The sequence below is a fragment of the Girardinichthys multiradiatus genome, chromosome 23, assembly GCF_021462225.1.
Source record: "Girardinichthys multiradiatus isolate DD_20200921_A chromosome 23, DD_fGirMul_XY1, whole genome shotgun sequence".
NCBI classification, from domain to species: Eukaryota; Metazoa; Chordata; class Actinopteri; order Cyprinodontiformes; family Goodeidae; genus Girardinichthys; species Girardinichthys multiradiatus.
Genome location: NC_061815.1, coordinates 37,793,890 through 37,865,978, shown reverse-complemented (window position 1 = coordinate 37,865,978; position 72,089 = coordinate 37,793,890). Strand labels below are relative to the sequence as shown.

Genomic DNA, 72,089 nt, shown 5'->3' with positions numbered 1-72,089 from the left:
ACGCTAATGTCTCTTTGCTGGCAAAAAGACATAAACTCTTCAAACTGGATCCAAGGGTGTCATACGATCATCAATCATATGCACAAGTTAAGTACTGATGAGTTACTGTTGAAAGAATCTGGTATTCATTCATAAAAAGCGGTAATTAAGGTATAAGCCTGGCTTGACTTTCTCTCTGAGGCCTGCAGAAGCAAACTGTGTTCCAGAGAGTTCCCTGCAGAGTGGAAGTAGAGTGGAGCAGTTTCCCAGTCTGAAAGGAGGACAACAGAGGCCGCATCCCATGTTAACGTGCAGTGTGGTCAGCAGACAGAACGAGCTGCCCAGCCACTGCTCCGGAGGTTAGCTGGAAGCTAACCCTTTGTTCACAGAGCTTTCTTCAAACTTCGTCGTCACCTGGACAGCTTTTCCTCAGCATGGTTCAGAGGTTAGGTTTGGGCATTGTAATAGAGAGATTTGTAGATTGAAATGATCTAAACGTTTTTCATTTTATGAAGTTTGGTTTTGTTTGTGTTGAACTCCGCTATCTGGTTGCTGGCAGAATATCTGGAGCACACGTGTTCAGTTTGTGTTCTTTGTTTGTGTGTTTTTAAAGTTAAGACAAACTTTATTTAAAGGGTGATTTTAACACAGAAGATTGATCATAACGTGCCGTCCGCGCTTATGCATTTTAACCCTTTTATTGACGGTATTTTTTAAGGTGTGTGTTTGATTCTGGTGGTAAGCTATCAGCTTCTTTGTTAGCTTTAACTGCTAACGGCTTAGGACACGTGCTTGCCTGATAAAGAATATTGACCCAGAAAGGTTGTTAGTTTTCAAGCTAATAAATAATAGTCCCTAAACATTATTTTACTAAATCTGATAACTAAGTAAACACCATTAAGCCCCATTTCTCCAGAAAGATTTGGCTCTTTTCCAAAATACGTCCTTAAATATTTTACCATCCCCTTAATAATATTTCTTTAAATATTATTTTAATAAATAAAGGCAGCTAATTAGACACCGTTGAGAAATGGTCATCCAGAAGGTTGGTTTTATTCAGCAGATCATTATTTAAAACATTATTTTATTAAAATAATATTTTATCTGATCTTGCATTGTGAAGGGTTGTCTAAGTTAGTTCCAAGACTAACTTAACTTCATTTCCAGATTATTCAAGATAATCCTTGGTTCTCAAACATAAACATTGCATGGTAATGTTGCATCACTCTTTCGGTCATGATTTCCAACTTGTTTATATTGTACATAGCCCATTAGTCTTCGTTATTCTTTAATTCTGCTTGGTAGTTTAGTTGGATTGTTTTAGCATAGTAAAGAGTTTGTTAATTGAAATATGTTTGAAATATGTTTGACTTTGAGTCGATGTTTGTTAATAAATTCTTGTATTTTAAGAAATTGTGTGAATTCATTCCATATATGTGCAGAGTTTATGCTGTTCAATAATGTCAGAGCTCGTCTCACACCTTTCTATTTTGTCCTAATACCACCGCCTTACTGGGCTGGTATTCACAGGACAACCTTTAACAGACCGAAATATTATTTGATAAAATATAAAACTATTAATATTAAATAATATTTTCAGATTCATAATCACAACAGCACAAATCCGGACAATTGGCTGCACATATCACACAATGAAGGAACGGTACGTTTTAAAACACTTTAAAATATGTGACAGTCCATAAGGGGTCATTATATGTTTCTTTCTTTATGATTATTATTGAGTAAATATTGCTTAAAATAATGCTTGCATTTCAGATATAAATTGTTCAATTAATCATGTAAAGCACATTTCAAATATTACTGGTCTGTTTGAACTACGGTGAAGAAAAGTCTCTACTGTCCGATTACAGTCCCCCGTTTTAGACCTGCTGTCCTTAAGTTAAGCAGTCTCCGGAAATGTCCCGGATTTTTTCATTTTATGCATGAAAAAAAAGGTTACATGTGTGGACTGGTATTACTGTAGCTGGGGGTTGAGTATAGATCGAGCTCATTAAACCCAGCCAGACCAGAACGGGGCCACCGCCCATAAAAGCCCGACCCAATCCCGACCAACACACCCAAATATAATCTGATGTAAAGAAATATTTTATTTATTTTATTTGAGCTTTCACTGCAAAGATCTAAACATTCATGATTTTATATATGTATTGTTTTAAAACCCCTTGTTTTAAAAATCAAGGCATGAGAGCGCAGCTTACTGAAGTAGGTCACAGCGCTGAGTGCTGCCACCCAGTTCAGAATCAACTGATCAGCTCATGGTCTTGGCAGACTACTTTATTATTACAATACATGTGGACGAACATTATTTACCTGTCACAAAATGTGCACTGCACATTCAGGCGTGAGTGAGGTTCAAGCGGTCCAAACCCGCCCTGGATATCCGATTCAGCCATAGTAGTCGATGTTGTGTACTCAGTGTTTTTCTTTTCCCACACTGATTTTCTATCACAGCTGGCATACGGTGGAATGAACGTTGGTCTTGACCACCACGTGCAGCACAACCCACAATTGAGCAAGTTTTCACCATAGTTATGGTAGAATGGTCTGGAGTTTTGTTTCATTAATCACCTTAAAACAAAGAAAACAGAATGCAGCTGCGACTCGATGGCGATCCTGAGGTGTGGTCACGTGACCGCAACGTCATGTGAAAACCCCTCATTAGTTCACAATTTTCTGAAAATGTAGATTAAAAAATAAAGACACACAGACTGAAGGAGACAGCCTAAGAAAACCTAAAAGATTATACTTTCTCAAGTATTTAGATTTTTTATTTGTCCAGTTTAAAAATTGAGCAATTTCATTTTCAGGCTTAGTTGGACATCATTGACCATAAGTGATAAAAAAGGACAGATGGATCAATGTGGCATGGAACATATATATTTAAATGATGCATGAGGATGCACCAGTGTCAATGACAATCTGTGTTGCACTTACATAAAAATCAAACTTCTTTGCTTCTGTCAGCAACTAATGGGGAAGGACAAAGAAGTCTGAAATGTTTGACAGGGGGTTTAAATGCAAAGAACGAAGAATAAAGAAAGAAACACCCTGAACAAATGCAAATCTCTCTCTTGGTTAGCCCGAGTAGACAAACTCAAGCCGTTTCAAATCTCAGACCAATCTACCGTTGCAAACAAGTGGTAATCCTTTATATATTTATTAAGAAAATCAAATTGAGCAAACGAGACTTTTCGTTGCAGTCTTTTCTATTATAGTTGAATTTAAAACCAGGGAATTTCTTTTAAACAAATTGAAGCTACGTCTCCATGCACCCAGACATTTTATGGTAGGTTTAGTAAGGAAATCTCAAAGGCTCATTAGATGTCCTCTGGCTATTCTTGGTAGCAAGAGGGTATCTGCAATTCTTATCTGAACTGGCAGGCTCCACTCAAAAAAAACAGGAGCTATTATGAAACTTGCTCTTGCCAAACTTTAAAATACTTTCTACCCAATGAAGAAAAAATATATAATGTCCTTGCCAAACTGTAGGTCAGAGTTACCCATGATGATAGAGCCAGCCCTGAAGGGTTGTAGCCGTCTCCATTTTAAGTGATAGGTCACATCATTACCAGGCTTCCACACTGTTGAGGGAGAAAGAAGAAGGCAGGTGTGTACTGGGTGAGAAGTAAAAAGCTGCACCTCGAAGCTGCTTGGCGAAGCTGCCGGGTTCAGCTGCCCACATATGAGATTCAAATGCAGGGGCAGGTGTGCTGCGACAGGGCTGTGTCGGACCAGGTACATTTGTATCTCTTCCGGCGCAATGTGGAGGAGGCGGTGAGTGACAGCAGGTGGGGATGCGGCCCAATTAGAGCAGGGCTGTTGGAGGATGATGAATGGGGCTGGCTCCAAGAGCCTCGGAGAAATACATGCATAGGCAGGCTGGAGATACCCATAGCTGTCTCACTGAATGAGTATAAACATGCTGAGGGGCTCCTCCATACTGAATAATGTGAGCAGCATCTGCAGGGTGTGTGCTCCTCTCTCCCTTTCCACTTCTTTTTCACAGCCTCTGTCAGGTATGATCTTACCCCCTTGACAGCTGTTGCCTAGAACCAAATTTAGAGAATCATGTAGCGTGCCGCTCACTCTCCATGTAGATTCACTTATAGGTTTAAATATATGTTGCTTACAAAAGGCAGCTTTGCAGATGTCATAGTTATCTCGGTGTGGAGAAAAGCCTTTAGAGTGCACAGTCACATCACCTGTTGTTAGGCAAAATAATCAGGCTCCTCATGTCGAAATTCCCAGAAAATGTAGGTTTTTGGTTCAGAAATGGTGTTACTCCTAACTGGCATATTTCAGTAAAAGTATAAGTGTTAAAATGGACACGCATTGTCCATTTTACACTCAAGGATCATGATATTAAATGCTTAATATTCTACGTATGGTCTGGTCAAAAATAAAGTATACAAAGACAAACAACACTGACTAACCTACAAACTACTACTGAAGGAGAAATGAGGACATTTCTTTATGACTAGGAATTAAAAGTCCTAAATATCTAATTCTATTTTTCAGGATTTTGTCAATATTTCAGGATCTTAAAGAAATTGATTTTAAGACCTTATTGACTCTTCTAAAACCTACTTTAATGTAAGACTCAAACATAAAAAGGGGGATGAAACAAAGCTTTGGAATAAGCCTGCTTTTGGTACCAGAATTACCACAACAGAACAGAAAAAAGTGACGTAAGCTGTTTAACTTTTATGAAACCAGCATGTGTTTCTGGTTAGGAGGTTATCCCCTCCGTCTCTGTCAGCCTCAACTAACATCAAGTTTTGCTCTAACAGCAGCTGGTCTGAAGTGTCGGTCTCTTCAGGAAGTAGGCTTTTGGATGTTTGGTTCCCATCTTTGGATTATTTAGGGCAGAGTTTTCCAACCCTGGTCCTCAAGGCACACTGACTTGCATGTTTTTGACAGTTCCCTGGTTCAGCACACCCAATTTTATTTGATGGCTGATTAACAGGCTTCTGCTGAAGTGGAATCAACTGAATCAAGTGTGTTAAAGCAGAGAGACCTCTAAAACATGCCGGGCAGTGTACCTTGAGGACCAGGGTTGAAAAACGCTCATTTAAAGAATCAAAACACCTAAACAAACAGCGTGTTAGCCACTGCTTTATTCCTAGAACTGCACCTCAAATACTGCAGAAATGATTTAGTGTTAACATTGATCTCAAGCATCTGCCTGCGCGGATGTCGAAAATCAGATTCCTGAAAACTTTCATTAAGATTTTAGATTAATTGTGCTAAACAAAATTAAAACTTGGCTTCCAAATAATGTGTTGATCCCTTAAAAAAGGGAGTGCCAGTCATAGTTGAACACACCCTAATTCCTAACTACATAATACTCATTTTTCAAACTTTGAGCACATCAAAAGCAACAAATACTTCATAGTCATGACAGGACTGGATGCTTTACAAAATCTAGTTCATTTCCTTACATTTAGGCCTGTGTGACAGAGGTTTTTCAATGCATCAACGTACATACCAAAATACGGAGTAGTGTGACAGCAGCGTATAAGGCTCAGTCTGAGGCTTCAGCTGGAAAAGAGTACTTTTGGGAAGCAGTTGTCACAAAGGACTAATCAGCCACACAGAAGCAGACTTGGGATACTATGAAAGCTATGTAATGCTGTTGTCACAATTAAAGAAAAGGAAGGTTCACGTTCAAGGTTTGACACACTGGAGATCAAAATTAACATTACAACTAATCAAAGCTTTCTGAATGTCTAAATTAGCAAAATAAGATCATAAGCTGAATGAAAGTATTTTTCAGTTTAAATTATAAGGAATCTTAACAGGTGCAGTCTGGCATTCAGATAAACAACTTGAGCATAATAACCTAGGTAGGTCATATGCTACTCATAGTTCCCGAGATCCTCCTTTGCTCCCAGCGAAAACAAGAAGTTGTTTTAACTATAGACTTACGGTTTTACAAGGACAGTTTGAAGTAAACTGGAGAAAAGCTGTTAAAATATGTGAAGGTTCACATCTGAGGGAGGTTTCTCTACATGCTTTACCATTTCTATGGCTGCCAAACATCAGTCTTGCTGATGGAGGCCTGTATTTGCTGCAAAACGTCCTTTTTTTGTGCAAGTCTATGATCTGAAAAATAAATCACACTGTCAAACTTTCAAGCTGATTGGATGACACAGACACACCTGTAGCTGCAGCTTCCGGTCCTTTGTGAAAGAGATTAGCAGAGCTTTATAATTCAGTTTCATTACTGTTTGAAGGAGGAGACTTCTGCAGGGCCACCTCTGTGCTCCAGTATTTTTGTGTCATTACATTAATTTCCTGTAGTTATAGGCAGTGATGCTTAGCTTCCCTTTTCCTCTATAATGGATAGTTCACTCAAACAAGTCTTTGAAAGTTAATTATATAAACCTCTCACTTGCGTAGTGTGAGAAATATGGCATCCACGTTTGGGCAGACAATGCAGTATTTATGATAAAGAGCATACGTTACACATGGTGATTCTCTTATGAGTTACCTTAGCTTGCATCAGTTTGTGGGTAAAGGTGAGTAATGAAGATGGTCAAAGAACAGATACAGTAGATTTAGAGAGATGAACAGGCTTAGATGACTCTAGTAGAGGAAGGAAAAAGGAGAAAGGTTAAGCTAGGATGGGAAAAGAAGGAACATGAATGTCATCATAGTTTCTTCTAACTCTTTTGATTAATATTAGCTGAATAAAACAAAAAAAATCATTATTCTAAAGTATGCGAGTAACCTCCACTGTATATTTCTCAGGAAAAAGAGCACAAAATGAGGGAGGGCGTGAAATTTACACTACCCACATTCACCAAATGGCAAGAATTACACCATGAGGAGGGTGTGCAAACCAGCAGCCCTGTTTTGTAAGACCCATGAAAACCTGCCATGCTTACCAGTTTAAAAGCATAAAATTCAACATTGACAGTACAGGCCCTGTTTCAGCCTTCTGTTGGGGTCTGTACAACTGTACTCAGATACATTAGTTTGGGACTCTATTTTGTTCAGTAATTCAACAAGAAAATTTAAACCCATATATAGAGCCAACATAAGAGCCAACAGTGCAGAAAGGTTGCAAACCAAAGTCATTAACAGGCTGCGTACCTCCATGCCACCCTGCATTGATGCAGTATTCCAATGCAAAAATGAACCTCGACCGATATACATATACTGTATAATACATGGACGTACTTTTCAGGAGGCCAACATTTCTGTACTAAAAAAAATTGTTAGTGTTTAAGAATAATCTAATTATCAAACACTAACATGCCGATGTCCCCTTGGGCAAGGGACTTAAGCACAGGTTGCCTACCAATCTGTATATCAGTGTATGAATGTGTGAATCTTGACAATGTGCCTGGGTGAATGTGGCTCTAATAATAATAATAGAAAATCTAATAAAAAAGTGCTATGAGTGGTCAGTTTGACTGGAAAAGTGCTACATACCTTATCTCACAAAAGTGAGTACACCTATCATTTTTTTTGTAAATATTTTATGTTTTTTAATGAGATAACACTGTATATATGATACTTTAATACGTCATTGATGAGACCATATGCCACACCCTCATTCAAAATGGTCTGCAGGGCTGTCACCCCAGAAGGAAAACTTATTCTAAAAATGATCAACAAGAGAGCATGCTTTGCTAAAGACAAGCAGACTATGGACATGGTTTACTGGAACCATGTCCTGTGGTCAGATGAGACCAAGATAAACTTATTTGGTCCAGATGATCTTTACCGTCTTTGGCAGCAACCAGGCGAGGGGTACAAAGATAAGTGTGTCTTGCCTACAGTCAAGCATGGTGGGGCGAGTGGCATGGTTTAAAGCTGCATGAGTACTGCCAGCTATGGGAAGCAACAGTTATTGAGGGAACCATGAATGTCAACATGTACTGTGGCATACTGAAGCAGAGCATGATCCCTTCCCTTTGGAAACTGGGCCGCAGGGAGTATTTCAAAATATTAACAACCCCAAACATACCTCCAAGACGACCACTAACTTGCTCAAGAAACAGAGGGCGAAGGAGCTGGACTGGCCAAGCATGTCTCCAGGCCTAAACCCTATTGAGCATCTGTGGGGCTTCATCAGACAAAGGGGGGATGAGCACAAGGTCCTTAACATCCACCAGCACCATAATGTGCACAATTCAATCTTATCTAAAATTCTTAAGAAAATAGTTGCTAATCAAATGTGTGAGCATTTACACAGCAATGACCTGTTTGAAGAGTTTCAGTCAGGTTTCAAAGCTCATCATAGCACTGAAACAGCTCTGCTGAAAGTCACTAATGATATTCTTATGGCCTCAGATAATGGACTTGTGTCTGTACTGGTTCTGTTAGATCTCAGTGCTGCATTTGATACAGTCGACCATAATATTCTCTTAGAAAGCCTGGAATATGCTATAGGGATCAGGGGAACAGCGCTGGCTGGTTTAAATCTTATCTGTCTAACTGATTCCAGTGTGTTCATGTAAATGATAAATCATCTTTAAACTCCAGGGTTAATTGTGGAGTACCACAGGGTTCAGTACTTGGGCCAGTTCTCTTTACTATATATATGCTTCCAATAGGTCAAATTATCAGGCAGCATAGGATACATTTTCACTGTTACGCTGATAATACTCAGCTTTACTTATCCATAAATCCTGATGAGCCCAACCAGTTAGATAGACTACAAGCATGTCTTGAAGATATAAAAACTTGGATGACTTAAAATTTTTTGCTTCTAAATTCAGACAAGACAGAAGTTGTCATCTTTGGACCGGAGTCTTTAAAAAAGAAACTGCTTATTCAATCACTTAACCTGGATGGCATTAAATTGACCTCCGGTAATAAAGTAAAAAACCTTGGTGTTACTTTTGACCAGGACATGTCATTTAAATCCCATATTAAACAGGTTTCTAGGATTTCCTTCTTTCACCTCTGGAACATTGCCAAAATTAGAAATATCCTATCCAGGAGTGACGCTGAAAAACTAGTCCATGCATTTGTTACTTCAAGGCTGGACTATTGTAATTCGTTACTATCAGGATATCCACAAAATGCAGTTAAAAGCCTTCAGCTGATTCAAAATGCTGCAGCAAGAATTCTGATGAAAATTAAAAAGAGAGATCATATTTCTCCTATTTTAGCTTCCCTTCATTGGCTCCCTGTTAAATCCAGAATAGCATTTAAAATTCTCCTCCTCACGTATAAAGCCCTAAATGATCTAGCTCCATCATGCATCAGAGATCTGATTGTTCCATATGTTCCTAACAGAGCACTTCGTTCTCAGACTGCAGGTTTAATGGTGGTTCCTAGAGTCTCTAGAAGTAGAATGGGAGGCAGAACCTTTAGTTATCAGGCTCCTCTCCTGTGGAACCAGCTCCCGGTTTTGGTCTGTGAGGCAGACACCCTGTCTACTTTTAAGGCTAGGCTTAAAACTTTCCTTTTTGAGAAAGCTTATAGTTAGAGTGGCTTAGTTTATCAGGGAGGGAGCCTTCCTCCCTCCCTGTTGGATGGAGAAAGGGGGAGTCAGGTTTAGCCCAAACTGGCTCAGTTATGGCTGAGGTGCAAACACACCCTCCATTTCTGCTACCTGTAAGACCCCCTCTCTTTTCCAATGGTTATAATCAGTCTGACAGAGAGAGGTATCCCAATCCTTGAGGTTTTTAGTATAACAATGACCATCAGTGGAACCCTTTGTGGGGTTCCTTGAGACGACATTGTTGTAAATAAGCGCCGTTTAACTAAATAATCTGAACTGAAATGATCTGTGTAGTTATGCTGCTATAGGCTTAGGCTGCTGGAGAACATAATGACCACTTTCACCCTCTTCGCTACATTCTCACACTACTCTCCAATTTTGCATTATTTGCTGTTATTTCAACTTTTAACCCTGTTCTCTCTTTTCTCTTCCTAGAAGCTACACCTGGCCTGACTCTGTGACTACCTGTGACACCTTTCTGGAGAGGGGAATTGTCCGAGCTTCTTCGGGCAACAACTTAATGCTCACCCTCTACCGATGATCCACATGCCCCTGTCTTTTAGTTGTTAACCTTTTCTCTCTCCTAGACATGGCGATTGACTGAGCTTTTACTGTGACTAATTATATGTGCTTTCTTTCAGACTCTGACCTTGAAAACTTGGTCAGAGTTGATCTGTTCTTTCTTTCTAGGTGACACGACTAAAGGAGCTACCTCCATTAACATTTACTTTTCCTTCCCATAGAAAGTACTCCTGGATCAGTGCTTCTTTGTTCTCTTTGTGTCTCTGCTCTGTTCTCTCAAACCCCCAGTCGATCGTGGCAGATGGCCGCTCACACTGAGCCTGGTTCTGCTGGAGGTTTCTTCCTGTAAAAAGGGAGTTTTTCCTCTCCACTGTCGCTACATGCATGCTCAGTATGAGGGATTGCTGCAAAGTCAACGCCAATGACTGTCCACTGTCTCTACATGCTCATCCAGGAGGAGTGAATGCTACAAGTCACTGACTGGATGCAATCTGCTGGGTTTCCTTAGACAGAAAAACATTTTATCCAATTTGAATATATAACTAACTCTGACTGCACTGTTCAATGGTTAGGATTAATTGGAATGTATGAACCTGACTGTTGTGAAGTGCCTTGAGACAACATGTGTTGTGAATTGGCGCTATATAAATAAAACTGAATTGAATTGAAGTCATCATGGAGGAGGATTCCGGTGGCAATCAGTAAAGCTCTAGTGAACTCCATGTCCAAAAGATTTAAGGCAGCGCTGGAAAATAACAGTGGTCACACAAAAATAATGACACTTTTGACACATAATTTGAACATTTTCACTCAGGGGTGCACTCACTTTTGATGCCAGCAGTATAGACATTAATGGCTGTGTGTTGAGTTATTTTGAGGGGACAGCAAATTTACAATGTTATACAAGCTGTACACTAACTACCTTACATTGTATTAAAGTGTCATGGCTTCAGTGTTTTCCCATTAAAAGATCTAATAAAATATTTACAAAAATGTAAAGGGGTGTACAAGAGTGTGAAGGGTGTACTCACTTTGTGAGATAATGGAAGTTCAGGCCCTACATTTAAATTTCACGTTTTGAATTGAATTATTGAACCAAATTAAACTTTTTTATGTTATTCTCATTTATTGAGGGGTACCTATAAATGTAAATGTAGTAACGGGAAAAAATGGCTTTTAAAAGTTGGACAATTTTTATTCAAACTAGTAAAATATTCGAATTCTCTGAAAGCTGTTTTAATTCCTCGCCTTAAGGGATGATCAGGGTTTCCTTCCCACATTGTACTAAAGTGAAGATTTTCACCTTGTAAAGGTGAAGGTTGGGGTCCTCTTACAGCTGACAGGTATAATCCCACTCCTACAAACTGGTTGTGTCCACACACTAATCACCGGAGCAAGCATAATTGACTGATCCGGGTTTGCCTCAGGCTAATTTATGTGTGCAACCCCAAGAAAGCTTAGAGACAATCCTGGGGCGTCATCTATGTGATGGATATTTTCCCTAATGCCCTTGTTACCCTGTCTCTGTGTGAAGCCCCGTATGTCTACATATCAAAATTTGACAGGCGTTTTCGTTTAAATTCAGAACCCTGGATTTTTTTCATAAAGCTTCTTTATCTGCACCTCAGATCACAGAGCAAACAAATGGTATGTTTTATGGGTGAAATTCTTCTTTGGGTGACTGGCACAGGTGTATTTAGTATGTATTTTGAGACATGCAGGGTTCGGTACAGATAAATAATTTTGATTAAAAGACATATTCCTCATTGATTCGTGATGAGGTTTATATGTCACTGTCAAATGTTTTAAGCAGCTAAATAAATTAAGATACATCTATACATTTGATCTATTTAGGCAACTTCCTCCTGGCCAAGTAATTAATAGTTACTGAATCTGTAAACAAAACACATCTTGAATAATATTTTAACAGATTAGCAATATTGAGAGCTAGTGTATGTGTTTGGTTCTATTTTTGTTTGTTAGTGAGCCCTTTAAAAGTTTTCAATATAAGGAGGCAAGAAGCCACGAAGGTGAACAAGTAGAGAGAGCTGTTCCTTTTTTTCTGCTGCATTTAGCTTTAGCACATTTTCCTTTTGTAAAGCTCTGTGATTTAATCCATTATGTTATTTCCATTAATTCCTACCATGTTTTCTTTAGACATGCAATTCATACAGTGCCTTGCAAAATTATTCACCCGCTTGGCTTTTTACCTATTTTGTTACATCCCAACATGTAATATTTTTTAGAATCTTATTTTAATGTGGGCAACTCCCCAAATGTATGGAGGTGGGTGCTCTGGTCAAATGGCAAATGGCCTGAACTTGTATGGCGCTTTATGAAGTCCCCAGAGACCACAAAGCGCTTTACACCACAATCAGTCATTCACCCATTCACAGTCTGACAGCGGTAAGCTACAATGTAGCCACAGCTGGCCTGGGGCACACTGATAGCGGTGTGGCTGCCATACAACCGACACCACCGAGCCCTCTGACCACCATCAGCAGGCAAGGAGGGTGAAGTGTCTTGCCCAAGGACACACTATGGCTGAGACAGACAGAGCAAGGGTTCGAACCAGTAACCCACTGGTTACAGGACGAACCGCTACCACTGTCACCACCGTTGCCCCGGTGAGACTAAAATTGAACATTTCAGCCATCAAGGACACGCTAAATGTGGCGCAAACACAACACATCCCATCACCCAGCAGCAGGGAAAGGGAAACTAGTCCCAGTCAAGGGAAGGACAGATGGTGATAAATACAGGGATATTCTTGAGCAAACCCTGTGTCAGTCTGCCTGTGATTTAAGACTGGGACGGATGTTCACATTTCAGCAGGACAATGACCCGAAGCATACTGCTAAAGCAACACTCCAGTGCATTAAGAGCACACATTTAGATGTGTTGGAATGGCCTAGTCAAACTCCAGATCTCAAAGCAATTGAGAATATGTTGTTACACTTGAAGATCTCTGTTCACAAAAGATAACCATCCAATATGAAGGAGTTGGAGCAGTTTTGACTTGAGGAATGGGCAAAAATCGTAGCGGCAAGATGTGGCAAGCTCATAGAGACTTATCCAAAGTGATTTGTAACAATTGCCGCACAAAGTGGCTATATAAAGTACGGGTTTTAGAGGGTAGTGGGGTAAACAGTTCTGCACGCTAAGGTTTTTGTTATTTTGTCTTGTTTGTTGTTTGCTGCACAATAAAAAAATGAATACAGTTTCCAAGTTGTAGGGATGTGCTGTTAAAGCTATTCTGCATTTCCATTTACAGAGCCAAACTGTAGGCTATTATATAGAATAGTGATTGTGGAATGGCTGTTACAATGAACTCCAGTGAAGTCAAAACAGTGACAATTAGCATTAACTCTGAAAAGGAAATCGTAAAAGTTGTAAAAGGAAAAACCAGAAGTCTTTTTATTTAAACCATTTTTTATTCTGGACACCACCTCACAACTGCATTAAATGAATTAGGCTGTGATATTCTATATTATTTTCTATTGTCAGCAGGTTTGATAAAAAGCCACTGCACTGGCCCATCTGTTAATGCGTTCTGGCTGCCTCACCTTGTCGCAGCCCTAAGGCTTTTCTTTCTTTTCATTTATCTATTTTTTAAACTCTCAGTAATTCACTAAAACAGGTAGGCCTGCACACCATAGCCTCTTTTTAACAATACTCAAACTATAGCATATAGTGCTTTTTCCAAGCATGAAATTGAAGTATTTGAAATTGTAAGAAAAAAACAGGAATGCTTATTTAAGATGCAATGAAATGTGCTTACAGTCAAACAAGCTCAGCAATTCCAGCAGTCATAGGAATTTATTACCCTCCCCTCAACCTTTTGTCATTTAATTTCTGATCTGCAAGTTATTTACAATCCCACATGACCCAGTCCACTGATAGAATGTGCATCTGCAGAAATCTTTCATACCAACAGCTTTGTTTGTATAGCCATATATGTTTTAAATATTAATAACACTAGTGTTGGATGTTCTTGTCATTGTCATCAATGTGGGCTAATTTTTTAGTTCAAGTTTATATTTGAGTTAAAGTTTATATAAGTCCTATGCAACATTTTAACTAAAATACAATTTTTTTTCTTACTTGTTTTGTGAGGAGTTGTCTCTCTTGTATGGCATCCTGGCAGATTAATTCCTGATATCTTAAAATTGTTTCTTTTTATTTAATGTTTCCTCCATAAACAATCTGCATATAATCAAATTTCAGACATAACCTTAGCATGTGAACATGGCCAAATTGCCATCTGTGACGGCTGCAAACAAGATGGAATTCAAGCTGTAAGGTCAGTGGGAGTTGGCTTGGTAATGAGGTCTGATTATGTTGGTGGTTGTGTTTTCATATGGCCAACCTGGTTTCGGGAAGGTCATAATTAAATGAAGTTCATAAACAGTGACTGTGTGTGTTTGAGTTTGAAGATGCTCACATTGACAAAGTACCTGCCTTTGTCAGAAACCTGTATGCTTTAAAAGCCTCAAAATCAGCTCCTCTCTGACAGCATGGTGAGAGTATCTAAAAATGACAGGGTCTTCACTAATCCCATGCAGACATTCACCCATCTGGAAAAACCCTGACATCCTACAAAAAAATAATATGATAAACTTTCCAGATTGGTGGAGTAAAGGAACTGAATACCTGGAACATGTATTTGAAGGAATTCAGTTCATCCCATTTAACAGATTAATTATACAATATGGGATGGACAAGAATACATTTTTAAAATATCAAGAAATTAAATCTATAATAAAAAATTTATTTAGGCCCAATAACGTTGGGTTACAAGTGTATTAGAGTTCCTTAATCTCAAGAACATGGGCGATGTGATGGGCATAGAAGGGACATGGGAATCATGATAACTGTAAATTATTTGAAGTGCTGGAAGCTTAGTGTGGACATCATGACATTGTAGAATTGGTATAAGGCCATCATAGTCAGTCCTGCTTCAGTCATGCCAACACACTGGATCATGCATTATCAAGATTGTTTTTACACCCTAACTGATTTCCTTTTTTTAGTTTTTCACATGTATGTCTCAGATTATCAAATATATTTTTATATCAGTCAAATATAACCTAAAAAAGAGATTACAATCATCATTTCATTGGTTAACAGAAATAGAAAAAAACGTTCTAAACCAATCTGACCCTATCTAAAAAGTAAATGCTTCCTTTCTAAATTATGCATTAACTATGTTTTTGTTTTTTGGTTCAGCTTCACTTGCCAAATCCAGGCCTGATTACTGTCAGACCTGTAAAATAAAGAAATCACTTCAGTAGAACCAGTCTGACAACATGAAGAAGACAGAAAAAATCTCAAAAAGAAATCAAGCCCTTGTCTAAAGAAATTCAAGAATGCAAATCAAAGTCATTAACATCTATCAGTCTGGAAAGGGTCACCAGGAGTGGCCGTTGTTGGAAAATATATTTAGAGGAGGTCTGCTAACAGGCTCCTGTGTGTGTTTGACTTAGATAACTTTTGCCCAGTGACAACAGATATTTTCATATTTCTACATATGTAAATAAAGGTCAAAAGTAGAAAAACAGGAAGTGTCAAAAAGTCAGCTGAATGGGTGTCCGACAGCTCCAGATATGAAATCAGACAGTCGATTAAAATGTATGTTTTTTCATGTACAAGTATATGCCTGGCTTTTGAATAAAGACTGCTGTTCTTGGGGAAGTAATCAGAAGTCTCGGAATTTTCAGAAGGATTCGGACGATCTTCTCCCTGTACAGGCATCTAAAGACTGCAGTCTCTGTGTTTCTTTTATTACTTTGTTTTTTATTAATAACAGTATAGGAGGTCTTAGCTTTACCAAACAAACGAGCATGCAGGAGTTTAGGGATAACTCCAACACCGTCCAACCAAAATTACAAGAGTGCCTTGATAACTCATCCAGTTTGTCACAAACGAACTCAGAACATAATATAAAGCACTGAAGGTCTCACTTGCCTCTGGAAAGATTTGTGTTCGTGTTCGCACAATAAAAAAAGAGATTGGCCAAAATCGACATCTATGGGAGATTTCCAAGTGGAAAAACAGTGGCTGAACAAAAAGAAGACAAGGGCCTGTCTCACGTTTTCTAAAAATGTCTTGCTTATCTCTGCGACATATTTACCAACAGGTCCACCTCTGAATGGCTCAAAACCAAAAAATAAAAAATTAAGAATTTTAGAGTGGCCTATAACCCTTATTGAATTAGAGTTAGAAATAGAACTGCCTGAAAACCTCGGATTTTTCATGTTTCAAGTATGTTTAGTTTTATTGTTACAACTGGGAGGTCAGAAATTCCTACTTCAGTATATAAATTAAATGCAACATAAGTAGATATTAAGGTGCCATATTTGTAGTTTTTGAATCTTTTTTGCTGTATGTGCAATGGTAGTTCAGAAATGAACGTACTCCAAGATGGCAACAAAAAAGCTCTATTTGACACTATTTCAAATTTCATTCGGTTTCTTCCAGTTACTAATAGCATAGGCTTTAGTAATGGTTGTGCAAAAAAACAAAATAAAACCAGAAAGAGAAACAATTTCACCAGCTACAGCTTTGAAAAGATTCAAACTCTGAGCACAACAAAGACCTGCCAGAAAAATTGTTGTTTGGAGAATCAAATGAATTATGAAAGTGCAGAAAAACAATTTAGTCTTACATATCCAACTGCCTTTCTAATAAATCACTGCCACCCAAAAAGAACTAATTTGTGTTGTTGTGCTGTGAGCATGATTGATGCAGCTTGCTCTGGGTTGCAGTAAAGGAGACACAGTTCAACAATGCTCCACAATATCTTTAAAAGTCCCAGCGAGAAAAAAATCTCTTTAATCTCCTTCAGTCATATCCATTATAGGTATTGATGATGAGATTTTTTCAGACGAAACAGCAAAAAGAATTTTTTTTTATCATCGTGAAGTTTGTTGTGCGTTTGATGCCACAAAAGCAAACTTTTCAAAAAACACTCCGCTTCACAATTGGGTACAATAGCTGCCCTTTGTAATTGTGTACTTTAAATCTTACCTTCTTAACTTAAGTTTGTTCAACAATGTCCATGAAAACAAAGCCAGCTGTATTTACATTCATAAATAAATGTTAAAATAAAGGATCTTCAGTTCTTACAGAATTTTAATTTTCAAAAATCAATACTTTTCCATACACAAATTTTCTGATGTCCCAGTCAACTCTAGGCCCACGTTTTAAATATGAATGGATGGATGGATGGATGGATGGAGAAAGAGGTCAGTTTTTTAGAGGATATTTCTTATGAAGATAATGTGACGGAAAACTCTAGGAATGCAAATTTCCTTTCTCCTTTTTCCATTTCTTTTTTCCTACTTTTCCAAACCTGGAAAATATTTAAATCAAGTTCCTTACTTTTCAAGAACCCTAATCACGTATCATTGCATCATGTTATGTTGTAATATCCTCATGTAAAAGGACCTTTGTCACATGTTTTTTTTAGACACAAAGTTAAACTGACAGCAAACATGAACTCTGCTGTATTCTGACAACATATAATATAAACAAGTGAAATTTAATGTCCTGGACACTGCAACCACATATGCAACTGGGAACAATCATATCCAACTGGGAGGGGGAAAAAAGCTAGATTCGCACAAAGTATCTCAGCCCTGATGTTGAGCAGGGGCCGATGTGACACCATAGACATCAAATTGATATTAATATCTATGAGACGCCTTTACCTTTTGAGTTATCGCTGTAGCAGTCAAATGCCTTCCAGGAGTCGGGCAAGCTGAAAACATGAATGTTTAACAAGACTGCTGCATCGTTCACCTCGATGCAAGCCTCAAGCTCATGAGCTGAATTATTAACCACAGCGAGCCCCTTCCAAAGTCCTGCTGAAATTAAATTTATAGGCCTTCTCTTAGCAAAGTGTTAGCAAATGAGATAATTTAAAATAAAGAAATGTTCACTGACCCGCTTAACCAGCTGCACTGCAGCTTTCCAGGGAACACAAAACTGAATGCTACAAGATTGAAAGGGTCATGCTCTCTTTTTGATATACATAATTTATTTGGGTTGATTAAAGCGATAAATAAGGCCAGGCAAAATAAAATTACCCAATACAAATAATACGTCTGCACATGAAGTGTTTACACCCAGTGAAACAAGGAGAGGTAGACAGATTTTTCAGTGTAAACAAAACCTGACAGGCACACAGCCACAGAGTCAGGTAATGTAAAATGACGCCTCAGTCACTTGTTGAGTAGCCAAAATTAATCTGAATTTAACTTTGTAAAGACCAGTAGCAATATCGAACAATAGCTAGGTGAGAGGCAGTAGGCTCGTCTGTTTTACGTTAGTGTCGCATTATTCGATAAATTTCAAAATATTAGAAAACCTTATGGTCATTGTGCTTTGCCTCAGGCATACAAGGATCTCTGTCGATCAATATCTTTAAAAACACTATCCCTAAAAATGTCACAAAATCTGATACATATGGATTTCCAATATCATATTTCATATTTAATGATACTGAATGAGGTTGGACATGACACATTTTATTTATTTTTACTATCGACAAAGAATTTGTATGCATGTTTTATTTTTCCCAACGGCTTGGTTTTATTATGTTTTGTGGGCTTTGGTGTGCTTGGGTCTGGTTTTGTTCTTTAGCTTCATAATGTCATGTTTGGTAAATCTCCCCTTCATGTTGTGTCTATAGTTAGTCTTGCTGTCACAGTTTCACACCTGGGCTTTGTCACTGTGGTACTGTGGTTCCTGGCTGGTGTTGTGTGGTTCTCTGAAATGTGTCGGGTGGAGTGCGGGCTGTGGAACCTGGGCTGGGCCCTGGGGGAGATCCATTAGTTTTGGCCTTCCTGGGGCTATTTCCCCAGGTGGGATGGCACTGGGCCCTACCTCCCTTGTTCCTTCTAAGTTCCACCCGTTGTTCATAAGTTCTGTGTTCTTAATTCTAAGTCATCTAGCTGTGTGTGTGTATGGTTCTGCAGCTGTTTTGTTCTTGTCAACTGAGTTGAAGTTGGGGCTTCAGGAAAGTTATCGCAAAAAGGTTTATGTTAGCCAATGTGTGTCTAGGGTCGTTGTTTTGTTGGAACACCCAGTTGCGTTTACCTCTTTAGTTGTTTATCTGAGGTGAGGCTTAAAATATGGAGATAGTCCTTATTCTTCATTATTCCACCAGGCACGGTATTGACTGGCAGAGGCACTAAACCATGATGCTACTATTACCACGCACAGTTGATCTGAAAGTTTTATCATGAGTTGTCCATGCATCCATTCTTGTCATCATGCCCAGTTACCCCAGTCTTTGTCTTGTCTGACCATAAAACCATTCTCCAGAAGGCATTTGACAAGTTCATGTAGGCAGCTTCAATTTTCAGTCAAAGGTGATGTTGATGATATGGAGCAAGGGCCTTTTTTGTTGCCATCCTCCAAATCCATAATGATATGAAATTTGCTGAACTGTGGAAAGTGTTATTGTTGTTGCTTTACATCATAATCAATTTCTTTTTATCTGATCGTTTGTGAACTTGGTCTTAATTGGGTATTCCAACAGGACAATGATCCCAAAAAACACACAATATTTAGGAATGGATAAACCATGCTAGCATTTCAGCAACAAGTTTCTGGAACAGCCTTCCCAAAGCTCTGACCTCAATTACGTCAGGACCTTGTTGATGGCAACAAAAGGTGCTGTATTTGTATATTTGAGCCTGGATGTATGATTTTAAACTTCTAGAAAATGTTTCACAAAACTTTTTTTAACTTGTATAGTCAATTATATTCTTTAAAAGTCATTGAAGTCGATTGTGTGGTACAATTCCACTATGGAAAAACAACACTTAAGTAAATCAAAAAAAGCCAAAACTTAATATGAAATTCATGTATATGATATACCTTATATCTAAGATAAAGGTCCTCTTGCAGGATTGTTGTTTTATGAGCTAATGGGCATGCCAAAGTAAATAGGAAGTGAAAAGACGTTTGTTTAGATGTGATGCACGTAATACACATTAGGCTAAACAGGTTACAAAAAATATTTTAGGTGTAATCAGTGCCCTGTTTGTTGACAATGCTATTTTCATGCAATGTTCCCAGCGTTCTTCGTAAACTGTGACCAATTTCACAAAAAGAAAATCAAGACAGCCTATTTTACTGTTAAGTCCATCAAAATGGCATGCTTATTATGAACAGGCTATATTTAAACATTATTTTAATATGTATTTTTATTGTTCTGATGTGGCTTTTGGAACTATAGAACCTTTAGAAACAAAAACAAACATTCCTTACACTTTTACCTGTTACTTTAAGAGTCTTGCTTCTTTTTAGTGAAAAAGTATGATTGTATTGTCTTTTGGGGAGCAACTAAGCCAGTCAGCACTGAATGGGAAACAAAAGATAGAAGTTAGTACACTTTCAGTAAGATGAACATTTCTAGTGTTTCTCTGCTGGAACGTAATATACAGTCATACTCTCTTCTCCTGCTAACACTTACATTTGCAGCCATCTGCTCAGACAAGAGTATTGCAGTTGTATGGCATTCACAGTTTCTCTACTGCGTCTCCAGGATTGCATTAGAAGCCGGATCTGGCAGTGCAAGCCACACATAATGAACAGAACTTGTACAATATGTAGGAGTTACAGAGGCCAGATAAGAACAGGCAAACCAAGAGCTGGTCGGTTTGGCAGCTGCATTAATAAACAGCTCTCTAATAGGCAGTGGATAGGAACATCCCATCCATGACTGATTCTGACAGCTATGCTGCTCCGCTTCAAAGCCAAACATCCTCTCTCCTCAATCTAGCACCAGACCTCTTTTTCACGTGTTGCCTCAGAAACAAGGATGCCAGCCATCTCAACCTACAAACTAACTGCAACACCCATTCACCCTATCCAGTCTATTGTATATGAAGTAGTACTGTTGTTTGTTAGCCCTGGGAGTAACTCTCACATGGTAATTGTATGCAGCATATAACCTTCATAACTTGAAGATTTAGCACAGAGTCACCACTTCTGAAGACGTGGGAGAGAGCCCTGTAGTGATGTGGAGATAGAGGCCAGTGTGATACGGCTTGAAGTAAAGAACACATGTATGTTTTACATCAACCACAGAAAATGCTCTGCTTCGTACAGGTCTAGAAGCAAACTATATAGTAGCCTGAAATACATCATCCTCAGGCCATGTTACAAGTCAGAATTGTTATTTTCTGGCCTTTAACATCAAACAACAACACATACAATCCTTCACGATGTTTCATGTTGCCTGGAGGCATCAAAATATTTTAAAAATTCATTTTAATACATTAAATACATGCATCATAAAAAGAACTGTAGTATTGTCTTCAGATTTAGGGTGTGAGGATTAAGCTTTCGAACGAAGGAAGGAGATGATGGGAGTTATTGGGCGCTATAATTGAGTACATTTTCAATAAAGATGGTAAAGGTGTTATCACTTGAGAACTGCTGATATGAAGGGAAAAACGCCCTAGGGTGCTCCTTTTGTAATAAGATAACCATGACTGTAGCTACACATGGAAACAGGTTCATAGTATTCTGTACAGTTAGACCCACAACTGGGAACTATCAAGACTGAAGAAAAACTGTCAGACTTTTGTGAAAACTAGGGTGTGGTTGCATCTATTTTTTGACAGTTAAGCCACAGGCGAGCCGTGCCTTACAGTTCACCCTTCGTTACCTAGCACCTGAAATTTAATTCCTAACGATGACAACAACAATGAAAACCAACTGAAGACATGCCCAGGGAATGGAAACAAAGACAACAACTGGCATTAAAAGGGACAGAGTAACCCTGCAAAGTATAATAGCAGAAAAATCTGCAACCAAAAATCAGAAACAGACATCGGTTTTACTCAAAACAGATGCTCAGTTGAAACCGAGTCCACTTGGTCCATTTGGATTATTCAGTCCATAACCCATTCATATGTTCCTCAGAATGTCAATGTCTAAGATGACCTCCTTTTTGTCTGTTTTTTGCAGCTTTAATTGAACAGCTTAGAGTCACAAAGGCTTTCAGGTTCAACATAGCTGCCTTATCATCAGCTACAACTCCATCTCTTATAAAAATGTCCATTACATCAGCATTAATTACTAAAACGGTGAAGAAATGCAAAATGACAACAAATTACAATATGATTGGCTAATCAAAACCTCAATAAGAATGTACACCTACATTCAGTATAAGGCTTGAGGTATTCAGACTAGGAAGCAGAATACCCTCTGAATACACAAATTGCGTAGTGACCGCAGAACCAACATCTCCTTAAGCTGTTTTTGTCACAAGTCAACCTTCCATCATCACCACCCAGATCCCTCAGACTGTCACCTGTAGTCTGAATGACCTCAAGATTCTCCATTTTATCAAGCACAAAATTATTTTTCTTTAATTGTGTTAGCTGCCAGCCACCACCATTGCCCAATTTATTTTTATTGTAGAAGTCTGGACCAAAACATTCATCTGGTAACTTGTGCCTTGGAGCAGTATTTCTGGTGTGTTCTAGGTGCAATATCATATCCCACCCTGACACAGCAAAACACTGAATTCCATACTCTTAATCCCAGTGTACAAACACTACTCAGAGTAGGACTGCATGAAAAGCAACACACATGTACTCCAAGATCATCTTATTTATTTTCTCATGCTTAGATCCATGTCACACATGCTTTTTAGTTCGCCATCATACATGGCAAGCTAGAAATCAATGCAACAACAGCTTTAACCTTAATTGTTTGAATAAACCAAGCCTATAAAGACATCACTGGGATAATTCCTGACATTCCTGAATGTAACAATGAGCCATTGTTACATGTATACTTATATTTGTTGGTGAAAGACAACACAGTTAAACAATATCTTGTTTTGCAATTCAGTTTATTTTGGTTATTTTGGGTGCAAACGATTTGTTTGGGGTGTGGCTTCTTTAGCAGGCCTCATCTTGGTTTTTCTGTAAAGGTAAATTAAATGATCTTTTCAAGATAATAAATGATTGTAAAATTTTAATTGCATTAAAGGAAAACATATGAAAGTTCAATTTGAGTACTTACCCCTGCCATTTCCCTTTCCCAGCAGGTGTGCACAGGCAAAATATTCCCCAGGGGCTTGAGCACATTTATTGGTTCTGGGACGCACCATCAGGGAATGGGAAGGGAGTTTGGTTTCACATATGTTTTCTATGTCAAGTTTGGAGTACTTATTGGGATTAAATTAAAATATTTTCTGTTAGGTTTAAACACCAAACACTTTCACAATTCTGCACAAAGAAAGACACAGAGAAGTTAGTTCATTTTAACCTGCAGGTGAGAGTGTTTCAGAGGCTGCTCAGTTACAATCCTCCACCAACACTCTGAAACAGCCCCTGCTCTCTCTGCCTTTTATTCATAAGAGAAGAGGCCCTGGTTACAGAATGTTCCAAGCACAAAAAAGGGAGAGATGCACACTCATAATGATTAGAAACAGCTGCACTGACAGAATGTTCTAGAACATCCTGTCTCTATCTTGCAGCTCTTGTACATATAAGATATAATCACTCTGAACAGCAAGCTTCACTTCTATTAAAGTTAAAACATATATAATCATTAATTAACCCTAACATTTTCCTCCTCTTTATAAATGTTTTAAACACTTGATACATCAATCATTAACCTTTTCTTCTCAGATTTTCAGTTAAGACATCATGGTGTGTTTTATCTGTACATGTCATTAAAAAAGTAGCAGGAGGTCTTTAAGTTTACTGTATACAACTAATTGTCGTTAGGGTCAGGATACAGATCAGGGAAATGCAGAGAAGTCTCTTCTTCTTCCTGGTCATCATCATCATCATCACTGGCTCCTTCTGTCTCCTCAGGTCTCAGGAGGGCATACATCTCTGACATTTCTGTTTTGACTGGCTGAATAGCAGAGGTTATTATGCGAGTGCACAAAGCTCTTATACACGGAATACAGCAACATCCACACAATGTGAGAATAGCTGCAAAGACTGCTATTGACATAAGGATAGACAACACTAATTGTTTATATTTACCAAACATTTCTCCAAACCCATCCCACATTGTGGTGTCAACTCCAGAATGATCTTTCATTTTGCTGTTAAGTGACCTAAGGCCCTCCAGGGCCTTGGTGAGGCTCCCATCAGCTGCGGTGTTATTTGGAATAAACGTACAACATTGATGCCCAAATATTGAACATACTCCACCTTTTTCAGCTAAGAGCATATCGACAGCAATTCTATTTTGGAAAGCCATTAAAGAGGTAGCTGACAATTGTTCATGGATGGCTGAGAATCCTTCTTCAGTTTTATTTCCTAGTCGTTGCACATTGTAATGGATGTAATTTATTCTGTCAACATTTTTATTTATTGTGCACCACCAGCATATGGTGGATTCAAAACCTGCTGCTACTTGATCTGCTAATTTATATTCATCAGGAACTCCTCTTGGTATTCCTATGCTATCTATATAAGTAGGGTCGTCTTTACTCCATCCTGATCTTTTTACTCTACTTTTCCAGGTATGTGGAAATATACTGGCTACTGTTCCCAACAACTCTGCCACTGAGAGTGGAATGACAGACACGGGAAATATTAATGACACTGATGCACACAAACCAGTTGTGTTGTATGGCAACCTGTCATACAGTTTATCGTCTCCACACCACCACCAGATGTCGCTGCGTGCTTTAGGTTTAAAGCTGACACCTACTGTTATGGTGGAGGTACATTGATCTTCATTAAGTCTGCTTATGTTTGACCCCACACCTGTTCGGTTTATGCAAGAAAAATTTCCTGGAGCAACCTTATTTGAAAACATCGGTTTTTGTTTTTCAGCTGTAGTCAAGGGATAAATCTTATCCCACATAGTACAGTTTGTTGAGAGTCTTGTGCTGTTCATTACTTCTACTAAGCATTTTTCTGTCAACGTTGAGGGGACCACCTGTAACAGTGGTCTGGCTCCCATACATACTACACAATCTGTTTTTACTGCCTGGGCAGCCTGTTCTGCCATTAAGAGCCAGTTGTTATCTATTTTAGATATTCCTGTAGTTATTTTGAACCAGTCATCCGGGGTTACTGGTTCTGTCTTAAACTCCACTAATAGTTTTAGCCCCATATGCCATTTGTTTGTTGTGTTTTCAGGTGTGGCGGCATCATGCCGTATTACCGCAAGTGGCTTAGTAATGTTTTTAACGCATATTTGAATCTGCCAGTAATATTGGCCTTGGCTAGAATCTACATATGGTGCCGCCACAAAGTCTGTACATCCCGTGTTGTTGGGGGAGATTACAGTCAAGGTTAGACCTCCTTCATCTTTTATCAGGGTCAATTGTCTTCTCCATTTAATTGCTGGACCTGTGGACCAATCAGACCAGTCCTGTCCTGTTTCTGCTACTAAGTATTTCCAACTCCACCATTGCACATCTCCATAGGTCAAATACCACTCCCATTTCTTATACATTGAGGCTTGTTCATTTGTGCCATCACGTGCTGTTCCAAGCGTTCCCCAGGGTATTTTTACTGTAGTGGTTTTCTGTACTGGTACACATAGTTTTGTGGTTCTGATGCTTACATCATTTGGGCAGGAATTAACATTTATTTGTCTTTTACTCAAATCTTTTCTTTCTTCGTAAAAACGTTCCCATAGTAAAATAGCTCCTACAATTACCACTGAGATTATTCCAGCTACTAGCACTATTTTCTTGTGTGTGGGGGTGTACATCTTACTTATAGATTGGAACCTTTCCTAAGCACCTTTAAACAGAGTTGTGGAGATCTTCACCGGTTTGAGACAATTGTAAACTATAATTACAATTCCCTTTGTAGCCGGACTTTCCTCTGTAGGTTTGTTGAAAAGTCACAATGCTACAGCAGATACCACAATGCTATGACCACAACACAAATTATGATGGTTAGAATATACACTGCTATTAAGAAACTTATTTTAGTCATGTTCTATTATTCTTTTACAATGTGTCAGATGGATCCATGAGTTTCTTTCTGCAATCTTAATTGCAGTTCCAGTGGTCAACAACACCTGATAGGGACCTTCCCACTTAGTCTGAAGTTCCCTTGTGCATTGTGTTTAGCACAGATCAAACATGTTCTACAAAAATTTTTTTTGAATAAGAGTTAAATCCATATGTTGTGTATATTTTGTTCACTAATCCTACCATTCCTCCTCTCGAGACATGAGAAACTCCATGACTCGATATTGCTGCCCATTTGTATAGGTTTTTTGGTAGGATAGGTTTATTTTCTGGTCAGGTGTATATCCCTTCTTTAAGTTGAGCTCCCTTTTTTAGCCATTTTTGTATTTCATTTTGGGGTGATTGTTGTTGCATTTCCAGTAACGTTTCATCTTTTAGTTCCATTGTTACTAGGAGAAGACTACTTGGTTGTTGTTCTGCAGCTGCTTTAGCAGTTTTATCAGCAAAGGCGTTGCCTTTAGTCACAGTGTCTGTTCCTGTGGTGTGTGCCGCACATTTGCATATTGCAAGCTTTTTTGGCAGTTGGACTGCTTGCAATAACTCTGTTAATAGTGCTGCATGTGTTACAGGTTTTCCAGTGGAGGTAATCATACCCCTATTTTTCCAATGTTGTGCAAAAGTATGCGTTGTTGCATATGCATACTGGCTATCAGTGTATATTGTTGCACTTTTTCCTGTCATTAATTTGCATGCTTCAGTTAAGGCTACTAACTCAGCAGCTTGCGCTGAGTAGTGTGAAGGGAGTGCTTCTGCTTTCAGTACTTTATTAAGAGTCACTACAGCATATCCGGTTTTTGTTTTACCTTTCTCATCCTTTTTGGAAGACCCGTCTACAAATAATATTTCTCCTTCTGTCAAAGGAGTATCTTTTAAGTCTTTTCTGCTTTTTGCTATTTCCTCAGATAATGTTTCACAATCATGAGTTTCTCCATCCTCCTCTGTGGGGATTAATGTTGCTGGGTTTAGTGCTGTACACCGTTCTATTTTGAGATGTGGTTGTGACAGCAGGATAGACATACAGGAAAGATGTCTTGCAGGTGACAGAAAACTCATTTTAGTTTGCAAAAGCAGTGCTGAAACTGCATGAGGTACTTTCAAAGTGAGTGGATGGAATAGTACAACATCTGCGCTAGACGTGACTGCTAGGGAAGCAGCCACCACTGCTCTAACGCAATGTGGAAGGGCACACGCCACTGCATCCATTTTGGTTGAATAGTAGGCTACTGGTTTATATTTACTTCCATGTAGCTGTGTCAACACGGAGGTCATGAAATTTCCTTTGCAGTCTACCATTTGTACAAAGTCTTTGTTGTAATCTGGTAATGCTAACACACAACTTCCCACCATAGTTTGTTTCAATTTACAGAGTGCATCTTCTGCTTCAGAACTCCATTTTAGGTAGTCAGACATTTTAAGTTCCTCTTTGTACATCAGGCTTTGCAAGGGTGCTGTTAGCTCTGCATAATTTGGCACCCAGCTTCTGCAATAATTAGTGAGTCCTAAAAAAGACATCATTTGTTTCTTTGTCAATGGTTTTGGTGCTTGCAGAATTGCAGTTTTCCTTTCCTCCATTATTGTTTTTCCCCCTGAACTGAGCTGATGGCCCAGATATTTCACACTTTCCTTACAAAACTGTAATTTGTTTTTGCTGACTTTGTGGCCTTCTTTAGCCAAATGTTTCAGGAGTGCTATGGAGTCTTTTTTGCATTTTTCTTCGGTTTCAGATGCAACTAGTATGTCATCCACATACGTGAGCAATTGGCTCTGTTGTGGTGGGTCAAAAGTGGCCAAGCTGGATGTAAGAACTTGGGAGTAGATGGTGGGGCTTTCACAATATCCTTGTGGTAATCTGGTATAAGTGTATCTTTTCCCTTTAAAGGTGAAAGCAAACCAGTATTGACTGTCTTTGTGTAGTGGTACAGAAAAGAATGCATTGCTTATGTCCACCACAGTGAAGTATTTTGCTTTTGGGTTCAAAGAGTTTAATAACGTGTGTGGATCTGCTACACACGGAGATCTTTGTATTACTGCATTATTTACCGCTTGTAAATCTTGAACCATCCTCCATCCCACAGATGGGGGTGCCTTTTTTACAGGGAATATTGGTGTGTTACAGGGTGATTCAGCACACTCAATTAATACTCCAGCCTTCTTTAAATCTTCAATAACAGGTTCTATTCCCACCATTGCATCTGGTTTTAGAGGATATTGTTTAACTCTGGGTCTGTACTCTGTTTTTGGTCTTATCACAACAGGAAGTGCTCCTTTTACCAGGCCAACATCAGTAGGTCCTTGTGACCATAGTCTCTCAGGAACTTGTTTAAGTAGTTCCTCTTCTTCTTTTGTGAAAAAGATGTGTCATTTTTGTTTTGGGTCTAGGTGCACTCCAGCCTGGACAGTTACTGTCCAGAACAATGCCTTTTTGGTCATTTCAGTGGACTGGCTATACCATGTGTTCATGCCGGTTACCACCCAATCCCTTGCTCTTTCACCTCTGTCCACTAGTTTTGCTAAGTTTTTCCATTCTTCCTTTTTGTCTTTGCATAAGGATATGTGTGGCCCAGAAAGTTGTCTGAACAGTGGTTTGACAGTTTCTGGCAATATTACTGCAGCTGCTGCATTTGCTTCTACATCTGAGTACACATATGAGACTGTTATCTTTGTTGGGGTCATCCTGTTCAGTTCACTCATGTACTTGGTGTCTGGCTTTGCAGTATACCACATTGTCACATGTAATTCATCTGGTGACATAACATCTTGTGGGCTCCGCATTGATTGTTTGCCTTCATCCACTAACGATGCCCCTGTTGCAGTTGGCGGTTTGTTAGGGATGTCTAAAGTGTAGTAATAATTTGGTGTTCCCGTCCCTTGTACTACATAGACTTCCTCAGGTTTGCCTCTGACCACTCTCAAACCCTCTGGGGTTGGTGTTAGGCTTAGGCAGAGGGCTATTAAGCCATCTCTTCCTAATAGGTTCACTGGACATTCTGGTAACATCAAAACTGATAACTGACATGTTTTTCCTTCTGGATCTCTGATCCATAAGGGTTCTGTTTCATTTACTTGTTTGATTTTACCTTGTGCGGCCTGAACTGTGGTACATTTCCCACTGGGTCTCACATATGGTAATTGTTCTCTAATTGTTGTCCTGCAAGCTCCACTATCACAAAGAAACGTGATAGGTGTGCCTTGTACCAGCAGGGTTATTTCAGGTCTTATTTTTTCAACATAGAATAGGTCATCTAAATTTAGTATTTCCTCATCTTCTGAGGTGGTTTTCTCTTGTATTAAATTTTGATCCAATTCTGTCCCGTTTGTCTCACGATCTAGTCATGCATTTTTAGTTTGTGGGGGAGGACCTCCCCTACAATCCCTGGCTAGATGTCCTTCTTTACCGCAGGACCAACATGCTCTAAGATTTTGTGCTCCAAAGTGTCCTCTACCTCTTCCTCTACCTCGGCCTCTGCCTCTTCCCCTGCCCTGTGACTGTTGATAGTACACAGTGTTGTCCTCCTCTTGGTAAAACACTGCGTCTCTGACTGTGTCCTTTTTACCCTTTTTACTTTTTATAACTTTTTCAGCATGCAGCGCATGATTTATGTAGTCTGCAAGCGAGCCCCCACTCATTCCTATGTAGTGCCGGTTCACCCAGCCATGTATGTCGGGTGTTGAGCCTGAGTGGAGTGCATTTTTTAGTTGCTGCTGATAAGCACCATTTTCATCCTCGCTTGGTTCCAGTCCACTGTGAACTTTAAAAACTTTCGCCATTCTTACTCTGTATTCATCAAAAGGTTCATCTGGTTTTTGTTTACATCTTCCTATTTCAGTGTAATTTGCTCTCTTTTTATATTTTCCTTTTACTCTATCCAGGAGAGGATCTAACTGGGTTGTTAGCTCTCCGCTACCAGCTGCAAGAGGTGCTCCTAATGTAGTTGATGGATTATAACCTCCCTTCACGTGATACCAGTCAGGGCCTAGTTTGCACATCCATGCTTGTTGGACTTCCATTCCATTCAGATGGTAGGCTTTTCTAAGATCCTCCATCTGCCTCACACTCTCATCCACATCCTCTCTAGGGTGTGGGATTCCTTCTACAGCCTTTTTAACATCATCTTGGGTCCAAGTTCGATAAACTCTAATTATGTCTGATTGGCCTTCTGCGCCTGCTCGTGGGTTAGGGAGTTCAATGAGGGGAAAAGTTTGCACATCCCCTCCTTCATCTAGGGTCATGGGACTAACCCTAGGTAATGGAGATAATAAATGTCCCAATGTTGCAGACCATTTACCCACTGCACCAGTGCTTCGAGTAGCAATTGGTGTTTGTGGTGTATATCCAGGTGGTGATGGTGGTGGTGGAGCAGTGGGTGCATCTATATCATTTCTCCCCACTGCCCCTCCCTGTTGCTGCAGTAACTGCTGTTGCAACGCTAAGTAGGGACCAGAATATTCATTATCTTCCCTTCTGTGAAACATTATGTTCTCATGTCCTGCTTCTTTCCATTTTGCTTCCTCTTTTTCTCTCTTTTGCTCTTCTTCACTTGCTTTTTTTTTCTCTTTATTTTGTCGCTTCCTTTCCTCTCTTTCCTGTTTTGCCAGTCTTTCTCCTTCCTCACGTTGTTTTGCTATTTTAACCCAGACTTGAGTCTGTGCATAACCTTCCTTTCTCATTTGTTTTTCATTATTTTTGCATTTAATTTTTATTTTATTCTGTAATTCTGTTAGGGCACTTGTAGACAGCTTTCCATTATAATTATAGGTTTTTATCCAATAACATAGGGGTTCTACTGCATCTTGATTTTCTTTTTCTACCGCTTTCCAATCTTTGCATGTAAGGTTATCAAGTAACTTTTGTTTCTCTTTACTTTGCCCCTTTCCCATTTTGAACTAAATTTAGATCCAGTATGTTTTTTAATACCTGGTGTATTCTAAATACTGGATTTATGTATTTGAAAACAGGATGGTGATCAAGAAGTCAGTTGTGGTAAAATCCACTTCAACCCTGTTCAGGTGGGATTTTCTTGCCTACAAGCATCCACAAAGGCTCACCATTTACTATCTGTTTTCAGTTTATATGAAAAGTAAGGACCTAATGGTCATTACGATTCCATTCACTCTTCCACACGTTTTTCAGTCACACTTTTTTACGCGTTTTACTCTTACTGTAATTACTTTCACAAAAACATAACAGAGGACTCCGCCGTCCTGTGTAGAGTTTAATTAGTCTATTTCAACTAAGGGAGTCTACCCTCCTGCGGAATTTAACTGTCTATTTTAGTTCAACAGAGGACTCCGCCGTCCTGTGTAGAGTTTAATTAGTCTATTTCAACTAAGGGAGTCTACCCTCCTGCGGAATTTAACTGTCTATTTTAGTTCACCTGATAGTGTCTAGAATTGTCAGGGTTTCTCTATACTGTACTATTTTAGGTCATTTGCATTTCATCACTCATTCCTTTTAAATGAAAGACCTACTCACTGGTTCTCTGTGTCCTCGGGAGTACCGTCAGCCGTCAGACCCCAGCCTGTCAGGGAGGGACCAGTCCCGGAAAGGGTATTAGTACTGTGGCCACAGATTTGTCTGGAATCTCACTCACCCACTGGGATCGTCAAGCATCTTGGTCTCCGGCTCGAAGGACCATTTATGTTAGGTTTAAACACCAAACACTTTCACAATTCTGCACAAAGAAAGACACAGAGAAGTTAGTTCATTTTAACCTGCAGGTGAGAGTGTTTCAGAGGCTGCTCAGTTACAATCCTCCACCAACACTCTGAAACAGCCCCTGCTCTCATGTGACTTTTTCTGATGTTTTGTCTTGATCTGTAATTTATTTTATGAGCTGTTCATTTAATGTAAATATTCTTGTTTGTTTATCCTTTTTGCGGTTGTGTGTCCCTTGAAATGGTTTCTCCCAATTTAGTTTCACCTCTATTTAAGTAGTATGTCTGTCACTGTCCAGGTTGTTGTTGGTGGTGTGGCTTGGTTACTTTGCTGCATCAAAAAGATTAAAGCAGTTTCAACCGAATTTTTTCGGAGCCTGCTCTTTTTTTTCCAACCGTTCTTGGGTCCCACCTCCAAGACTGCTAGTCCTCCTGACAAACATGTGACACTGAAATTAAGACTTTCTTTTTGTCCAAAAGACAAAACAAATATTAAAAGACCCCAACATTTGATAACCAGGCAGTTTGCTTTAACTGAAGTGGAAAATGCATTTTTACACTGGCAAAATTAAGGATTTTTTGAGACATGTATTTTAGACGTGTATTTTGTTTTCATGTAATCAACAAATTTGTTCAGATAGGATTACCTGAGTGATTTTTTTTTATTCATATACCACCTTTTCCAATTACTTCAAGAGTTACAACCAAAGACATTGACAATTGCGTGATATTCAATGATTAATATTAAAAATATCAGCCTACCTAGTTAGCACCATTGAATGAAGAAGTTCAAATATTTAATCTCTGAGAACAAACCAAGTAAATGAAATTAAAATCGTTCCACTGTGGAAACTGAATAAGGGAGGGTTTGCTTTTAAAAAATTTTTCCAACCATGTAGCGTACAAGGTTTTGTTGTTGGACATTTTTTCCCATAATAGAAAAGGCAGGTCAAGAGCTTAGAATGAAATGAGTGCACGCTTTTGCCAGGCTGGCAGGTCAGTGCCCAATTGGGAGCCCTTAAATGAGTGCAACCTTTGAAAGAGCTGTTGTTTGCTGAACCAAAAAGCTGCGGTCACGGTGAAGGAAGCACACAAGTACTTTTTCTTGTAGGGCTGACATATCACAGCTAGGATCCTGCTACTCATAAAAGCCTGGCAGTCTGGCAAGGTCATCTGACAAAGGGCTCCAGATGAATCGCGCATCCTTGGCTTTCCAGTTTGCAGTGTTCTGAGCTGCACATTACCAAGCTGTTGTGTCTTCCACTGCCTTTCATGTCACATGGCCCCTATTAAATCCGAATGTAGACAAAATGGGAAGTGTTAGTGAAGTGAAGCATTTTCCATAAACTTGAATTCTTGAAGACAAGCTCTTGACTATTATAAGAGTTTTCATGCTGTGATTTTAATTGGTTTCCAATTAAACTCAGACCCACAAGCATTTTGCAAATAAAGTTAGTAATGGTTTCCAGTATTGCTTTGCTAAAAATGGTTCATGGACACAAAACACACACATCCTCCTGTGTTACCAAAAAGGTATTGTTTCCACTCTTTAACACAAACGGCCAATTAATTGTGGTTAGTACCCATTAAAGAGCTTTTTCTGTGACATTTGTTTGACTGTCAGGCGGAATCAAATCACATTTGTAACCTGAGCTGAAACTGTTTTTCTTAAAAGCAGATCCACAAATGACTCTTTTTGTTTTGATGAGTTTAGAAGTCGTGGTATAAAAGGACACAGCTAACAATAACCAGAAACAATTTCAATTAGGCTTGGTTTTAATTTGTACCAAGTAACATTTAGCAGTTGGCTTTGAATGAAGACACAGCTTGTTTTTGCAATGGCTGCAGGCATAGTACCTTGGCAGTCTACAGCCTGGTCCCCACCAATTAAATAACTAAAATAATAGCTAAAACCTGTTTTAATTACTGCTCCAACCCAAGTAAAGTCTGAATGTTTGCAACTTCTCAGAGAAGGAAAGCAGAGACCATTCCAGCCTATGAATGGAGAGGGATTGCTGACCTGGATGGAGGATGTTGTCAGGTGGTGGAAGGAGCACTTCAAGGATCTCTTTAATCTGATTACCATATCCTCTGTGGAGGAGGCAGAGTCTGAAGAACACGCGTCGTCGCCAAGGTAGTTCAAAAGCTCCAAGGTGGCAGGACACTTGGTGTGGACAAGATTTGTCGTGAGATGCTGAAGGGTCTGGGCATTGTTGGATGGTTGGGGCTCTTCAATGGCAGACCAGGTGATCATCCCAGTTGTTAAGAATGAGAATCAGCGTGCCTTTCAACACTTGATAGAATACACTTCTCAGCTTTCCTTGGAAAGCTTATTCCAGGGTGTAGGAAAGGAGGCTCTGACCAAATATTGAACCTCAGATTCATGAGGAGCAATGTGGCTTTTTTCTGACTTTGAAACAGTGGACATGTATACTAACTTCTGTTAGAGGTTTTGGCAAAGACAGCCAAAGTAACTACAAAAATATGTTTTCAAACAATATTTTTATCAAGGGAAATAAATGTACACAAAGCAACCTGTCCACATGAGAAAAAGTAATTGCGCCCCTTGTTAAACCATTAATTAACTGGGATAAACCACAATTCAGTTTCAGTAGCCACTCACATACAGTACAGACCAAAAGTTTGGCCCCACCTTCTCATTCAAAGAGTTTTCTTTATTTTCATGACTATGAATATTGTAGCTTCACACTGAAGGCATCAAAACTATGAATTAACACATGTGGAATTATATACTGAACAAAAAAGTGTGAAACAACTGAAGATATGTCTTATACTCTAGGTTCTTCAAAGTAGCCACCTTTTGCTTTGATTACTGCTCCGCACACTCTTGGTATTCTGTTGATGAGCTTCAAGAGGTAGTCACCTGAATTGGTTTTCACTTCACAGGTGTGCCCTGTCAGGTTTAATAAGTGGGATTTCACAGTCGCAAAAACCATCAAGCGCTACAAAGAAACTGGCTCACATGAGGACCGCCCCAGGAAAGGAAGACCAAGGGTCACCTCTGCTGCGGACGATAAGTTCATCTGAGTCACCAGCCTCAGAAATTGCAGATTAACAGTAGCTCAGATTAGAGAACAGGTCAATGCCACACAGAGTTCTAGCAGCAGACACATCTCTAGAACAACTGTTAAGAGGAGACTGTGTGAATCAGGCCTTCATGGTAAAATAGCTGCTAGGAAACCACTGCTGAGGACAGGCAACAAGCAGAAGAGACTTCTTTGGGCTAAAGAACACAAGGAATGGACATTAGACCAGTGGAAATCTGTGCTTTGGTCTGATGAGTCCAGGTTTGAGATCTTTGGTTCCAACCACCGTGTCTTTGTGCAGCACAGAAGAGGCAAACGGATGGACTCTACATGCCTGGTTCCCACCGTGAAGCATGGAGGAGGAGGTGTGATGGTGTGGGGGTGCTTTGCTGGTGACACTGTTGGGGATTTATTCAAAATTGAAGGCATACTGAACCAGCATGGCTACCACAGCATCTTGCAGCGGTATGCAATTCCATCCGGTTTGCGTTTAGTTGGACCATCATTTATTTTTTAACAAGACAAATGACCCCAAACACACCACCAGGCTGTGTAAGGCCTATTTGACCAAGAAGGAGAGTGATGGGGTGCTGCGCCAGATCACCTGGCCTCCACAGTCACCGGACCTGGACCCAATCGAGATGGTTTGGGGTGAGCTGGACCACAGAGTGAAGGCAAAAGGGCCAACAAGTGCTAAGCATCTCTGGGAACTCCTTCAAGACTGTTGGAAAACCATTTCAGGTGACTACCTCTTGAAGCTCATCAACAGAATACCAAGAGTGTGCGGAGCAGTAATCAAAGCAAAAGGTGGTTACTTTGAAGAACCTAGAATATAAGACATATTTTCAGTTGTTTCACACTTTTTGTTCAGTATATAATTCCACATGTGTTAATTCATAGTTTTGATGCCTTCAGTGTGAAGCTACAATATTCATAGTCATGAAAATAAAGAAAACTCTTTGAATGAGAAGGTGTGTCCAAACTTTTGGTCTGTACTGTATGCCTGTAGAATTAAGAAATTACCTAATTAACAGGTCCATAGAACCTGTCTGGCAACCTAAACTGAAACATCTCCAAGAAATTTACACGCCTACAAACTCAGCATTACTAGTTGAAAATAATATAATCTCTCATCTTTTTAAAAGTAATTTTAATAAAGGCATAATAAAGTAGCAGCACATTTTTTTCCTTTGTGATGCTGAATGGTGGAGCTTTGCTTTCTTGTGGTTATTTATGATCTATGCAGAATTTAAAATAAGACAAAATCATGGTTTATTCATGTCATTCTGGACCTCCTTATCAATGTAAATTAGTTTTATGCTGTAGAAACACATTTCCTTTTACATCAAACACTGGCAATAGGGTATGACTTATATAACCTTTAAGAAAATAATGCTGACATATTCCACATAAATAAATGTAAAATATGTCATGATGCAAGTAGAAAATTAAGATTCACAAACTCTGGAAGTATAATTATAATTCTTTTTAAGTAAAGAAGTTGTGTTTTCATAGTTATGCAAACAAATAAAATGTAACGATGTAAAACACTTTTTTCTGAAAATAGGTGAGGGAGAAAAAAAAATCAATAGGACACATGCATTTTTGTCTCTAAGTGGTTATTAAAAGCAGGCTACACAGAAAAGCAATATATAAGAAAATTAATCACATTTCTCACATTTTTAAGTATGTGGCTCCAATTAAAATCACTAACCATTTTTTTTTTTTCATCTTATCCCAGTGTGTGAAGATCCACAGCTGTTTTGGTTCTTACTTATGTTTGTATTTAGATCATTTTAGTGTTATTGTCACTACGGTCTCTATTAGTTCATTCATTTTCTGTTAAGTTTCATGTTTCTTTTTTGGGTCCTGTTCCGTGCATTTTGCTTTAGAGTTTTATGTTGCTGTTAACCTTGAACTGTTCGTCACTTCGATCATCTGTGTTTCTATTCAGTTTCTCCTGTGCCCATTATTCAGCCCTCCGTCAGAGCAGCGTCTGACAGGATTTTAGCCAAGTAACAGAGCTATGTCCTTTATTTCACCTGACGACAACACCAGAACTCAAGGCTGGTCCTGCTGGACTTAATTTTCTTTAAGGTGGATACCTCATTAACAAAATGTTACTGTTTGAGTAATGATACATATCAGAACTTTCTAGATCATTACACCCATTGGATGTATTGATCAGAGGCCATATCTTCAGGTTCTCATTCCAGTATTGAATGCTGAACGATAAACGTGTGATTGTACTAATAGGTGTTGTTGCCTCAAGGGATGAGACAGTTTAAATGTGTACCAACATTTTTACAAAGTTACAGTTTCACAGCACCTTAATCTTTCCAACATTCTGTATAGTTGTTGTTTTGTTTTTTTACAGTGCTTTCACACTATGATCATCCAGGGGACTTAGTTCGACTGGTGGCAAATGTCCCAAAATTCAAGGAGTTCATTTGGTTTGGTTCACTTGCATACTGCCTTTTTTGAAGCGGACCACGCCGCTCGGACAATACCATGCAGCTAACTTGTTTGTTGAGCTATTACAAAGCTGCCCAGAATGAGCAGTAGGCGAGGCAGCAAGAGATCAAGCATGTTACTTATATACAGAAACAATATACTACGATGTCCTGCAGTGGTTACACAGATCCACACAGAGGATTCAAAAGCTTTCAGTCCACATATATGTCTGTATATCATAAATAAGAGGCTTTACTACCTCTCCTTGGTTCGTATATTTGTACAATTGCATTTTCACTGCGAATAAACTGCACCAGGTTTTCGTTGCAAACAAACCGAGACCCAGATTTTAGGGCAGAGTAAAATTTGCTTGTTTGGTTTACACTACATTTTAGGTAAGCTTTGACACCTGCACAAATGAAGTGGGCTATCCAAGGAAATAAAGTCTGGTCTGCTTAAAGCAAAAAGCCAAAAAGCTCAGGTATGAGAGCACCCCTTTATAAAATGTCAGAGAAATTGCCACCATGACCAGAGATTTGTTCAGCTGTATTTATAATAGAGCAAGAGTTTGCCCTCCTACCCTGCCTGCTGGTGGTTGCTGCAACACTCTTTCCTTGCTTACAAGACATACAAGGTTGGTTGTGTGAAACTTAAGGCGTTATGGACAACAGATATTTAAAGACTAACTAAGTGACCAGTTCATATCAGCTTGTTGGACATTATATTCTTGCCAATATCTTGGTTTACTTAAAAACAACTAAATTGAAGGGGTGTTTATTCTTCTTTGTTTTATCTCACACCAACTTTACTCACTGACTTAGGTTTCTTTTCTAGATCAAAACAACACATGGATGGAAGTAGAAGGTGAAAAAAACGTCCACAGGAAGAAGACAACTAAAGATGTCTAAATGTGAAGAAATGGTGCTTACGTCTGTAAAATAGGCTTACAGGCTTTTATCTTTGTTCAGGCAACGTTTGGAAGGTATCTATAAGGGGAAAAAAGTCAAATTTGTTTTATATTTTTCAGGGCAAAATCAAGACAGGGACTGACCAGCCTTAAATAGCCATAACAAAGATGTCCATGGACATCCAGTGTTCAGAGATGGTCCAAAAGAAATTCCACAAACTATAAATGAAATACTCCAATTTTTGGCAGCAGGGTTACCCAGTTTGCCTTGCTGTCATTAAGGTCGAGGTTGACTGCAGGTGGAGACTGTTGTCTACTCCTGTGTTCAAACAAGCACTTGAGGTGGGAAGCCAATAAGGGCTCTTATCCTTGTTTTCACCATAGTGCCTTGTGTTGGTTGATTGGGGCACCTGCTTTATCAAGATTGGGCATGCATGTTACAAAGCTTTGATGAAGCTCAATTGCTCGCAGGCGGAATAGAAACATCAGTTACGTTTTGTCAGAGAACTTGAAATACTCAATGTTGGCCTACTGCAAACATCACCTTGAATGTCACATTTTCTGTCCTGCAAGAAGATACACCAAATCAAACGTTTTGTTAGTTTTCCCATGTTAATTACAAATGAAGTGCTTGTAAAAGTATTGTATCCATAGCCCTTGAACCCACACATTTTTCATGGTTAATCTCATTAATCTCATTCTTTAATGTTTGATGTCCCCCAAAAATCCAGTGAAACCAAATGCAGTCACTTGATTAGCAATTGAGTCCACCTGTATGTAATTTAAAGTCAGTACAAATCCAGGGACCTCAGAGGTTTGTTAGAGAACGTTAGTGAAAAAACAATATCACGAAGACCAATGAAAACACCAGATATAGGTTGTAGAGAAGCAGCGAATTAAAGCAGCAAAGCAGCCAAGAGGCCCAGAGTAACTCTGGATGAGTTGCAGAGATTCACAGCACAGCTGGGATAATCTGTTGGGGGCAGAACATAGTTGGGCATACTGTGAGCAGCATACAAATTTCCTATATTTCTAGTGGCAAAGTTCAACATTTCTCACATTTTCTGCCATGTTGTCATCCGCGGAGTACGGTTCGCCTGGCCTGTAATTGAGCATTCCCCCAGCCATAGCTCCAATGGAATGGTTTAGATGAAAGCATATTATATTACACAGAAAGGTCCAGTTTTTAAATGATATGCAACCTGGTGTTGATGTAATAAATAACATTCCAATAAAATAGACTGATGTTTGTGATAGTAACGTGACAAATGTGGAAAAAGTTAAAATAGATATGAATACCTTTGCAAGACATTGCACAAAAGCATCAAACCCATACAGATCAAATTTGATTCGTTTCATAGATTTTGTCCTTCAGTGATGGTAAAACTATCTAAAATTTGTTGACTCGAAAAAGTCTGAAAAGATATTTTTTGATGAGATGGGAACTACATTTTTAGGTTCCAACTGTCCCTCATTTTTTCAGCGTTGCATATTCAAGGCTAAAGAGTTAAATGAGAACTGATATGAAATGGAACCTAGAGGAAAGCATGAATTCTGATGCTGAAAAATGATTCTTTTAGATCCTGAGGCCTGTGGTCCACTGCTTTCCAAAGGGAGCCCGATGGAGCCATCATTACAGAGGCTTTAGAGCAACAAAGATAACTGGGTTTTACCTTAACTCTCTGCTCTTACCGATTCTCTTTGAACTCACAGACAATTTGGCATGCTTGGGCAGACATACACCTCTAAGCTTAAAGAGCCCAACTTTTCGGAAATCTAACCCTTATTCTTAACGTGCCGAGCTAACTTTTATTTGGTCCTTCATCTGACTACAACAGAACAGGGGCTGAAGAGGATGGAGTGATGCTCACACACCCTTAGCTTCTGCAGTCACCTGTAGCAAATACCTCTGCATCGTGGCTGTAAAAACAGAGGTGTTTTACAACACAATTTACATTAAAGCCCATTTTACAATATGTGCTGAATAGCAAATAAGAGTCAATTTGGTTTTATTACAGCAGCTAAGACAGCTCCTATTTCCTTTTTTATTTCACACATAAATGTAATGAGCACATGATATTTTTCCTCTGCTGAGCTATGATTTTCATATATGTGCTTTCAACAACTTTAAATGATGCACTATAAAGTTTACTGTTGTAACTCTGATCACTGTGGCACTTTCAAACATCTGTATAATGTATTTTTGGTTGTAAATTGAATATTCCAAGTGGTAAACTTCAGGACCTTTGTTAACTTTTTTGTATATTTTTATGTTTATAGCACAGGAAACAAATATTTTTTTTATTTTCATAATTGGACATGTTTTGTGTCCAATGTTGGCATGTAGAAAGAAAAAAAGATACAGCTTTTTAAAACATTTGTCCAAAGCAATTAATTTGCCTGTAAGGGTAGGCTGGTGACATTCTTGATTGAGGTTAGGACATGATTGCGGTATCTAAAATAAAAAGAAAAAGCATACTGAAGGTCTGGGATTGGGTGAATATTCTGCGTTCCTGAATGAAAGTCACAGCCCTGACCTCCATCCTCCTACGCTCCATTTAGATTCACCATTGGAAACCGACTTGCAATCAGTGTTGGCATTGAACGTAATGCTAATTGTGCACAGTCCAACCTGCACATAATTATCATGACACATTTATTACCTGTGCTGATAGAGTGTACTTTACGTGTTTCTCCCCACAACAGCACTTGAGGCTAACCCTTTCAGAGCTGCTGTGCTTTAACAGTGTGGAATGGGTCTTTGTTTTTTTTTTGTTTTTTTAAATCCAAACAAAATATGCATGAGGTTACTTGTACTAATATATCAAAAGGCTATAAAAAATGTTAAAATAATATTTTCTTTTTTTTTTCATAAAACCTGTGTTGCAGCATCTGATGAATTAATAGCATTTCTGGTGCTAACACAGCTGTACACGAGGAAGTTGGTCTCATCCCGTCTTAGTTGTTAGCAGTAAAAGAGGTAAAGTTTGTCTGCAGCGATGTAAACAAAGGTGACAACATCTATAGTCCTTAAGTTTCTATTATAGGCTTAATGGTAAATATTTACTACAATTAAATTTAAAGTTGGCAAATCAGTGCGGACCAAAATAATCATATTTATAAAAACGGGTTCCACAACTGACACAGAAATTGTCAGAGAACCTTACAAGCTTTATTATAAAAAATAAATTGTGTAACTTCTGCTTCACACACCAAGATAGACAGTTTGTTGCCCTGCAGTACCCAGCACAGCTCTGCCCCACACCACCTCCACAGAAGTACAAGGAATGCAGACACAGTCCTTGACATGATGCAGCCCTGAGCTAGATCCTATATTAAGGAGCCAACAATGAACCAGCAGGGTGACAGTACATGTCACTGAGTCGTCCCATGGTGGTTTGAAAACGGCTCCAAAGCAGGACAAAATGCCACCTACTAGTACAAAGTAATTTATCCAACAAAAGTAGCTCTTCATTCTGATTTTCAGGATACATCCACCTTGAAGTCATTCAGTACAGATTATTTTAAGGATCAGCTTCTCTTTGATTTTAATTTGTTTACCTGTGGTGTCCAAACTTTTTGCACAAAGGGCCAAACTCGTCCAGTTGAAAAGGCTCATGGGCCATTGCTTTTTACCTGCTCAGTAATAAATTAAACATTCAGTTGTAATGGAACAAAGTAAAAAAGGACAAATTACTGTAGGTCCAAAAAAGCGTCTCAGGCGTATGCCTTAATTAAAGAAACGTGTACAGTTTCTAACTTTTCAGGGAAAATGTTTTCTGTTTTGTTGGTCTAGAAATGTTTTTCAGTCTATTCCCAGCAAAAAAAACAACTTTCTTTAAAAACCCTTGCTGTATTTAGCAAGGTTTAATGAATGGATGTACGTAAGCCTGTTTTTGAGTAAAACATCGCTGGATGTTTGTGGCCCCCCTTACTAGGATATTAAAATTACAGCAAAAAACATGCCTAGTAAAAGAAGAATACTTTGTACCTTATGTATCTTAAATAACTACATAACATTCAGATGTTGCTACTGAATATTTTCAGTTTTTATTGCATATTTTCTGAAACATTCAGTACAGACCAAATGTTTGGACACACCTTCTCATTCAAAGAGTTTTCTTTATTTTCATGACTATGAATATTGTAGCTTCACACTGAAGGCATCAAAACTATGAATTAACACATGTGGAATTATATACTGGACAAAAAAGTGTGAAACAACTGAAAATATGTCTTATATTCTAGGTTCTTCAAAGTAGCCACCTTTTGCTTTGATTACTGCTCCGCACACTCTTGGCATTCTGCTTCAAGAGGTAATCACCTGAAATGGTTTTCACTTCACAGGTGTGCCCTGTCAGGTTTAATAAGTGGGATTTCAAGCCTTATAAATGGGATTGGGACCATCAGTTGTGTTGTGCAGAAGGTGGATACAGAACACAGCTGATAGACCTACTGAATAGACTGTTAGAATTTGTATTATGGCAAGAAAAAAGCAGATAAGTAAAGAAAAACGAGGGGCCATCATTACTTTAAGAAATGAAGGTCAGTCAGGCAGAACAATTGGGAAAACTTTGAAAGTGTCCCCAAGTGCAGTTGCAAAAACCATCAAGCGCTACAAAGAAACTGGCTCACATGAGGACCGCCCCAGAAAAGGAAGACCAAGGGTCACCTCTGCTGCGGACAATAAGTTCATCCGAGGCACCAGCCTCAGAAATTGCAGATTAACAGCAGCTCAGATTAGAGAACAGGTCAATGCCACACAGAGTTCTAGTAGCAGACACATCTCTAGAACAACTGTTAAGAGGAGACTGTGTGAATCAGGCCTTCATGGTAAAATAGCTGCTAGGAAACCACTGCTGAGGACAGGCAACAAGCAGAAGAGACTTGTTTGGGCTAAAGAACACAAGGAATGGACATTAGACCAGTGAAAATCTGTGCTTTGGTCTGATGAGTCCAAGTTTGAGATCTTTGGTTCCAACCACCGTGTCTTTGTGCCGCGCAGAAGAGGTGAACGGATGGACTCTATATGCCTGGTTCCCACCGTGAAGCATGGAGGAGGAGGTGTGATGGTGCTTTGCTGGTGACACTGTTGGGGATTTATTCAAAATTGAAGGCATACTGAACCAGCATGGCTACCACAGCATCTTGCAGCGGCATGCTAATCCATCCGGTTTGCGTTTAGTTGGACCACCATTTATTTTTCAACAGGACAATGACCCCAAACACACCTCCAGGCTGTGTAAGGACTATTTGACCAAGAAGGAGAGTGATGGGGTGCTGCGCCAGATGACCTGACCTCCACAGTCACCGGACCTGAACCCAATCGAGATAGTTTGGAGTGAGCTGGACCGCAGAGTGAAGGCAAAAGGGCCAACAAGTGCTAAGCATCTCTGGGAACTCCTTCAAGACTGTTGGAAAACCATTTCAGGTGACTACCTCTTGAAGCTCATCAACAGAATGCCAAGAGTGTGCGGAGCAGTAATCAAAGCAAAAGGTGGCTACTTTGAAGAACCTAGAATATAAGACATATTTTCAGTTGTTTCACACTTTTTTGTTCAGTATATAATTCCACATGTGTTAATTCATAGTTTTGATGCCTTCAGTGTGAAGCTACAATATTCACAGTCATGAAAATAAAGAAAACTCTTTGAATGAGAAGGTATGTCCAAACGTTTGGTCTGTACTGTATGTTTCAGAAAATATGCAATAAAAACTGCACTATAAGGCGCACTGGATTATAAGGCGCATAGAATAGAAGCTACTGCAGTCAAACGTTTGACTGGGGTTGCGTTATGCATCCACTAGATGGAGCTGTGCTAAAGAGAATGTCAACAAAACAGTCAGATAAGTCAGTCAGTCAAACTTTATTAATACACTACAAACCAGCGTTCTGATAACTCCATTCACTCTCATGGTACGGTCTCCTCTACATAGAATTCTATTGAATAGAGCCAACCGCACGTTAGGAATGCATTGGAGTCTATGAAGTTGAAGTTGAAATCAAACGTTAGTTAAAACGTGAAAGGGAACTTTTCCCTGATTCAGTAAACACGTAAAAGAAACAGTTTGATGCACTAAATCAAACATTAGTACTGTTAACCTTTCCTGTTTCTGTCCCCTGACCGTAGTCTGATGACACAGGGGAGACGCTTTCTCCAGGGCCGAAGTTACTAGTTTCCTCGGGGTTAACTCCCTCACTCATACGTTGCTGAGTTGAGCTTGAAGAAACAGCATCAAAACACTAAGTTGTTGACGAGATTCGGGGTTCTTTTTAATGACTTTGCAGCACGTAAAAACACAGGGCTTACAGACTCATACACCGCTGCTCCGGTCGCCGTCTCTACCCACCCCACACACACAATAATACCGATGTCACTCCTTCACTCTTGATTCTCAGCTACGGCAGCACACAGCGCCACCTCTGTCCGGAGGAGTAATGTCAACATCTTCCATACACACACACGAAACATACACCCCACACACTGAGCTTCTAATCACATAGTTCAGGCAATTCCTGCAACAGTACATTCAAACGTTATAAACACACAAGTGGTGTTGTACTAGGAGTAAGCACAGTACAGGTGTTTACTGCTATTACTTCGGCGACACCCCTGACTACGGTAGCCGTAATGCTGCAAGCGGTGCGGCTTTGTAGTTTACCAGTCGTACTGAAATATTTTGACAGAGCGCCGTGTACAACCAGTATGGATCAACCAATTAACCAATTGATCCATATATAAGGCGCTCCGGATTACAAGGCGCACTGTCATTTTTTTTTTAAATTAAAGGTTTTAAGTGCGCCTTATAGTGCGGAAAATACGGTACTTTTTGTCAAACTACTTTGTGTTGCCACATGCTTGCTGAGGATGAGAGATTGCTGCAAAGTCAAAGGCTCAATGACTGAACAACAAAGAGGATCAAATTGGATTTTAATTTTATTGTCACAGTGATTGGAATAAATTGTATTGGTTTATTTTGGACTGCTATAATTAAAAATGAATTGGAACTATTTGTCTTGTAAAGTGCCATGAGATCAGTAATTTGGCACCATGTATACCACTGTGAATAAAACTTATCTGCAAAGCTGACATCACATAAAAAGATTCGAGGGAGTAAGTATATGTGCTCTAATTTTTAGAAAATCCTATAAAAGTAGAACTATAAATGCTTGTAAATCACAAAAGAAGCTAAATAAGCAAGAATATTAGAGGCTCCAGATTGTGGCCCTGAGGAGTAATGCTTATTACATTTCTAAGAGACAAAAAGTATGCATTTGACTTTCTTTTCTATCAAAGAGACCAAACATCTGGGAGGCAGAAAGTCCTCTCTGTACTCTTCTCACTCATCCTCCCACATGTAGAGCATCTCCTTCCTTTACAGACATGGTGTGCAGTGAAAGAAGGCCTCTATTACAAATGGTTGAACTAAGTGCCATCGTGGAAAATTTTAAAGTAGCCTTGTGGTAATGATGGCTCCCACCTTCTTCCTCTCTGCTTTCTCCTTCACTCTCACCCCTCTCCTTTCCTCTTCTTTGCTCCAGACGACCCTGAGAGCACTAAAAGACACTTGTCTATTCATCTCTTTTCATCGAAACAGAAAAGATGAATTCTATCTCTTTTCTACCCCCCTTTTGCATATCTTAGGTGCAGTTAAAGTGTTGGCCATTAAGTATTCGGTGAAACTTATGTTGGGAATGAATGCAGATCAGTGCTTTAACTTGAGGATGTTTGATACATCCATAAATCCCTCGTAGAAATGATTATGGATTCTGCAGGAATCTCAGGGCCGATTTGAATAGGGCAAGCTGTAGGCTGATTTCTCCGCTAAGAAGAACAGAGGAGATCAGCCTTCATTGTCAAGCCTGACAAGATTAAGCCGACTCAAAAAGCTGATCAAACTGAGCACGATCCTATGTGGTGAGGCAAGAAGTGGTGGCATAGGGTGACTGCCGTAAACAGAGATCTGACATTAAAAGAGACGCTTCTCACCTCACTAAGTGTTGGCCAGACAGGGAACATACTCAAGCCCCCCCACAACCACCTTGTGAGGTGATGCGATGACCATGACCTCCTTATCTTCCCTCACTTTACTTTCAGCAGATATTGCTGCACGGTAACACAGCCTCTACAGCAAAACAAATGATACTCAGCCCATGTCTGTCTGAAAAAGAATGAATCAACTGGTTTTGTTTAATTTTCCGCTAAACTCATCATTATGGTTCACCTCATTAATCTTTTTCAGCCTCCTGAGATATTTCTCTCACCTTAGCTGCCCTACATTTTTTTCTGAGCTGGTATTACACCCAGCCTGGTAACAAATGTACTGAGTCCACTGAGTGCTAGCAGGCAAAAAGAAAATAGAGGTGATGAAAATCTGTTCTCTGAACTTTGGAAACCATGTTTGCAAACCTTTCAGTAAACTGGATGCTGTATGCTCCTTATCTTTTTCTCATAACTAGTACAAATGTGTAAAACCCTTAAAATAAATTCATCTTTTTTGCATACTCCCATGCTGGGATTTCATTAGGTTGGTAATATAGCCCCACATAAAGAAATTATTGTTCCTTTGTTTGCTGGTTTTTATAAAATCATGCATGTGGAATCAGCATCATCAGAAGTAAGTGGAAGCAAGTTTAAAACATAATAACTGAGGCATACTTTACTTTTTATATTATTCAAAAAGTCTAGGAACTTGTATTTAGTAATCTGTTACATCCCGTGTTCTTAGGGTATACATATGACTCAACAGTTATTTAGAAACTCCTAAAATGGGAAAGACAAGGAAACACATCATTCAGCTCAGGCAAGATGTGTGTTGATCACCTTAGGTCAGGAAATGGATGCAATAAAAAGCAACTCACCTCAACTTGTCTATATCTTTAGTTAAGGTGAGTACATACAAGAACAGAGAAATATGTTCTCACTCCCAGGGCTTCAGAAACGAAATCACAGCGTTCTGTTCTTGCAGCCCTGTTAGGAGTTAAGAACGCTGTACCTGTTCCTGCCACCTCACGAAGAGTAACATGGGCCTTTAGAAAAAATTATTAATTCATTTACAACCACTGGAGCTGTGACGGTCGAGTAAACAAACAAAATTTAAAACACAACACCTGATTCAGTAATGACAAGTCAAAAACGGAAGTCCTCCATTTTATTTATGTGCTTTATACAGTGCTCAGTGATGATCTGGAAAGTGTTACGTCCTACTAGGATAACCATTGACAGGGTCGTCTCTCTCTGGGATGTTCTAGACTGTCAGGATTCAGTGCTGCGTTGGTGTGCTGCTGAGATGGAAGCTCTATCATTCAGCTATTGTGCAGAGAGCTGACAGCCAACTTTGGAGAACCTCACGTTCTTGTTTCACCAACAGGGAAAAACCAGGATTCCCAACAAAGGACTGGACGTCAGCATACCAACAACAAAAGAGATCAGATCAGAGATGACATTTAATCCGAAAGAAGTGGCTGGAAAATACTGCATAGCAAACCCCACGCCAGATGGATAGACAACATGAAGGAGGGCCTAAAACGTTAAGGAATCAACATAGTGGCCAGGAAAGACCAAACCCAAGTCCACTGGTATTGCGAAGTCTGGTGAAGTTGATCGACTCCACTCACAACAATGTTCCCATTGACAAAGAGCGCGCCCTTTCCCCTCTAGAGCCATAGCTTACTAACAAGAGTGTATGTCATCTGTTGTATGACGTCTGTGCTGGCATGTCGCATAGTTGAGGAAATAACAGCAGAATGGAGCGTTATGAGTGGCGAACATGGGGAAAGCAATCAAATACTAAACAGATTTATATCACTTTAAGTTCTGAAGACAATCATTATGTTCATCCCAGATGCATCCATCATGGTGGGTAGATTTTTATATCTGGATCCAATATAGTACCTCTTACACCTGGAATCCTTCCTCTGTCTCATCTTTGTTGTATTCCTTAGGTTAAAAATCCATCAGATTAGAAGCTGTAGAAGCATTGTGTTTACTACAGCTAACAAATCAATGTGAAACGATTATTTGTGTTAATCCTAGCTGTTTACTACTATTGATGCCATCTAGCTTTAGTCCCTACAACCCCCTCTGACATCACAAATGTAAACAGTCAAGGCTAGAGGAAATGAGGGAATGAGACAAGCATCTCTTAATTTTGAATAGAAAGGAACGAAATATCAGAAACAAAATTGATTTATATTTAATCGAAAAATAACATGTTGAAAATTATTTACACCCTTTTCAGTTATCAATGAAAAAATCCTTATTGGCATTACGCTTTTAACACCTGCTGACCAGCTTTTTATGTCTCCACTAGTAATTTTGATTATTTATCTTTTGCTAAGTCTTTGGGGTTGGAAGGCCTCCTTGCCATCACCCTGATCTTTAGCTCCCTCCATTTATTCCCTATCAGATTTAAGTGAAGAATCTAGCATGGCCTAACTGTATATTCTTAGCATTTAAAAACATTTTTGTTGTAATTGTACAGCTGTAAAGAATGACATGCAACTGTGGTTGTAGGCAAGAGCTACTTATTTACAAACACAAACAATAACACAAACGTGAATTTAAATTTCTACTGTAGCAAACACCCCTTTAAATACAACCACAAATAAAAAACATTAGAAATGTAACCCCATGCACAACCCCACCCCCAAATTTTTTATTTATTCTGTTTCACGTGCGATCTCTCCTGACCAGCCACGCTGCTTGATTATAACATTAGAAGAGATGCGTGATCAGCAGTCAAAAGTATAACATCCTCAGCTACTGTAACACCCATGTGTCTTCCCTTCGACATTTTCATCTCCTATGCAAATACAGACCCAATGGAGCCAGTAATCATTCATCAGGAAACTGTCTCCAAATGGTAAGCGTTTCTGTCCCACTCATTCATTATTCATCACCATGGTCAGGCAGCGAGAGCCTCCTCTAGTGCCTCATACACAGTCAGCCTCATTCTCCTGTTTATCTGCCTCACTCTGAGTATTGAAATAAGGGAAAAGTCCAATGTTCACTTTAGAAGTGGTCTCCTTAGAACCAAGGGTGAGGCTGTATAACTTGGCTCGCTTCTCCTCCCCTAGTTTATAAAACACCTTGCCTGTCCCTGATGCTCCTCTTCATTATGCATTTAATGAGCAACTCCTGCATACACGACACAGAACACAAGGCGAGTGCACATTTCACAAATAAAAGAGGGAGTGCATTTAGAAGCAGCTGCAGGCAGAGTTTCATCACAAATATGACAGGTGATGAGACTCAAAAAACACCCTCATAAACAGGCCGACACATAAACACCTGAGAGGAAACTCATTCACATCTATTGCATCTCTGCTGCTATCACATGTGGTTAATTCAAATTATACTGAAGGAGCAAAATTCAACGAGCCAACATGTTAACCTAGCGAAGGAAGAAAAATGAGCTTCCTTGAACGCAGCAGCACAGTGCTACTGTCTCTTGCTGCTGTCTCGCCTCGATCCCTGCAGGAATTCTCTGTCTGTGTATTAATAACCACTTCAAAGTGAATACACTCCCTTGAATGTGTTGTGCATCCATTTAGAGGCCCATTTTTCTCTGTTATGAACCCCCAAAGCAGACTGCATGCAAACCTATCCAAGAAGAATATATGCCAACCTGCTGGCTGTACTCCGTCATCATCGAAGTTAACTATTTGGAGTCTTATTGTGTTTCCGTTAAATATACTAAAGAAATAAAAAATCACCCTTTTGATGGAAGATTTACATGCAAATTGTTTACCAAAGCAGTTGGACGGATAAACAATTTGTTTAAAGCTTTAAAACCTTACATTTACATTCCCAATGAGACACATCCAAAAATAATATGGCATCTGTCTGTTGAGCTGAGTTATGTGATGAGGTGAATTTATGGCACATGACTTTTGTCCTTTGGCGACAGCTTCAGCAAGGGATGCCAGAAATGTTAAGTTTTCAGCTGCAACGGTTTTGTGAAGTTTATAGAAAGGGCCTGGGTACATCCCCTCCAGTCTGTCATCATACTTAAATGGAGCATTGTCTAGGCCCTGCAGCTCCCTCAGATAAAACTGCCTGTGGTGCAATTTCCCCAAGACCCCCCAGGGCCCATAAATCTCTTTGTAGGTTGTCTGACAATTTGCTAAACAGTGGAAACGGGGACATTGGAAGACTGAGAAGCACTGCAGCTAGCAGAATGCTCACTGCAGAGGTTCTACTTTGTAGGCCATTCGGATTTTCTATGTACAGTGCCTTGCCTTAAAACTTTCTACCTTGCAATGAAAACACCCCTGTTTTATTCACTGGAATTTAGTTTGATATACCAGTACAATGTGGAACACAATGCTGAAATTAAGAATGAAAAGTGTGGCATTTATGCTGTAAGTATTCATTTGCTTTTACTCTGACATCTCTAAATAAAATCTAGTGCAACCAGTTGCCTTTACAAGTCACCTAATTATTAAGCAGAGTCCAGCTATGTGTAATTTAATCTTAGTATGAAAACAGCAGTTCTGTGAATCACTCAGAAGTTTGAGAACATTAGTAAATAAAGAGCATCATGAAAAGCAAGGAACACAGCAGATGAATCATGGAGAAAGAAGTGGAGAAGTTTCATAATACAAAAATAGACAGAGAGACAAATGCAAATCTACCACAAACATGGCTGTTTACCCAAACGGGCAAGGTAAAAAGAGTATTAAAAGAGAAGCTGCCAAGACATCCATTGTTACTCTGGAGGAGCTGCAAATTTGCCCAGCTTTGGTGGAGAAACTCACAAATCTGGAGTTTGCGAAAATGGGGCAAGAAAGTTGTTGTTGAAGGAAAGACTATAAAACAATCCGGTTTGCAGTTTGCCACAAGCCATGAAAGGCTCTGATCAGATAAGTTATAGATGGAAAAATAATACTGCACATCACCCTGAACACACTATCCCCATGTTGAAACATTGCAGTGGCAGCGTCACGCTGTGGGTTTGTTGTACTTCTGTAGTGCCAGAGTGACTTTAGAGTTGATGGGAAGAAGGATGGCGCTAAAATAAAGGGTAATCCTGGAAGAAAACCTTTTACAGGTTATAAAAGGCTTAAGACTGTGACTGAAGTTCCCCTCTCCAGCAGGACATGAAGCCAGAGCTATAGTAGAATGGTTAAGGTCAAAGCAAAAATATTCATGTGTTAGAAGGATTTAGTCATACACCTAAAACCTACTAAGAATCTGTGGAAGGTTTTTATATTGATATTTTCAGATATTCTTCTTGTAATCTGACTGAAATTCACCTATTTTGGGAAGAACAGGAAAAATGTCCAGTCTCTCAATGAGCCATCCTGCTTGAGACATTCCCCAAAAGGCCTGCAGCTGGAATCACAGTGAAAGCTAAATATACAGGGTGAAATAACTGTCGAAAACATATGCGTAGGTGTTTAAATTTACAAATGTAAATAAATAAACATGAATAAATGTAAGATTTCTATTTGAGCCTAGTCAGCTTATACATACAGTACAGACCAGCAAAAAAAATGCCTAGTAAAAGAAGAATATTTTGTACTTTAACATTTTCTATTTGAAAAGATTAAATTCATTTAAAAAAATTACAAAAAGGTTCCCTCTGCATCAGCTCTATTTGCCAGAGGGCCAAATTTACACCAATCTTGAACTGCAGTCGGGGGCCACACAAAATTATTCTAAGGCTCCTGGGCCGCACTTTAGACACTCCTGGTTTACTTGATCAAATGACTGAAAATTGATGATTAATAAGAACAATGGAAAACTGTAGCTGATCAATAGCATTTAATATGTATCTTAAATAACTACATAACATTCAGATGTTGCTACTGAATATTTTCAGTTTTTATTGCATATTTTCTGACACATACAGTACAGACCAAAGGTTTGGACACACCTTCTCATTCAAAGAGTTTTCTTTATTTTCATGACTATGAATATTGTAGCTTCACACTGAAGGCATCAAAACTATGAATTAACACATGTGGAATTATATACTGAATAAAAAAGTGTGAAACAACTGAAAATATGTCTTATATTCTAGGTTCTTCAAAGTAGCCACCTTTTGATTGATTACTGCTCCGCACACTCTTGGTATTCTGTTGATGAGCTTCAAGAGGTAGTCACCTGAAATGGTTTTCCAACAGTCTTGAAGGAGTTCCCAGAGATGCTTAGCACTTGTTGGCCCTTTTGCCTTCACTCTGTGTTACAGCTCACCCCAAACCATCTCGATTGGGTTCAGGTCCGGTGACTGTGGAGGTCAGGTCATCTGGCGCAGCACCCCATCACTCTCCTTCTTGGTCAAATAGCCCTTACACAGCCTGGAGGTGTGTTTGGGGTCATTGTCCTGTTGAAAAATAAATGATGGTCCAACTAAACGCAAACCGGATGGAATAGCATGCCGCTGCAAGATGCTGTGGTAGACATGCTGGTTCAGTATGCCTTCAATTTTGAATAAATCCCCAACAGTGTCACCAGCAAAGCAACCCCACACCATCACACCTCCTCCTCCATGCTTCACGGTGGGAACCAGGCATGTAGAGTCCATCCGTTCACCTCTTCTGCGGCACACAAAGACACGGTGGTTGGAACCAAAGATCTCAAACTTGGACTCATCAGACCAAAGCACAGATTTCAACTGGTCTAATGTCCATTCCTTGTGTTCTTTAGCCCAAACAAGTCTCTTCTGCTTGTTGCCTGTCCTCAGCAGTGGTTTCCTAGCAGCTATTTTACCATGAAGGCCTGATTCACACAGTCTCCTCTTAACAGTTGTTCTAGAGATGTGTCTGCTGCTAGAACTCTGTGTGGCATTGACCTGTTCTCTAATCTGAGCTGCTGTTAACCTGCGATTTCTGAGGCTGGTGACTCGGATGAACTTATCGTCCGCAGCAGAGGTGACCCTTGGTCTTCCTTTCCTGGGGCGGTCCTCATGTGAGCCAGTTTCTTTGTAGCGCTTGATGGTTTTTGCGACTGCACTTGGGGACACTTTCAAAGTTTTCCCAATTTTTCGGACTGACTGACCTTCATTTCTTAAAGTAATGATGGCCCCTCGTTTTTCTTTACATAGCTGCTTTTTTCTTGCCGTAATACAAATTCTAACAGTCTATTCAGTAGGACTATCAGCTGTGTACTGTATCCACCTCCTGCACAACACAACTGATGGTCCCAACCCAATTTATAAGGCTTGAAATCCCACTTATGAAACCTGACAGGGCACACCTGTGAAGTGAAAACCATTTCAGGTGACTACCTCTTGAAGCAGAATGCCAAGAGTGTACGGAGCAGTAATCAAAGCAAAAGGTGGCTACTTTGAAGAACCTAGAATATAAGACATATTTTCAGCTGTTTCACACTTTTTTGTTCAGTATATAATTCCACATATGTTAATTCATAGTTTTGATGCCTTCAGTGTGAAGCTACAATATTCATAGTCATGAAAATAAAGAAAACTCTTTGAATGAGAAGGTGTGTCCAAACATTTGGTCTGTACTGTACATGTGACATCAGATGTTTCATCTGTTAGAATACAAGTTTAGAAGTTACGTATACAAGTTACAACATTGCAACAATACAAATACAAATCACAAATTTACAAGTACGATTCTAAAACCCCTGATGAAGCAGTTACATTTCTTACCAGCTGGTGGCAGTAATGCACCTGAAAGTTGTTCGCCAACCCCCGCTAAACAAGAAGAGGTGGAAGCGTGTCTTGTGGGCCCTGTCCCAATACCCACACTACACCCTTGTGTCCCTGAATTGCGCGTTCCCGTTGATGGGTTCGAGTGCGTAGTGTGTCCCAATTCTCCAGAGTGGTCCTTAGCCCCGCCCCCTTTGTGCCCTCAATCCACACTTTGGCGAAGCCGGCATCTAAGCGGACTTCGTCGAAGTATATTACCCACAATTCCCTGCTGCAGATGACGTCCTGAGCAAAAACCAATCACAACCATCAATGTAATCAGCCATCAAATTAGAATAATAAGAACTGCGTAAACTAGCCGACAGATATATTTTTTTTTACTGGTTTTCCAGGCTCAACATTGTAAGATACCACTGGGTTCAGAGTGAGTCTGGGCAGTCATTAGGCCATAACACGGAAGTTACCTTTCAAACAAACATGGGCGTGACGAGAGTCTGGTGTATAAGCCTCCTTCGCTTCCTGCACTTTCTTCTCCTCAAAACAATTGATTCTTTCAGTTTTAAAATATTTTTTTAGCAGCAAGACTATGAAAATCGCCCCGGTTCCCACCCTTTTTGATGTTGCAGTTCCGGTGCAGAGGTGCAAGTCAATGACGTAATCCCTACTGTCCCAATTCTCCAATTTTGCACACTTGTAACCTGCGCACTTCAACCCCTACATGCACTTGTATAAAGTACACACTTCATAGATGGGCGTAGGGTGTAGTGTGGGTATTGGGACAGGGCCGTGCTGTTCCCCAGATCTGCTGTTTCCCCCTGTGTTGCTCCCGTCACAGTACTTAACACATCTGGTAGAGCTGAAAAAACACAGCAAGACATTATCGGTCAAAAATTAGCTCCTAGAAATGTCTTTCATTATTCCAGTAATGTGCTATATTTAATATTAGAATGTGATCTACCAGAATAATAAGAATACACTCTCATCTTTTCAGGAAGCCTAATTTTTCCTGTCCAGCAGTGAGCTTCCATGCTTTTATATCAGAATCAGCTTTACTGCCAAGTTCGTACATACAAACAAGGAATTTGCCTCCGGTACACTTTGCTCTTTTGTTCTGTTTTTGCATTACAAAATATACAGATTTACAATTTACAATGTACAATATACACATATCTAATAAAAAAGGTACATTTGCAACATCTGTATGCTGTTGTTCTGTACTCTATTGAATGTTCATTAGAGAAACAGCCTGGGGGAAGAAACTGTCTTTGTGGCGGCTGGTTTTAGTGAACAGTGCTCTGTAGCGGCGGCCTGAAGGTAAAGCTCTAAACAGTTTATGTGCAGGGTGTGTGGGGTCTGCAGAGATTTTAGCAACTCTTTTCTTGACCCTAGACCTGTATAAGTCCTGGATGGAGGGAAGGTCAGCCCAGATTATTCTCTCTGCAGTCCTGATTATTCGTTGCAGTCTGGACCTGTCCTGTTTTGTGGATGAGCCAAACAACACTGAGATGGATGAAGATAGGACAGGCTGAATGTGGTAGTGTAGAAGATGACCAGCAGCTCCTGTGGACGTTTGAACTTCTTGAGTTGCCTCAGGAAGTACAGTCTCTGCTGGGCCTTCTTTCGAACAGTGTCTATGTGTGAAGACCATCTCAGGTCCTCAGAGATGGTGGTTCCTAAGAACCTGAAGTGGTCCATAGCCGATAGTGTTGTTGAGGATGGTGAGGGGGGTGTATGGGGGTGGTGTTCTCCGAAAGTCCACCACCATTTCTACAGTCTTGAGTGGGTTGAGTTCAAGGTAGTTCTGACTGCAGCAGTGTGCCAGCCGATCCACCTGCTGTCTGTATGCAGACTCATCACCGTCCTGGATCAGTCCAATGACAGTGGTGTCATCTGCAAACTTAAGGAGTTTCACGGATGAGTCCGATGAGGTGCAGTCATTTGTGTACAGAGAGAAGAGGAGTGGGGATAGAACACACCCCTGTGGGGCACCAGTACTTATTGATCTGTTTCGGGAGAAGATGCTCCCCAGTCCGTAATAAGACTTGAATTAAACCTGATGTGCTGGAAAACACTGTTTGGTGGTCGACTGATATCTGTCAGGTTAAGGTGAACATGATAGAAGTTGGAAAAGACTTTGATTCCCTTGGCGATAAAAAAGAAAAAACAGACCACAGATCTTCGCAGGGGAACAGCACAAGACCCGCTTCTTCTTTTTCTTCTTGTTCAACGGAGGTTGGCAAACAACTTTCAGGTGCATTACCGCCACCAACTGGTAAGGAGTGTAACAGCTTCATCAAGGGTTGTAGTTGCAAAGTTGTAATTTGTAACTTGTATTTTTAACTTCTAAACTTGATGAAACACCTTATGTCACATGTATGTAAAAGTTGACAACAAGGCACAAATACAAATGTTAAATTTATTCATGTTTATTTACTAGCATTTATAAATTTAGACACATATGCATATGTTTTTTTTTTTTTTGACAGTTGTCTTACCCCAGGTAAATACAAATTTATTTTAAATTTATTTTTTACATTTATTTGAAGTAGCCACTAAAATGAGATGAAATGTTAAAATGTATAGCATGATTTCAGGAAGCTACAAAGCTACATTTGTATCTGTCCCTTACATATTCAGGGATTTCTGGACCACCCTATTAGTTCTTCACAGGTTCATCACATTGCAAACTGACTACGAACTAGGAATGATATAATTCCAGCAAGCATGAGATACTTTGAATAACAAACATACAGAAAACCAAGCCTTCTAATGATGCTCAGAGTTGCCCCACACTTGTCATGTTGCAGACATGATCACAAGCACTTTCACATCAAGCCATCTGCAATGCTGCAAACTATCACCCGCTTACTCACAGGGACACAAATTACTTGGAAAAGCCTAATTTATGCAAAAATCTGTTGTGTTGCCTGTAAAGAATGTCATAATTGTGCCTTTGTAAATTTATTTTGAGAAGAGCAAAGCAGTCACAGAACCATTTTCTTCTCCAATTTATTTTCTTCACATTCTTCCCCCACAGTAAACCATTCGCAACCAACTTGTGACTGACTGTAAGAGTGAAATTGCCTCTTACAATTTGGGATGGAATTGCTGGAGGGATGGCCAGAGGGAACTAAATAACAAATGAGAGGACAGGATGAAAGACACTGCTTTAATGCACCACAACTGATTTGATAATAAAACTCGAGTCCATTTCACAGTAAAGCCAATTATGTCCTGGGTGAGTTCTGCCATCGTGAATGATGAGGGTTTTGTTTTTTTTGCCTCACGATCAAATCTGACGCTAATTCGAAACCAGTGTGTAGTCTGTTATTTAACAATGTAATTTAGGAATGCTTTTCTCCATCCAGTTATTGGGTTATTATACAGAATAAGAGAGCAAATGCTAATGATGTCATTACCTCACCAAATTAGAAATTGTCAGGAGTTCTGTCTTCATTGAAAACTTTTATTTTAGCTCTGTGGGTGAATTTTGCATTTCAGATTAGGCCCAAGGATTCCAAGGTGACATGAAGTATAAGTCAATTCTTCACACAAAGGAAGTAATTAATTAGGATGTCAAATTCAGGGAGCATCCTCGCCATCATTTTTCTTCTTAATTGGGGTGTAATTTAGAAATCTGAAAGGTGGCAGATCGCATTTAATAAAGATTGACACCTGTTATTTCTTCCTGCCTTCGCCACCCACCGCTGACTTCAGTTTATTAATGGTCATGTCCTTCTGTAAGGTACAACCGCTTTCTCAGAGCTTGCTGTCAAAAGGGTCATGTCCCGACACCGAGCAGCGATTGGTGGGCTGCTGGGTGCCACCCTTCAGGGCAGAGCTGGATGACAGAACGGGCCTACTCCTGTTCTGGACTGCTCATATCCCGTGAAACAGCTGTCTCTCCCAGAGTGATGACTTCATTTTGACTGCTCCCAATGCCTCCTGAAAGTCTCCGCCATGTTATTGCCCCCTGAAACCAATAACAGCTTTAACATATGTTAGGAGGTCAAATACGGGTGTTTCCACCTTTCACACAGAACATGCTGCCAAGGATCAGACAGCACTAAAAATTGAAGCTGCAGCCTGGTTATTGACGGAAGAATAATTGCTTTCTGCTCTCTAGCTGATCTTAATTGTATTCTAAAAGTGTGAGAGTAATTTAAAACACATAATGTTACTTTAGATTAAAAGGGTTTTATCTGCATTCTGAGTGGGTTTTAGATCTAAAGCCTTAAAACTGGGCATTATATTTTACAAAAGTTAGACAAGTTTTTTGTTGTTTTTTTTTTACAAGTTTTTAACAAGCAGGAAACTACGAGAAAATGCTAACATGCTCAGAAAAAAGTATTAATACCTCTGCAATTTTTCAATCTTCTAATGCTACAAAAACATTTATGTGATAGACCAATACAAAGTAGTGAATATATGCGCAGGGAGAATAATATATTTTTTTTAATTTACAAATACAAATTTCAAAAGTGTGCTCTGCACTTATATTCCTCCCCCTTTACTTCCATAAATAAAATCTAGAGCAACCAATTGAAAGTCAGTTAATTAGCGCACTTCACATACATCCTACCTGATTTTGCACCTAATACTGTAGCTGCTAAATTCTGTCTGTATTTAACTTGGTGTTTTATACTGCATGTCTTTAAAAACAAATATGTATGAACATGAAAGAACAATAAAGGATTCTTTATTCTTTCTGTAATTTAATCTCAGTATAAATAATCAGAGCATTAGAGCGGTTTTATTGTGGAAAACCAGAAACATCTGTGTGGTTCCATCGATGCGCTTGACAAGTATAAGAGGCTACGCAGGCAAGAGGGAGCAGCAGGACAAGCATGTAATTTGTTTGACTTGCAGCCTGAAACAGTTGTCAGGGAGGTCCATGGGGAGCAAATGGTTGGGGGACCCCTATGCTAAAAACTTATCCAATGTAACATTACAGGTGTTGCAGGGATCCACAGAACCGGTAGAATGAAGTATTTTAGTATTGCAGAAATGTGGTGTTTTTGGAAGAGTAGCGAGAAGAACGCCATTGTTGAAAAAAGGCATATTAAGTTATGTTTGCAATTTGACACAAACCATGTAGTGGACCCAGCAAACAGGAAGAAGGAAATGCTCTGCTCAGATGAGACTGAAATAATTTTGTTTATCACATACCTACTCTGTTCTCTTACAGAACTGATCCCCTGTAGAGCTACTTCTCTGTTTCCACAGGTGGGCTCACTCCAGGATATCAGCTTGTCCTGTCCAGATCTCTTCTTGACAGCCGATTAGATCTTAGAAGATTCCTCCCGGCATGTTTTGTGTCTGTCCTCTATCCAACCATATTAAACAGTGTACCTGAAACATAAAGACAATACAATACAGATCTATAATTAAGGTCCTTCAAGGTGCATCTTTTTACTTCTTTGTAATTAGTTCTGTGTATAATATTAGACATCAAAGATTATTGAGCTCTGTTTTCATAAACTAAAACACTTCTGTCTGAACAAGTAAGCTTTGAAAAAAGCTTTTGGCACAAATCTGGGAGTTTCCAAAACAAAGGAACTGAGTCAAAATGTCAGTTGCTTCTTTTAAATAGCTTTAAAATACATACAAATACAATAAAAGCTAAAAATGGGTATTATTTCAGGCTAGTGCTTGGTTATTTTTAGCTCTGACAGCTTTCTGGTCTGGACTGCTGCTAACAATATCAACTACTGTAGCCTAGCAAGTTATCTTGCCGATTAACGTTAGTCTGACTGTGCATTTATACTTAAATTCTAAAGTACTCATATTAAGCAGAGTGAAGTTCTGTTGGTGTTTGTTACTTTATCAAATATATAAGAAACAAACTTGTAAAAACTCTGAAAACGAATGTACCTAGGCTTGTTGTGACATTGGAAACGGCAGAGAGGTGAGCCAACCGAAAAACGCAGACCAAACTGGAGCTCTTACTGTGATTGGTTGAGTCTGTTGTCCTGGCAACGCCCCTCCCCTCACTGCTCCCATGTGTCTGGAGTGTTTAACACAACGCTCAGTGGCGTCTTTCTGCGGGTTGGTGTGGATGAAAACTTTTCTGAAAAACCTCACGTGTGTACGATCTTAATTTTAAAAATGATGTAGGGGAGATATTCGTCTTTTTTAAATACCCTGCTACGTGTGTACAAATTGAGCATGCGCAGCAACAGATTTCAGAAGTTGTGTTCACTGACCTGTATTTATAGTGGGAAAAAGGACACCAGTTAAACAAAATACAAATACGTAAAAAAATATTCGTTTGTGTAAAATATTCCACTGGTGAAACATTTACACACTTCAAATTGGGGATTTTATTGACTTTTAATGTGAAATGGTTGTTTACTGAGAGAGAGGATCCTATGAGTACTTCAGAAAATGTCGATCTACTGGGATTATCTCATAGCTATCTCTTTTAGTTTCAAAGAATGGTCCAAAACCAGATAATATCCAGTGAGCAGCAGTATTTTAGATAGGAAACTGAGGCTACAAAAAGTCGAGCTCACCAAAATCGGACAAATATAGATTTAAAAAGCACTGCCTGGTCCAGTGAGTCTCGGTGTCATCCGTGGCATTCAGACAGTAGGGTCAGAATTTGGTGTAAACACGAAAGCATGACTGTGTCTCACATGGATCGTTTTCCAGGATGGTAGTGGTGTTGTCATGGTGTAGAGGATATTTCTTGACACACTTTGGGCCCCTCAATACCAATGGAATGTCAGTTTATGACCACCAGTGGGATAATGCACCATGTCACAATGCTCAAATCATCTCAAACTGGTTACTTAAATATGCAAAAAGATCCAGTAGCCTCCATAGTAGGCAGATCTGAATCAAATAGTGCCTCTGTGATGCAGGGATGATATGATGGATATGTCAATATAGACCATATTGGCGCAACGCATGGTGCAGAGGTACAGCGTCCACCCCATATACAAAGGCTGTTAGTTATTGACAAAGCCATCCGTGGTTTGGTCCCTGATGTTAGGACCTTTGCTGCACAGAGTGGCAGGTTGCAAATCATTAAGATCTAAACATCTACAAAATCAAAAATAATGCCAATAAAAAATAAATATGCAGGAAACATTTTAGATCTCAACTAATGTCTTCAGCTTCTGCTCCTTTTTCTTCTGCCAGTGAGCTGAAATGTAGAACAACAAAGAAAAATGTGAACGGTTTACAGAAAAAAACACCCCGGCCACCTTGCCCATGTTGTATATAAAACCCTGTTGTTTACTTTCTTTTTGATAAAAACATGCAAAGAGATTAATTTTGCAATGAGAGCATTATAAATTTATTTGTGAAACTAAGACACATATTTGCATGCCTGTGACCAAACATAAACAAGTTCAGTCTCAACAAATCCAGCACGCACACAGCTGCTAAACTAACTAATCTTCATTTAGGAGTAATTCACAGGAAACAGAGCAGTGTTGTCAGCAGCGCCGTCACAGGACAGAGAATCTTAATCAAACCTGAGCTCTGTCAGTTCACTGTTCTCATTTCCTTCACAAAAACACGCTGAATGTGAGGCTGGAGTGTAAATGAAGTGTGTGTGAATGTGTGGTGAGAGTTGCCTGCCTGTAACAAGAGCAATGGCTCCATCAAAGGCAAAACTAAATAATTATTGTTTGTGTGCAGCAGATTGGGCAGCTTGAAAGGGTTAAGCATGAGTGGATTAAAACGCCGGCACACATCCGTTTTCATACTCTAATCCTCTTAGTGCCCACTCATAATACGTTTTTATATCTTTCCTATCTCTCACAGAGGTGAAATATCAGATTAGTTGCCAGGCTTTGACTATATCTTATTACAACCTTATCTAACACTGAGTGGTTGTGAGCTTCCAGATGGGTTGGCACCGTGCTGGCCACTGGCCTCTAGCAGTTTCCTAGGAAAATGATAAATCAGGCAATTTTTTTAATGAGATGTTACTATGGAGTTTAATGTTAGATCTTTGCATCATATTGTTCTTTTGCAGCTTGTTGTGTTTAGTAAGGTTGTATGAACCGCTGCAGGTACAGCAGGAAACATCATAGATGCAGTTGAGGCTTGTCAAAATGAAACAAATCCCTTCTTTTTCCAGCTGGTGATCACTGTCATAAAATTTACCATGAACCCCTTATACTTATTGACTCTGCCAGGCTTAAATTCATTCACACCCATATGCACGCATGTGTGCATGCATCCATGTAATAAAAACCACACCTATAATAAATGCTATAAACAAATAGTCTATCAACCTAAGACCTAAACTCAATTTCACCACCGCCCCCAGCTAAACTAGATCTCATACTGTTTAAATCAATCATTCTGCTGCAAAAGTTAATGAAACATATGAGAACACAGGAGTTAAATCAATGAAAGTGCTTTTTTCAATGGGTCTTTGATGCTATTTAACAGAGATCTATACTTCACAAGTAACTCATATAAGCAGGAAGGAGCACAGTGTCACTAGGCATTCTGGCATGATAAACTAATGACTAACTTGTGCAAAGTTATAGTTATAAATCACTCTTAGACACAGAAGCAAGTAGGTGCAATGAAGTATCTCAACCTATCAGTCTCACTAAGGGTTATGAAGTGCTCCTCTAACTGTGTGCAGCTGGACCAATGCTTAATCAGGTCACCTTTACAGAGAACTTAATTCAAGCTCTGAAAGTAACACCATGCTGAGTCACTCCTCTGTTGTGCAAAAACAGGCATGACCTTCCGCTTCGCAGTGGCCTCTAACTTTATTGGGACTTTCTTAAGGGACCCATAACCTGTCCTACAGTCAGACATTCAGAAATATGGTTGGGGTTTTTTTTGTTACATCCAAGCCATAAAAATTTGGTAAAGTCAAAGAAAACAAACTCGGGATGCATTCCAACACAGCAATGGCATTTATTCCCTACACCAATATACTGACACCTTGTAAATTGAGGAGAACCATAAAGTAGCCATTGAAATTAAATAATAAATGTGTTAAATGACTGGTTAAACTAGATGTCCAATGTCTGGATTCATTTAATTTAATTAAATAAATTGTAATTGTATAAATATTTTGTTCGGCCCAAATCAGAATGTAAAAAGTGTTAGATAAATATGTGGAAGAGCAACGGATGCCTACTGTTAGGTATGTTGGAGGGTCTGTGATGCTGTGGGGCCTCTTCCAAAGAACCTTGGAACATTGTTAGGGAGCATGGTATCATGCATTGTTTGAAAAACATGGTGGTCTCTGTCGGTAAACTGAAAACAGGTTATCATCGAAACTTTCAGCAGCCTAATGATCAAAATAATTTCTGGCAGAATCAACATCGAAAGGGTTTACCGGACATTAAATGAACCTTCTTGCATGGCCATGTCAGTCCCCAGACCCAAATCCAATTGAAAACCTGTGAGGGGAGCAGTAGATAAGGGAGTAGACGAGAAGACCAAGGATTCTGGGTGATGCAGACCCTGGAATGATAAACGAATATAGACAATAGATGGATAGGTGCTCAAAAATAAGTTAACAAATCTGTACCATTCTTAAAAGTATCTTGTCTCACACAAAATCATCCTGAGAGTCACAAATGGCCTATGCACCACACTTTGGACACCTCTGTTAGGCACAATGTGCCACTCATGATTTTTTCAAGAGTAGCTATTTCTTAAAATGCAATATTTTCCCTACTGAAAAAATTTCCTCACAGAAAAGTTGACTTATTCTAAGTTATGCTACTGCAATTAAAGATTAATTTATTTCAAAGGATTTTACACATCTTTACTAGAAATGTTCCAAGACATGTGGCTAGCACTGTACAAATTCACAATTAACCACCATCAGCAGCTGCACCTACCAGTCTCCAGACACGATGATACAATGCAATACAATAAACCGTTCACTTTTAACTCACAGCATTTAGTCTGCCACCTCTGCTTATGTGTATGAAGCAATGCACTTTCATATCAGACAGAGAGGGAAGCAGCTAATCCACGGGTTTATGGTAGGAAAAGTTTTTCCTCTATCCACCAAAAGAAGACCCTCCTTTTGCAGTCCTGTGCAGCCCAGATATCAGTCAAGAGCAAAGGGAGGAAAAGTACACAGATATGCACTGAATGCACATCCTAAGGTCTGTAAAGGGCTGTGTAGGTTCCCAGAGAAACTGTGGAAGGGTTGTTCCACTGTTGTGATTATCGGGCTGAGGTACTGACAGCAATATAAACATGTATTGATGGGGAAGGTTAACAGTGTGGCTGCAGGACAAGCTGGAGGAGGCTGTTTTGCAGCCCCTGTGTTTGAGTAGACTTAATAAGCCGGTCGATGTTAGAAAACAAGGTCCATAAGCTATAGTTGAATTATGTCTGGAGGTTTTTGCTCAAAAAGTATTAAATTAAAAGCCACAGGAGAAAGAAAAAGCTGTAATTTAAGAAACAAGGATACAAATAAATTCAAATTGTTTGACAAGTGAGGAGTGCATTTATCCTGTTTGTCGTGTGTCAAGGATAAACATGAATGTTTGCTGTTAGTCTCTAATGTATAGAAAATCAAAAGCTTTTTTGAATCAGAAAATACCTCCATGCTATGTTATAAAGATCACTTTAAAAGGTCTTCCGCAATAGAGACAGAGAGACAGAAAAATTTAAATACCTTTTTCTAACATTTCAGAGTTACACAGTCAATGGTCAGGTCTGAGGGAGTTTTACCTCCAGTGCTGCCATTCAGAGTTCACTTCCACCGCGCATTGATCCTGAACTCCTTCTTGGAAAACAGCCAGAGCTCAGGGAGCTGGAGGAAAACTGTTAAGCAGAGAATCCAGAGATGTCTCCCTCTGAGAAGAGAACTGCTGACTCCATCTGCATCTCTTAACTTGCAGTGTGCTTATAAATTTAAATACACGGGAGGTTAAGACACAAGAATAAGGAGAAAGAACAACATAGGTGGAATACAAATACCAAAGCTTATAAAAACCCCGGATCATGAAGATTTTTTCAGGGAAGCATAGCATGTGGGCTGGGAACACATCTCCTGGTATCTCCTTCATCCTGTCTCTCTTTCTCTGGCTGCTGGAAGAGGCTATGAGAAAATTGTCCGTGAATGAAACGACTGTTGACACAAAGAGAATTATTTTTTTGCCCTTGCTCCACTGTACGGGCAGTGGATTATGAAATGCTGTGATCCATCCTGAGTCCTCAGGCCACGGTAAACATTAGCTGACACATGGGGAGGAAGGATTCCCCACAGCCTGAGGGCCAGATTGCCTCCTGCCAAAATAAGCTGCACCAAACCACCACATGATAAAACAGATAATGAAGGCAGGAGGTTCTGGAAGGAGCATTTACCTCAATTATTCAGGTAATAACCTTAGCATACCTGCAGGTGGCATTAATTGAAAGTGGACTTAGCTGAAACAAGAACTGAAGATGTCAAACATGAGATTAGCATTTATGAATATAACCTTGGGACTTTTCTGAATGGCTTTCTTCATGATTATCTAACCATTAATCATTAATCAGTGAATTCTAATCAAAGAGTCAAATGTAAGTTACTGGAATATATGCTCACTGGCCACTTTATTAGGTACACCTTACTAATGACAGTGTTGGATCCCCATTTAACTTTAGAACAGATTTTTTCTTCATTACATAGGTTCAATAATGTGTCTTAAACATTCCTGTCAGAGATTCTGGTCCATATTGACATGAAAGCATCACACAGTTGCTGCAGATTCATCAGCCCCACATCCAGGATGAGAATCCCATTTCACCACAACCTGCTTTACTGGATTGAGATCAAGGCACAACTCTGAGTTGGCAAGGAACACGAAGTTCCTTTATGATCCTAACCTATATGTTTAAGGTGAACTGGATGAAGACAGCCGTCAAAGTAGCATGTATGTACAGTCCCTCCAGTTTTTATATTATCAAATTAGGTTTTGTGTTCTGAGATTTTACTCTGCAAACCTTTGCTGTAACAAGGCGTTATTTGAGCTGCTGTTGCCTTTCTATCATCTAGAACCCTGGTCCCCAGAGCCTCTACCCTGCATGTTTTAGGTTTTTCACTACCATGCCACAGACCTGGCTTAAATGAATGGGTGATTAATAGCACTTGATGGCATGCTGAAGCGGTAATGCTATCATTTCAATCAGGTGTGGTGGAGCAGAGACACATCTAAAACATGAAGGACTTTGGGCTCGACCAGGGTTGGGAAACACTGATCTAGAACCTGTCTGCCCATTCTCCTCTGACATCTAACATTAACAGAGCCCTATCGGCCATACAGCTGACGGTAACCTCATTTGAAGAGGTGTACCAAATTAAGTCATCCCTCGAGTAAGTTAGCAACTCTACCTCCGAACCATGCTGTATCATAGTGAAGCACATGAAGAGTGTAAAAGCTTCTCAAATTAAATGTTTGGGCCATTACATGTTTGGGCAATCTTTGACAAGAGGCTCCACTGTTTATATCTATGGTAGTATCCTTCCACCAGTTAATCAGTGCAAACATTAAACATAAGCAACTCATCAAGATCCAACAAGTGGTTTGCTTCCTTCCTAGAGGTAAGCAAGGTTACATTTACTTTAAATAAAACAACAACAGAGAGGAAACCCCCTCTATTGTTTTAATAAAGGTTGAAACTGTATTTGTGAAAATAGGAAATTGCATTGACTTCACTACAGATTAATGCAGTGAGCAACAAGTCTGTGCAAATTAACAAGTGACCTCACACATTATCTCCATTACAAGCTACAAAGAGGATGTGAAAGCAAGTCAACAAGCATCCATTTACTACATTTTTTAAATGTTACACAAATTTCTGAGCCACTGATAAGCAACGGTGTCTACCCCCATTCATTCCTCTACATAAACAGTATCTTTCGAAAACATTCATAACTCAGTGTATTATCTTGGGGTTTTATGTGACAGTTTGGCTTAAAGTAGAACATAGTAGTGAAGAGGAAGGAAAATTATAAATGCTTTTAATTCTTACAAACAAAAATCTAAGACTTTTGCCAGGTTCAGCCTCCCTAACTCAACAACTAGAACCATCTATCACTGCAGTTTTATCTACAAGGTTTTTCAGGTATGTTGCCACATGCTTTGTTCAGTGGCGCCCCCGGAAATATTTTATAGGTGCGGCCACATCGGCTCATTAAAAATCTCAGGGTGGCACATTCGGCTTATGATGATTCTCACGTATTTGTTTACATCTGTACATTACTCACAAACCAGCCACGGTCCTGGGGGCAAGCTTGAAAACTGCATTACAGTCCCGCATTCAGAACATAGCTTTACATTGTCGTGAAAAGCATAATAAAGGCGAATAAACCAGATAACGTGTGCCACGATTACATTCTGAGTCAAAAACCAAACAGGTTTATATGAATCGACATGCAAAGTTCCTCTCAAGTAAACTTATAAACAATATAAAACATGACATACCTTGCTTCACTTGCTAATTTCTGCAAACATACAGTGGGTCTCTCACAGGTGGAATGCAGCAAGCTGGATTCAGCATGAGAGCTAAAATATTATAGTGATGCAAGGTGTAAATATACATATAGACTGTTTGCATCCGTTTCAAAGCGAACATATTAGACCCAGCAACATAACTCGCCATTTTCAGACATAAAAGACACAACTTTGACTCACAAGCTGGATCGGAACTTGCTGTAGCCCTTTGCTTGGCAAACTGTCGTATTCAGATTACTGGGCTCACCCTCCTCATGATATTACATGTTACCGGGTCGATCGCTCAAACGGCAACAATTTAAAGAAGTAGAACAGCGATTCATTACACTACAAGTAGAAACAAGTAACTTAAAACGTTATAAGCAGGACAGAGTTTAACCGTCATTTGATGCTGCATTCACTGGTAATCGGAAAAGGCAGGTGTGTTCGCTGACACATAGACAACTCAGCTTGAGTTGTTAAACCCACACTTTACAACATATAGGGGGGGGGGGGGGGTATTCAGGGGGGCCGTGGCCACCTCTGGCCCCCACTGGCTTTGTGCATTTGGTAAATATTTATCCTTTTTTCTATGCAAAATAGCTCAATCAAATTGGATGGAGCGCATCTGTGGACATCAATTTTATAATCTTGGTACAAACTGGATTTAGGTCTTGTGCCTTTCTTAAACATGATTTAAATCATTGTATTGTAGCTCTGGCTTTGTTTTTGGACACTGTTACAATCCAGTGCTGTAGACCTAACCTTTTAGTTTCTTTTTTGTCTTATGTTTTTGAACATGTTTTACATTTTGAAATGTCAGTGTTGTTCAGGTAATTTAACCAATAGTCAGCTGGAACCGGGTTCTTCCTGTGTGTGCTTGAACTGTCACCTTGTAACAAAAATACTGTGACTGAGACTAAATTCATGACTCTGTGACTCACTTGACACGGCAAAGAAAATTACAAATATGCTGCTGGCTTTTTTTCAAACAGGTATATATTCTGATGAATTAAATCAGTTAAATGGTGATAATTTCTGAACCCTACACCTAACAGCAGCATGCTGTAAAAACCGTATGTGCCAGATTGCTCCCAGAAAGAGTGAGGAAAGGAGGCATTGCCGATTCTTATTGCAGGCTGAGGCTTAGTTCTATTTGGAAAAGATTATAAATGTTAATATGTTTATTTTAAAATATAAAGGGCCTTCACTGGATCAAAAAATTGATGTGTGTGGTGTTAAAATACAATCTGCTTACCCCAGACCACTCTGTACCAAATGCACAATTAGAGTTTGCTAAACAGCGTGATGTGCCTTTCAAGTCCCATCTCCTTAATCGCTCATTGCACAGGGGGATTTGAGTCTCCCAAGGAAGTCAATCCTCCCCTATCCCTGCGTTTTCTGCTGCTAAGATATCTGTAAAAGGAGCCGCCAACCTCCTGTAGCACCTCACGCCACCTTTAACGCCAAAGGCTTTGAAGACAGCTAATTTCCATACTAATTTCTTTCTTTTCTCCCGCCCCTCACTGTAATTCCAGACCAGGAACGAGGTGAGAAGACATGTGTCTCTTGATCTAATGGCGGAGGGCTAATTGCATTCTGGGACACATGCCTGGAATTCAAAATGTTCGACCCAAAATAAAAAAGCATGTTGTGCAGGCGAACCACGCGCAACATGGAGACAATTAATAACTATCCTTCAGGGGAGGAAATGTGGGCTGTCCAAGCCTCCCAGAAGACTGCATGGCTGCTTTCATTGATATCTATGGCCAGATAGAGACAGGCCTGTCATCCCCAGGCAGCTTGACCCCACTGGGACTCCACTGTGACTGGACTGTTATGAGGCCAACTTAGCTGGCCTGCTCCAATCATAGGCGTACAAACAAGCTCCCAACCACCCTGAATGCTAAGCCAGATCAGTCTCGGGGGTGGTTTGTCAGGTTTTGCAGGGATAACATAGCATGAGATTATTTTCTCTCTCCACTGCTCATGCTCACTGACTCTCTCCCTCTATTTCTATCTCTGTGTCTGTTATTTTGAATTCATATCTCTGAGGAGAAGAATGCCTCTTTTGAGACATGCTGACATGCACACACACACACACTCTCATTCATATGCGGCGCAATAAACACAAATGTGTTCTTACACCCACTCACACACGCTCTTACGTCCTATCTACCCGCAGCACAAGCAGCCAAAGCATTCAAGGTCTCCATTTATATGGTTCAGCTGTGAAATTAAGATGAGGTGTTGACAAGCTAATGTTGAAATAACTAGAGCCACTAATTTGCAGCCAACCTTATGGAGCCTGTGTCATCAAATGTTCCTGAGGCCCGGTATTAAGGTGATGAAGTGTAGCATTTTAAACTGGCACAATCATAGGGCAAAGTCCTCATTACCACCAATGCACCAGTGGCACATTATGAAAAGCAATAAACATGACCCTCCCTCAGGCTCCTGCATCTATCACACAGGCGACATATGGGTTCCCACAGGGGTAGCTGTGCTTACTTGCCCTGGGTTTGCTAACAACACTGTCACAGTTAGAGTAAAAACCTGCTTTTTCACCAGCATGAAGTCAACTTTTGTTAGAGTGAGGCTACAATGATCTCGATTAGGCCTTACTGTAAGTAAAATATGTGCATCTGTTGTTCTAGGTGTGTTGGGAAACAAGAGAAAGGCACCATCAGGCAGAGAGGAAGGGGAGAGTGTGTGTATTTGTGTGTGTGCTCGTGTAGAGGGTTGTTGCCATCAGTCAATCTAACCTCGTTGTCTCTCTTTTTTTATACAGTGTACAGCCCATTCAGGCTAGTCAGGATTTAGAGCATTACCATGGCTAAACCAGATACAGCCGCTTAAAACATTTTGGATATTAGATTAGATGGAGAGATTAGAGGAGGAAAAATCCCAACAATATGTTTTCATCTTCCTGACTTGCCAGGTTAAAAATACAAAGCTTTACTGGCCACATTTACTTAAAACTGACAAGTGTCACAGCCCACAGGGGCCTGCAAAAGTGTTCAAAGTTCTTGAGCTTTTCCACAGTTGTCACTTTACCACCACAAACCTCAATGTATTTTCATTGGTTTTTAGGAGATAGACCGATGCAAAGTGGTAAAGAATTGCAAAAAAAGAACAAGGAAAAAAAACAAAAATGGGAAAAAGAAGAGAAAATCAAGAGGGGAAAAAGAGGAGAAAACACAATGGAAGGAAAAGGATGCATGGGTTTAACAAATAAAAATCCAAAAAGTGTGGCGCACATTTAAATGTATCCCCCTTTATTCTAATGAAATACACTCCGACTGCCTGCAAAAGTCACCTATAAGTTTAATAAGAAGTAAACCTGAGCCCATATGTGTCTAATTTAATCTAAGTATAAATACAGCTGTTCTGCAAGCACCATAAAGACCAAGGAGACCAACAAACAAGTCAAGGATAAAGTTGTGAAGAGATTGAAAGCAGGATTAGGTTATAAAACAGTATTTGGTACATACTTTAAACATCTCAGAAAAATTATAATATCATATTCAAAAATGGGAACAGTGAGTATTGCAAAACAGCAAATCTACCAAAATATGGATCAACCTAAAATGACAAAGACAGCATTAATCATCTGTCTGTGGTGTATAACTAACTATCCCTGAACATGTCATGTCACCGTGAAAAATGGCTGTGGCAGTATCGTGCTTTGGGGATGCTTTATATTAGCATGGACCGGGAAGCTGCTCAGTTAATTTGGCCCAATCAAAGCTCAGATAGAAATCCAAAGAAAAATGTGTGTCAAGACCTGAAAATCATTGATCAAATCCCTCTATTCAGTATGGTGAGTTAAGCTATTCTGCAAAGAAGAATGGGCAAAGAAAAATTTCAGCCTCTAGATGTAGAGACACATCCCCAAGACTTGCAGCAAAAGCTGTTCTATGTACTAACTCAGTGGGCCCAGTTATATGTGTTTTGTAACAAGCTTCACATTTTCATCTGTAAAAAGATATTAGAACCATGTATAATTTTCCTTCCACTTCACAAGTACACACTACTCGGTGTTGGTCTATCAGATTAAATCCAAATAAAATACAGTGAAGTTTATGGTTGAGATGTGACAAAAAATGAACAAGATCATGGAGTATTAATATAATGTGTCACAAACTATACAACATGGAGTAAACATGCACTGATTCAAAGGCACAGTGAGAGGAGGTGACAACGCCTACTATCACAGTTCTGCTCCAAGAGGGTGAATAAGGTACATCGACACACTAATTTGTCTTGATGAGAAAGCAGCTGTAAACACCCCCACGGGGGCCGAGAAGATAAGTGCCATGTTGTTCAGATGGTATCAGTTGGCAACAATATCCCACCCAGACACCAAACTGCATTTTCAGGTGTTCCATTCACCATGTTGTGCCTATAAATCAGAGTTGACACTGAATAAACACAACAACACAAAGCTAATTGACCAGACTCCAGGAAAACAGAAACTTGTAGGTTTATGGGTCCATTGTATTGTGTATTCAGTCTTGAGATTATTTATCTTTCTTGTCTTTGTATTTTCAGCATTTTTAAGCTTTTCTTTCTGTCATCTGCTTTTTTTTTTTCTCTTTGGAAGGGGCTCAGGGCGCCTAACAAAGACACCTGATTTTCCACACTAGTGTAATCAGATCAAAAATGAAATTTTGAGCACAGCACTGTGCCTTTGATTACATGCATTGTGTTGTATGCTATAGAAATGTGTAAATGATGTTAAATATCACAGATTTTGCAGTCAACCATTTAAAAACATGCAGCTAAAAACATTTGTAGTCAACGTATCAAACTCGTTCTAAACTGAGCAGCATCAAAGTTGTTTCTTATTTCATTTTTATTTTTGCCTAAAACATTACCACCATAACCTGTCTGATTTCCAAACTCAGAGATGTGTAAATTAACACTTTTCCCACGTCAAACTTTACCATGGAAACATGGAATGAGTTAAAAACGCATGAAATAGGCCTTTTTGCTTATT

General features: G+C 39.5%; 1 long non-coding RNA gene across 3 annotated transcripts; it reads right to left on the bottom strand.

Annotated features, from left to right (window-relative positions):
* Window positions 1-56,162: 56,162 nt before the first annotated feature.
* LOC124860886 lies at window positions 56,163-67,464 on the bottom strand. 3 transcript variants are annotated; one of them, XR_007036482.1, is made up of 6 exons: window positions 67,289-67,464; window positions 67,079-67,159; window positions 64,341-64,710; window positions 62,983-63,110; window positions 58,830-59,012; window positions 56,163-57,633 (listed from the first exon to the last, which is right to left on the bottom strand). It is a non-coding gene; the product is annotated as an uncharacterized LOC124860886 (long non-coding RNA). The 3 variants fall into 3 exon arrangements; XR_007036483.1 differs by lacking the exons at window positions 62,983-63,110; window positions 64,341-64,710 and having other exon boundaries at window positions 56,165-57,633; XR_007036481.1 differs by lacking the exons at window positions 62,983-63,110; window positions 64,341-64,710; window positions 67,079-67,159; window positions 67,289-67,464 and adding an exon at window positions 59,535-61,961 and having other exon boundaries at window positions 56,166-57,633.
* Between the last annotated feature and the right edge of the window lie 4,625 nt (window positions 67,465-72,089).